We start from the raw sequence: 68,161 nt of genomic DNA on the forward strand, positions 1-68,161 counted from the left end.
TTATTGTAATAGTTTCGAACTCTTTCTCTTCTCTAATAATAATAATAAAATTTTAAAAAGAAAAAATGTGGTGTTTTATCATCATATATCAAGGTTTGTTGTAGTTCAAATCTTCTGTACCTAAACATTGGTACCAGAAAAATACCACCCCATGACATGTGGCTATTTTTTTTTCTTTGAACAAAACATGTGGCTATTATTAAATAGCTCCTTTAACACCAAAACTTAACAGATTTTGAGAGAGTTTCAGGGAATTTAAATCTACGGAATTTAAGAGAGTTTGAGAAGAAAAAAAATGAATTCCCAGAGATTTTGAGTGAATTAAATTATAACTTCCAGAGAATTCACATGAATTGTGAGAGAATTTTTTATATGGGGTTAGAGAATTTCAGAGAATTTGATCAACAATTTCCTTCCCTTTAGAAGCCAAAATCAGTTTCATCCTACTAATACAAATCACAATACCAAGTTCACATGCAATGTTAAGTAGCTATCAAAGTGAAATTAAACATTGGCATCCAAAATCTTGAAAGTTAAAGGCTTACAAAATAAACTAGCTATCAAAGTTTTTCAAACACAAATTGCATACTCCAATCCATAAAAACAATTAATTCTATTTCTCATCTTTGATTGCTATCACTTACAACATCTATCCACATATTTGTAGCTATGTCAGCTCTCCATGCATTAGCAATCTGTCGTTGTAGCTCTTGAGTTTGATTACCTAGTTCATCATCATTTTTTTCATCTTCAGATTTATCTTCTAGTTCAATTGGAAATTCATCAAAACGGCATTCCCTACGAAGAACTCCCTATAAGATAATAAAAGATTAATTAGTCATATAAGTGAGCAAGAAACATTTTAAAAGACTAGAGAAAGCAGAAACTCAACAACTTTTGGAGTGACAAATTATTTGTATAAACAATGTTTTCAGAGGTGAGGGACCCAAATTCCATCTTCGTATTCAAGTTCCGCACCCATTTTGGAGGGGGAAGTCCATTGGTTTCGATTTGATTTATGATCAAGGTATAAAATATCGATGATATCGGAAATATCGGTAGTCCAAAAACACGGAAATTTCGATGGAAATATCGGGATATTATCGATATCGATAAAAAATGAATAAAAACCACGGAAATTGTAAGAAAAACTTGGAAATTTTTATTGAAACTTTGCATGATATTTATTTAGTCAATTATCTATTAGTTTATCACAAAAAAATGGAAGGAAATGCATTGCATGATGGATTTAACTAATTTAAGTTGATTATATAGCGAGCTGGCAAACATTGTGAGTGTAAAATATATGTAGTAATTAATGAAAGAAGTTTAAACACATCATAATCATTTATATATAATGAATTAGTACAATATTTTACACTTTATACATTGCATGGTAAGATACATGAGTGACTTAGTACCACATAGAGTTCCTATGAGGTTCAAAAATTTCACTATCTTCATCATCTCTATGTGTAGATTTGTTTCTTGCAAAAAGAATTCAAAACAAAACCATATATATAAATATTTTAGCATATTTTCACAAAAACATAAGTGATATGGTGGTCAAGGTGTTGAAGGAGTAAAATGGGAGGGGTTCAAATCCCTTGGTGTTTTTTTAAATATAGAAATTTATCCTAGATAATAAATATTAGGGTAAATTACACAAAACTACCTCAACTATTAGGGTTTTATTTATTTGTTTATTTATTTTTTTCTAGGTTGCAGGTAGTGGGTGCGGCGTGTAACACCCCAACCCCCAATTATATGTATAATTTCGTAAGTCCCATAAAGTTTTATTGAGATTTCATTTCCCCCCCCCCCCCAATTTTGATTAAATCTGGACCCTTTATCTAGATTCCTAAACATTCCCAAACTACCACGTGGTAGCACCATATCACTCCTCACTCTTCTCTCTTTCCGTCCCCTACCCCGTGACCCTCTTTCCTTTCTCTTTCTTCTTCTTCTTTCTCTGCACTCTATCTCTCTCTCTCGAAACCCTCTATCTCTTCCCTCTCTGTCGCCGAGACACACACACGGCAGCACCATCGTGCAAACATCATTACCATCATCATCATCGTCATCAAACCTCGTCTTTCTCCCTCTCCTTCTCGTCTCTGCAACTCGGCTAACACAGGAACTCTCCGGCAAGCTTCTTAATCTTCTCCGGTTAGGTAAGCTTCGGGTTTACCTCTTTCTGTTCTAGATTGAAGCTTAGATGTGAATTTTTAAGTTCTATCTCGTGTTTTTCCAAGGTTTTTGGGACGAAATCGGCTTGGGATTCGGCACACCTATCTCCGGCGAGGCGTGGGTGTCTAGAGGTGTTCCGACCACCACAGGTCGTTTCACGGCAAACAAAAATGGTTCGAGTAGGTCCCGCCGTCGAATGAATGGGATCTGATGACTACCACATCGTCGGGAGTCGTTCACCGCCACAGAGAACGACGCAGCGACGGCTGAGGGTCTTCAAGTCACCGATCTTGTTGAAGACGAGGAGGATGAGGGAGTCCAGGAGGCGATCGAAGAGGTCGTCGTTAATGGGGGAGTAAGGTTCCAGACGACAACGACAAATTCCTCCGATAATATCGCGATATTATCGATATTATTGATAATATCGCGATCTATTGACGATAATTAAGTGGATACTCGCGAAAATATCACCCTCTCACAAAAACAATATTATCGGCGAAATATCGCCGATAATATCGATATTTTGGTCCATGTTTATGATACCGTAAAGAATGCCAAGAAGAACAAGCCCAAGTACAAGCTGATCAGGAATGGACTAGATACAAAGGTTGAAAAATCAAGGAAACAACTTCACCCTACCATGTTTCGGCTAAAAAAAATAAATACTTTGAGGCATGAAATAATTTTTTATTATTTAATATAAAAAGAAAAAAAATGAGGTTGCAAAAGTGTTGCACTTGAAAAGAAAAAGATTAGTGATTGCAAGACCCTTCTAGTAAATCAAGATTCTGACTGCAAAAAGTATGCTGCACAAGTAGAAAATTGTTTTGGCATGGGATGCAGAAGGGAGACAACCTATACAAACTTGAATTCCAAACAATAAAATCAAACCCCTAACCCAAAAGTAACGTCTATACTTGTATTCCAAAGTAATCAAACCAGAAACTCAATTACTTTTCGATCAAAACAGTAAAATCAATACTTGTATCTTCACAAAATACATGAATTTCAAAAAGTTTGATGGTCAGAAAAACCCTAACCCTAACAAGAAAAACCTTAACTCCAAAGTAACCAAAAAAACCCTAACCCTAGAACAACACTATCAAAACAAGAAAAATCATGAAGCTTGAAGGAGAGAAAAAAAGATAACATGTACAAGGTGAGAAATTTTTTACCTTGGAGCCCAATGTTTCTGGAGAGGAGAAGACGGTCTCTGGAGGAAAGAGCAACACGCTCAAAATCTCTCAAAGTTTCTAGGGTTGAGGGGAGATTTGCCAAGCTCTTTGGTATTTATACATATCACCTTGAAATCCTCCAAAATCCACCAAATCACAAATCCGTTCAAATCCACTTTCTTTTTCAATACACCTAAACTTTTAGAGACTTTCTAAAAGTTATGATTGAATACGCCTAAATTTATAGGGAATTGTAAGAAGTCTTTAAGAATCTCAATTGAATACACTGAGACTTTTATAAAGTCTTTTAAATTCTCAATTGAATACTTCTGGAATTATTAATTCCCTGAAACTCTCTCAAAATCCCTCTCAAAATCCTAATTGAATACACCCCTTAGTAAAATAAAATAAAATAATAACTAATAATTAATGAAAAACACAAAATCTTAGCCGCCACCAAAGCTTTCCCCTCTGGACATTCCCTTCCCAGTCCTCCTCGCCGACGGCTTCTTCCTCAGCCACTCGACTCCGTCGCCGGCTACAGTGTATCCTCTCTCTCTCTCTCTCTCTCTCTCTCTCTCTCTCTCTCTCTCTCTCCCGCACCAGTTCGCTTGGTACGTTCCGTGTGCTCGATTTGCTTGGAGCAGTTTGAGATACACGGCGTGGCGGAGGAGAAGAAGGTGGACGGGGAATCTTACATCCAAAAAACAAAGAAAGAAACGAGGAAACAGAAGCAGAAAAAGGTTTCCCGTGGCGGAGCCGAGTGGTTGACGGGGGTCAGGGTGGGTCGCGCTCCGGTGAGGCTGGGCTTCATGTTTTAAATCTTAGTTTTTTTTTTTTTTTTTTTTTTGGTAAAACTTAACACTGTTAGGTTAGGGTTTTAAGTATCTGGACACGTGTCGAATTATAAGGGGCTTTCTTTTTTGGCACCATCTTTAACCCGTATATCAAAGGAGAAAAGGAATAAATTGCTTATATACTTGTTTATATTAATCCAACGTGCAAGCAACAAAATGTTATGTTCTAGTTTTTGTTGAGATTAAGTGTCTAAACTGATGATCTAGTTTGCTGAGGTGTCAATCGTTTGTTATTGATCAATGGTTGAGATTAGTTGAATAGTTATTAGGGTCTGAGCAAATGGCATTGTCTTATAGAAAATTGCGTTGATGGCTGAGATGAGCTCATAGGCTCTCTCTTGTAAAACCCTAACGTCTATTTTTGTACAGTTGTGAGATGAATGTACAAGCAACAAGTGCATGACTTGTGCTCTGGGATTTGCAGATCCAATTTCATCATCCTCTTGATTTTTTCCTTCAGTATAAATCTTACAAATACAATCAAAGTTTTTATAGAATCTAACAGTTTTCATCTCTATCTGCAATTTTTCTTTAATAGTTCAGATTACTCAATAACACGGATAATGAACGGTTAAGACTGAATTGAATTTTTGCTTATTTCTAACTAAATAGATATAAAGCCTTAATTAACATGCACACTAATGCTATATTGAGTAATTTGCTAGTTTTTTGTTCTTAATTTTTTATGGATGACACTGTTTTTTTATAAACCAAGGAAATACAGTAACAAAGCCAATGAATTAAGCTGAAAGTTGTAGAGCAGAAAGTTAAAAAAAATAATTCAGGTTAACATGTGGTTATAATTGTATACAATATTCTTGACCAAAAAAAAAAAACAGCTTGTATACAATATATGGACATTTATTTGCAAATTATTTCATAATGCAGCTATAATTCTGCTAATTAAGGTCTATGTAGCTGAGGCTGGAGCTGGAGGAGAATAAAATATTCCTGTAATTTCAAATTTAGAGGAAATAAAGTCAAAGATTAGGATTTCGGTTAAAGACTGAATTACGCTAATTGAAGAGCTTAATCATGGGATTAATGGAATGCACTAACCACATCGAAGCAGGTTTTGGGGTGGTGGGAGCTCCTTAGCTGGGTTAGGGGGTCAGCATCATAAACTCTCACATAGAGTTCTTGCCCTAAGTACCAGTGCTTCAACGGTCGTGACCGCAAGTTCCACATCCCAGGGTTGTCAAGGAATGCATAAACTGCAGTCCATCGTCCGGGGTACACTTGAACTGTTGATCTCACATCAGGATCGTAGAGGTTGTATGTGTTGCGTGAATCCGTTGACCAATCTCCGTTCCCAAACCTGTAGAACATTACAATATACATAATGTTGTCAGACTATTAATGCGGTGAATATCTTAATGTTCTAAAAACAAAATTAACCTGTCACATGTATAGGTTGATGCTCACCCAACGACGTAAAATCCAAAACCATCTAAATTCCAAGAATCAATGGCATCCAGATTGTTCATGAACACAATTTCTATCCACCCTTTGTGGATTCCGGTCACGACGGACACTCCGTATGCCGCATCGTCATTGAGATAATGAACCCGAAAAGCATCAAGTTGGTACACACCGGTGCCATTGACATAGTAATCAGCGAGTTTCAACGGGGTTTCCGGAGTTCTATATGACACATTGTTGACAACATAACGCGGTTCACCATTAATGTTAGCTACGGAACCTTGGAGGATCAACGTTTGGGATAGGGTCACATTTGACACATTGAAGGTTCCTTGTGGATTAGGCCTAGCAGCTCCTGCAGTCAAGTTCCACCTGATCATGGTGAAAGAACAAATTAAATGGAGACATTAGAATGTGTATGATGAGAATTATTCCAAGCTGATTATATAGCATATATAAGTAATTAATTTTCCACTGAAATCGTAAAGTGCAATATTATCGCATAATGTTACCAATCGATAGTATATTAAAATGGTAGTGCTATTTATACACTCATTTTTACTTCTCACACACCTCTCTCAATTTTTGATCGTCGGATCGAATGAATTTGAAAAGATGAATGACCAAAAATAAAAAAAGGTATGTGGAAGGTAAAAATAAGCGTGCGAATAGCACTTTCTTATTATATGTATGCTGATAAACATAATATCCTAAAATATAAATCCCTCATCCACCTCCGCAATAACGCTTAGTAGGTAACATTGTACAGTTTGTACGAAGATGTTTCAGTACTACACAATAAATGTTTATGAAGCTGGTTTCTTACCTAATAGACTTCGCTTGATCGACTGAGAAATCAAGATCAAAAGGATCAGGGCCTTCAGGCAGGGGACCACTAACTTGTGAGACTGAATTGGAGTAGTGCAAGACCCCATTGCCCACAAGGTTAGTAAATTCAGAGGTGTTGACCAACTTAGATGCCACCATGTAATAATCAGCTGCATTTTGGTTAGCTGTGACGAGAACCAAGCATGATTGGCCGACATGCACATCCAGAGAATCCAAAGCGAACTGATCAGTGCAAGATCCTTCTGTTTCAACCAACACCATTTGATGGTTTCGAATCCTGAAATTGAAACTCATAGCATTCCCCACATTTGATATTCTCAACCTGTAAGTCATCCCTGCGTAACAAATATGCCATCATGAAATATTGGTCACGCTATCGTAAATTAAATAGCAGAAACAATTGTTGTTTGTGAGGTTTGAATTCAGTAATTGAAATCCGACTTAAAGTACCTTGCCTGACATTGAATGATTCATAGGATTTTGACATGGGGTTACCAATAGGGCCTTTTCCATTCATCAAAAATATATCTGGGATTGTGTGGTAAGCCACTAGAGGAATGCCCATCAGTGCCCTAGTACTCTATTCGAATTCCATGCCCCAAAAAAAAGTGTCAGCTAAAAACAAATGAAGCAAATAGATGTTGTTCATGAATAAAATGTCAAGTGAAAGACCTGGTAACTGTCATAAAACCAATCGCCAATAAGGAGATCAAATGCGGCTTCTGGTCTAGGGAAGGGGATGGCAATGACATTGCGGTTGATGACATGAATAGGTCCAAATCCTCCAGCAGCCTTGTGAAAGTTGATGGAAGGGAAGTAGAAGAAACTGCCTATCTGATCCTTGGTCTGGAACACACATGTCCAGTTTGTACCGGGTTGAATTGGGCAGTTTGTTCCGGAAACTCCATCTTGCCATGAGTTTAACCTTTGTTGTATGCCATTCCTGCACCAGCTAGACCATTTCCTCAAATTCTTATACCAACATTTGGTCTATGAAAAATTAATTATTTGTTACATATATACCATGTAAAGAGTAGAGGTTCATCCATGTCATTAAAGATGTTCACGTGAACAAAATCATTCGTTGTGGCGTTGATAAGTGGCCCCGGGAACAATCCATTAATCGCGACAACCTGCTCAAAACCACAAAAATAAAGACGAAGCATTATTAACAAATAGAAAATCTGCCAAGGACTAAGTTCTAAATACTAAACTAATAGGTTTTTTTTTTCTTTTTATCACAGGTTGATCCTGGGTCACAGGCTTGAGTGTGGTATCAAGTGTAACATGCCATTCGAGAAAAATGTCAATGCCGTTGGCTCTAGCAACAAGAACTACTACTATCAGCATTGCCCAGGCAAGCCAACGGCAGTTAAAGCCGGTAGAGGCCAAGTTGGAAGGCCCAAAACTGCAATGCAGGTTCTGATTTTTTCTGGTTTTCTTGTGCATACAATGTAGCTTATATACGTAAATAACAAAGGGAGGGAATAAACAAGCAGCGAATTAGGAAACGGCCGGGAATTTGCATCAATCGGTGATATAAAGTACTATAGTAATAGGAATAGTAGCACCCCATGCAGTTTTATTTATTTATTTTTGTCAAAAGCATAACAAACATTAGTGACCAAGATAAAGCAAGCCGGCTGGTTAGACGAGTTAGTCGTGGCCTAGTTTTGATCAACTCTTAGCTAATCTTCATTTCGAAGACCTATTAGTATTGGAGGACTTTGTATTTTGCTTTGTAATTAGAGAGGACTTTGATTTTGCTTTGTAATTAGGGATTTGATACTCAAAACTAGTAGTATTAGAGGCACCACTTTTTTAAGAAAAGAGACCGTTTGTTTAGTCAATCACTAATCACTATAGTATATGAATCTTCTATCTATTTGATATAATTATTGACTAACACTATGTTTGGATGAGGGAAATAAACTTGCAATTTTGATAAAAGTCAGAATTTATAAATTAACATGCACCAATTTCCTTGTTTGGATTCATAAACTTAGAAATTTAGAATTTCCGCATGAAAAAAAACCTTAGAATTTGGGATCTCCAATTCCCAAGTTCAAATTCCATGTAAATAGGTGTCATTTCCCAATTTCTATGATTGAGAATTTAAAAATAACAAATTCCGTATTCAATGTCATTGTTCTTTTAGGTTAACCAAACAAGAAAATTTACAAATTCTAGAAAATAAAATCTCGTCATTTCAATTTCCGCCATTTTTAAATTCCTTAGTAATCTTAAATTTCTTTATCCAAACATAGTGTAAACCACTTTAGTTTTAATTGACTTTTTGCATATATGATCTTTACAGAGTGATTTATAAGGACAAATTCCTATGAATCATCTATTAAAAGTTTTGAGTATAAATTCTTATTCATCCTTAAATAGCCAAATATTATTTTTTTATGACTTTTTAGTCCAAATAATAATTGAGATTAGTATAACTTCTCACTTTGGTGGTCCCTAAGTTTGTCACTATAAATCATTTTGGTCATTTTATTTCTGCGTCAATACTTAATTAAGCTTGTAGCAACAAATATAGCTAAAAAGCCATAAAATAGAGCTTAATTGAGTGCTGACGCATAAACAAATATAGCTAACCCTTGGGTTTTAGCATATATATATAAATTTCTCTGATACTAACAAAATTTCGTATCTCATATTAACAATGAATGAAAACATAAGTGAAGAGAAATTCTAAAAAACTCCATAGTCCTACTTTTCGTTTGTACATCGAAGCCATTTTCTGTACTGTTCAGTTTCTGTGCATCTCATGTAATTTACAGATAGTTATCGATACAGAGGGATTTATTGTATTATTTTTCCAACCACTACTCTGTAATCTGTATTCTCTGAAATGCCCTAAGAAAATTGACTAACACTCAAGCCAAACTCCTACCACCTTCGTGTAATACTAAGTTCGACGTCCAAGCAAATATAGGTAAACCAGAACCTTTACTATACCCATTGTTCCCAAATTGTAATGGGACTGATGGCAATGGCTTTGAAGAGCACCCAGCCGCCAGTTGACATTACACCGATTCTTGTACCAACATTTTCTAGCGTTGTCATTGTGAGCAGCAATCGCCACTGCAAGGAAATCGATCTTCTTGTTTCTGCTTCAAAATGTGTCTCTTCACTTCTACAGATCCACTTTCTAGTAAACTTGGCACCTCCAGCATCTGTCAAAATATTAGGATTGTAACGAAGTTAAATGAAAGCCTTGAAGCATGCCGTGGGAGTATGGAAATTATTGCTGCAAACTCGACAGAAAATCAATTGGCTCGTTTGTCTTTAGTCAAAAAAGTGCAAGCCTTTCCGAATGTACATTACCTTCATTGTGAGATCTTTAAAGCATTGCTGAACATTTTCTCTAGTTTTCGCACTGCATTCAAGAAACAGACATTTATGTTCCTGTGCAAGAGCCAAGCCCTCTTCTCGAGTTACAGCCCTCTCATTTTCCTGGAAAGCGGTTTAACAATATAGGGATCAGATATCTCCGCAGCTTCAAAAAGCATGGAAACTCATAGCCTACCCTAAAAGAAAGAGGAAGTATGGAATCCATACTTAAGAAACCACAGCACACACTTACCCTGTCAACTTTATTCCCTACTAGAATTTTGATACATTCGGGATTAGTGGAGTATGTCTCTACTTCCTTCGCCCAGATATTCGATAAGTTTGTAAAGGTTTCTCGCCGTGTCACATCATACACTAAGATTGAAATCAAATGGAAAATTAATCAGTAAGATTTTGATGCGTTATAAACTTCCAAGTCGCCTCTATTGTGTGAAAAAAATTATATCAAAGTGCAACAAATTGTTTGTTTCCAATGGCCATACACTTTTTTTTACCCTTTGATAATTGAAAATCACTAAAAAAATGCACAATGCAATGTTCCCATAAACGCAATGACATACACGTACCAAGAATGATACCATGTGCACCTCTGTAATATGAGCTTATTACTGTTCCAAACCTCTCCTGTCCAGCTGCGAAACCGAAAGAAAAACATTGACGATTAAACAAGGAGAATATTGTTTTCGATCCTGGAAGTCGAGTATCAACTCAACATTTTGCTTAAAAGCCAAGTAAAATCAACGTTTTAGTATTCAAAGAAAACTAAAGAGGAGAATCTATTCCCCTCTTGAAGTCACAAGAAAGTTGACAGAAAATAGTTAGGTCCATTGAATACCTGTATCCCAGATTGTAAGCTTCAATCTCTTTCCACCAACTAAAATCTGTTTGATCTTAAAATCCACACCTTCAAATGGTTGGTTAAGCACATCAGCACCAAATACAACGACAATCAGAAAATTAACAATCAAATAAAAATTTCATAGTTCGCCTCAGAAATTCCACACGAGTTTATAGCGCAAACTTGTTTCCTATGCCTAATTTAGTCACAAATTAGTCTGCCTACAACCCATATATGATCGATTTCATTACCAATACGACGACGAAGAGCAAGGCATATTCCGGAAACCTAACAATTGTATAGAAATCACAATTCTGCTCCACTTAGGAAAGTGAGTAATTAAATTGAAATCGGTATTCAGTAGATGCAAACAAGATAAAATTCATAAATGTCCCGAACTGCAATTGCATGATAACTGTTTCGAGGAAACGCAAATCTAGGCAGATGTACATGCAAACTATATTTTTAACCCTACATACAGAATAAATCTTGTGCAAACCTTTGCTTAATTGAATTTCCCATGAAGTAACAAATCAACACCCCAATTCAATTTTTTTTTTTTTTTGGTAACCTCCACCCACCCCTCAGAACAAAGAAATAGAAGAAAAGTAGACAAATTAAACTTCATATACTAAAATTGTTTCAAAAAAATGCATGTCACCATTATACTTCATAAAAAAATTCAACATGTAATTTGCAACATTTTGAAAAAAATAATCTACACTAAACTCGTCAAACCGCGGGAAGGGGGAATATGAACTTAGATGCAAAAGGGGGCATGCTACTCTAGCCAACTAGGCAAAGCTCAAACCGTGATGTTATTTACAACATAAAGAAACAAAACTTGGTGTTTAAGAAGAGTTAAATAGAACCAAATCAAGCACTTGAACATGTCACTGACTCATGAATTTCAAAAAGAACATGCAAGAATTAACCAACATCAAAAGAAATTCTTGGGAGAGAAATTTAAAATAAAATTACCAATGGTGGGAGGCAAGTCCTGAACAAAATTGGAGATGAAGCTGAGAAGAAGGCTGCTCTTTCCAACACCAGAATCACCAGTCAGCAGAATCTTGAATGAATAATCATTATTGTTGTTCCCTCCTACTGGTGAAGAACCCTTCATTACTATTTCTCAACTTTTTTCTTGCTAAGCTATGTGAAGGTGGTTCTGTTTTTCATAAACACAAGAACTATAGAGAGAGAGAGAGAGAGATGGAAAACTAAATGGGAAACTTCCTGAGGTAGGAGGAGACAGGTGGAGTTGGCGGGTAGCAGCGTATAGCATACGTGTACACTGTATATAAAGAGACATATACTTCTGCTTATGTTGAACATATAGCTGAATCCTATATAAAGTATGTAATAATGTATTAATCATTAGAGACTTTAGATCCGATTTCTAGACATTAATATTTATTAACAAAATCTTTAATAATTTCAAATTTTTTATCTAACTTTGTACACCTCATCATATTACTATTAATATGTATTTCATGCGTTTGACATTACGTGCTTGACAATAAAGTCTACATTACGCCATATAAATTAGAAATGGCTAGCCAAATAAAATAAAAAATTCAATTTTTTTGGGATATTGAATAAATAGATAAGAAGCATTGTAAGAATATAAGTTTGTAACTATAATGTCAAATGAATATACGTTGAAAACAATTGTAAGCTACGGACATAGTAATGTACTCAAAAATACATATAGATAAATTCCATGAGAAAAAAAAACTATTATAAATCATCTTTAACATATAATGTGAGAAAATTAAAACATTACGACACAGTAGTTTAAGAATCACATCAAACCAAAAAGGTGCAAACCTACTTTAAGAATCACACCAAACCCGATATGACGTAAGAGAGCCGCGATGAATATGCCATGAATATGAGAAACTTTTTGTTGTGATGGGAAAACCGATGATGTATCATGTGTTTTTATGCAAGTGGTAGAAAATTTTAATTTTTAAGTTATTAACTTTTTAACACACATAACCTATCATTTCTATAAAGACACGTGATGTACCACCTCATGTGACGGTTACATTGAAAAATCTCTCAATGAATACAATACAATTCATTTTCCTCTAGAAAAAATAATACAAAAATTGGCAGGGATTATGCCATTGCTGGACACGTGTTGAGCATGCAACCAGCACGCAATCACACGTAGCCTGCGTAGCTACGTACCCACACCATCGCTCTGCGTTTATCTTCTTGTCAAATTTCACCTCAACGACCACCCCAATTGTTTTTCAACTTATCAATCGGGCTTATTAAATTTATAAATTTTGTTTTGGTGTTTCTTATCAGTATCTTTCACGGTTAGATTATTAGTCGAATATTCAATGATTAGATTTACAACTAAACTTCACTGTATAAAATACACTAAAATAATATAGTAACTAAAATTTTCAAATCAAACGTGTCGCAAAGAAATAAATACTTCAAACTTTTTCATTTCTTTGATTTGATATATAGTGTATTTATTCATAATTTCTATGTTCTTGTCACAGTTGGCAATTAATTTTGAGAGTACGTAAGATGAGGAAATGTTTAAGAAAAAACGTAAGTTTAGAGTAACATCTTATAAGCACTATAAAAATAAGTAATTAACATCATGTACGCAATAATCTATTAATCAATGATTCAATGCACAAGTAAGCATTATAAACTTTCAACCAAAACCAACACTAACCAATGGTCAAAGAATAATAAATTGTTAAAAGAGGTCAATTTCTATTAATTGTTTAGAAAAATATAACTTGCACGAAATACAACAAGAAGCGCCCATGGCCTAATGGATAAGGCGTCTGACTTCTAATCAGGCGATTGTGGGTTCGAGTCCCACTGGGCGTGCAATTCCCAATCCTCCCTCTTTTTTTTTTCTAATTTTCTTTTTTATTTCTATTTTTTTTTTAATTCTACAAAAATAGTTACCACTTTTGGTTTGCTTTGAGGGAACACGAGAGAGGAGAGGACATCATCAGCATCATACAAGATTATTTCCAAATCATAAAATCATTCCATTCATCAACTTAACCTCGTTTACAAAATCTACCACTTAGGCCTACGAGATTCCACACGAAAAGAAAAGAAAAAAATGATCCAAACAGGACACACTACTCTTACTGCTACAATGTGTTTACGCCAATACCATGGGTTCCTCTATGTTAATAATCAGTCCTTCCATGCACATTCGTCTTGCATCCATCAACCACCGGGTCAAAGTGCCTCCGAAAAACGCAACTCAGCAGGGCCAGGACCCAAAATCCCTTTCTGTTCACTAATCTTGCCCAGGCCAGGAGGCGGCTCTACAGGCACGCTCTTTTCATCATCTCTCCAGATGGTTGTCACTGGCACTTGCCACTCTCTCTGCATAATCAAAAGGCTTCCATTATAACTATCCACCTTATATCTTAAACAAATTTGGTCGTTATGACTAAAAAAGTTTACGAGTATTCAGTGATTAGTGGATTAGTCATGATTCGTATGCCCAATTTCTACGTAATCTTAGCAAACTTTTAAAGTACTTGCCTCCTCATCTTGAATGTAAGTTACATCGTGCAGCACTGGTGTCATGAGCGGTGGAGTAATATCAGGGTCTGGCTTTTGGAATATAAATGTGGTATACAAACCTGAAAAGAAAAATATCAACCAAATGAGAAACTACAAATAAAGAGAAACTAAGCAAGTTGCAATAGACGACAACGTAGAAAGAAAAGCATCACCTAATACATCATATGATCGAGGAAGAAGTCTTCCTCTAGGATCCACAAGGTTCGAACACGAATTCATTATCATGCCTGCAAATTGTGCTCTTACAGCAAAAATTATATAGGAAAAAGAAAAATTCAGCCATGATAAGTTAAAAGCAAAAGTTACGTGAAACGATTAGAAGTAATAAATATGGTCTGATGGTTCTATTCGCAGGTTTCGTTAGAAACTACACTGGAATGCTTGTGATAAATTTAAGAAGAGAACAAGAATTCGAACCTGTTGTCATCGTAAAATTCAGTTAAGTTTTGAATCTCCACATACTCGAGACCAGCTTCTCTGGCTAACCTAATAACATACAATATAAGTCAATAATCAAGATCAATTGAAAATCAACATCTACGGCATTAAACTAGTAAAAGACAACCAATAAAAGAGAGTACTTGAATCTGTATGCCAAAGAGGTATCCGCTAGAAAACCATCTTAAAAAAAAGTTCCTCGATATATGCAAGTATTAAGCAAGAGGAACGTTGGTAACTGCGAGAAAGTAATATGTATGCCACACAAGAAATACAACAGCCCGCATTCTTATCAAACTTTGAAGCAGCAATGAACCTGATGAAGCTTGGGAAATGAACCAAGACATGATTTTCGGGAGAGAAATCATTGGCAAATTTCAATTGGTATTTCTTTCCAAATATAGGAAACCTGAAAGTGGAAGTACATTCACTCAGGAAAAAAGGGTTGAACACTAATTACCAAAATCATCCACGAAAACAAAATCTCCGAGTGACATGCTTAAAATCTCAAGCTTATACGTACTTCTCTTCCTCAACTTCAAAGGTGATCATGTAGTTCTCTGATCTAATGCAATTGGGGACAATGTTTGGTTTCATGCCACCACTTCTATTGTGATATGCTTCAACATTCTTCTGGTACTTTGCCCTGTATGACCATAATGTCAAATTAGCAACAACTATTTCCCTGCCCCAAGGCAAAGATGTACCATGTAAAAAAAGATCAATACATGTACCAATTTAATCCAATTCAATGCTTCAAATAGAAAAAAATAATAATAAGCAATTAACCAACAGATCTTTGCCAAGCATCTTCCATACCATATTGTAGATGAGTCAGGAGTAATACCAAAAAAATATCCCCTCGGTTTCAATAAGGATGACACATTAAGCAAAAGTTTCCTTGCTTTCTCCTCGGTTTGGAAACACAGCTGCAAGTGAAATGCTTTTAAGAAGGAACAAGCAATTCTTAAAATAATGGAATAAAAAGGAAAAAAACATAACCGCTAAAATGGAAAGAAAATACCAATCTTTGGAAAATATATTAGAAACCTGCAAATTCTGCAAGCAGCAAACTAAATCAGCTGTGTTTGCCTTATCTTTCAGATGCATCTCCACATCTTCCTGTCACAACAATCCAATGTCAAAGAATGCAGGATTGAGGAAACCAAAAGTTATCCAAAGAAATTACAAGCACCTAAAAGTTTCAACCCACACATAAATTGCTGATCTAGATAGTTCATATTAGATGAATCCTGGATAAATGTCAATCAGCAACCATTATTTGATACAGCTGAAGCCTGAAACTTATGCCCAAATTTTATACTAACAACTAAGACAAAATTCCAATTGTTAGTTTATTGAGAAACAGTCCACCTCCGAAATCAAAAGTAAAGAAGCAGAGGAGAGAAATCTATATTTTCGATCAGCACACTTAATATACATGGCTAGTGATAATTTGGGTTCCAAACGACGAAAAAATCTGCACATTCACATTTCATAGAAAACTCTTTTAGACACTGCTGAAAAGTTCATGGAGTTGAATTTATTTAATTTGCTGCTAAAGCGAGTTATAAGATGCATGAGTTGCTCAACCATATGGCTTATGAGATCAATTCCTTTCAAACTATAGATTTGGTACTTCATGTGACCAGTTCCGAAAATCGTTATCCTTTCATTCAAACCCCACTCCTCTTACAACATACATGTCATTTCTAGAGATACACATATTTCTTCAAAGTCTTAAAAATGGCAGACAGCAAAACTGAGAACCAATCATCTACAACGCAAGAATTATAAAAAGGAAGAACACCCAATTCACCCTAAAACAAACCCAAAAGAACCCTGGTTCGAAATTTTCGAGTCGACAAAGCGAAACCAACAAAGAGAAAGACCAAATCATGAACAAAGAAGGAGAGGCTAGGCAGCCTTACCATGCAAGGGTCAAGCTCAAAGAAATCAGCAGTGTAAGCCTTCCTCTGGCTCTCCCACGCTTCTCTTCTCTGGCTTATTCCCGAAGAAGAAACATCTACCAATTCCAACAGCAAGCTCCGCCATTGTTAACTCTCACAAACATACACAGAAACAAAACAAACTTGCAAGAAACCAGAAATTGAACGGTACCGATCCCAATGTAATGGCCGATTTGAGCATCGTCCCATTTCTCGGCGTCGACTCCTCCGCCGCAGTACAATTCGCACACCTTCAAAAATCACCATGAAAAGTCACAGAATTACATATAGACACGAATATCTGCGAATTTGTGTGCGGAGACATTGAGATTTCTGGAGCGGAGACGAACCGTGGCGTAAGGGTGGACGAAGATTCTGGTAAGTGCTGATTTTGCGAACTCGTAGAGCCGTTGGTGAGTCGACTCGGCCTTCGTGCCCCCGTGCAGACTCGTCATCCCTGCGAACTGCGAAGCTCGAGTCGCCGAAGCAGCAGGCGCACGCGGACGATTGTGCAAAAAATGAAATTACCTCCAAGCTCAGGTCCTAATTGGCAAATTACTTGGTTCAGAGTTTTTTTCCTTTTTTTTTTAACAAATGATATTATTTAAAGAAAACTAATGAAAAGTGCTTGAAAATTTTGAGTTTTAATGATAAGGACAAAATAAAGGGTAAAGTGAATAGTACCAGGATTGACTTTTTAGTGTAAAAATGTGGTTTTTCGTTAAAGTGAACAGTACCGGGTGCTTTTCGTTAAAATTCCCTATTATTTACCCATAGATGTAGAGTGGGCAAGTTTCACAATGGATTAACCATAATAATATAGGACAACTTCGTCTTCAGTGGGAATTAAATTTAAGATCTTTCACTACATTTGAAGATGAATACTATTAGATCGTAATACTAAACACTAGTTTGTGATGTGGAAAAATACGTTGCTTTTAGAAGTAGGGGTAGAGCTGTTTTTACTTTCTACTGTTTTAGACCCATGATTTTGACAAAATACACTTCATTTTTATTTACCAAACACAATTTTAACCCTAACTTTTTCAAAAAGCTGCTTTTGATTTCAATAATACCAAACCAACTCAAAGTAGCTAGTTTGGAGTTTGTTTAAATTCAAAAAATTTGTTTTACGCTTAGGCCCTCTTCGACAAAAAAAAAACGTGTTGTCATTCACATACTTATTTTTACTTCTTAATATCCGTCTCAATTTTCAATCATCAAATAATGATCAAGTTTGGACCGTCAATCATTTCTATTTTTTATCGTCAGATGTTATAAATTGAAAAATATAAGTAGATAAACGTTCCAAATTATGCAAAAAGTAAAAAAAATGTGTGAAGAGCGCTGCATACAAAAAAATATGAGCGGAACCGAGTGCTTAGTGGAAGCGGCGACAAGGGTATTGAACACGGCGGACCCATTCGAGAAGGCCCGAGTCGGTGACTCGGTGGCGGCTCAGTGGCTCGGAGGGACCATCACTCGTGCGTACGATTCGTCCCTGGACCTCTCCGTGCCTGATCGCCCCTCCAGGCTCAGCAATGTGCGTAGGCTTTTTATGATTACAATGTCGAATTATCTGTTTTTAATTATTTGCGGCGCCAAGTGTTTGATGAAATTGCGGTGTGTGTTTTGTGGGTGTGCAGGTTAAGTTGGTGGCGCCGAGTTCGATGCCGAAGATTGGGAAAGGCGGGAGCTTAAGGAGTAGGCAGGCCATAGTTCATAGCCTCACGCACACTGAGAGTTGGGCTATTGACTTGTCTTGGGTACTCACTCAGTACTACTATAGTTAAATGCAATTTAGTATTGTAGGAATCAATAGAAAATGATGGGTTTGTGATACCGTGTCAGTGACATCCCTAGGGGTAGGAAGTGATTCTCCTCTAATGCGGGATGAATGCGGTAAACAATTGGGTGAACAATCTCGCATCCTTCATCCCGCATTGGAGAACAAATGCTGCAAATCAGGCTTCTCTCTCACTTTTTTTGTTTGTTTGGTGTTTCAGTTTTGTTAGAATAACAACAATAACAAAGTCTTATCTCATAAAATAGGGTCGGCTGTATGAGTTATACGACATCACTGCCCTTGGTTTTGTGCCTAAGTCTTTTGTTAGCTTCAATTACTTCATATCTCATTTGGACCCCCATTTCCAATGAACTTGCACTCCATATACTTTGTCTTTGACCTACTTAGGCGAAGACTATTAGATTCCAACATTTCCACCAAAAGTTAAGCTTCACATTTACTCTCACTTGCATTTCATCTACACCAAGGGATATCATCTTGAATATATCCCATTAACTCATCTATTAATACAAAAAGGTAAGGACTTAAAGCTGAGTCTTGGTGTACTTCTTTCTTCTCTAGATCATTGAAAGAATATCTCTTGGGGCCTATTATACGTTTTTTCCAAATCTATAAAGATCACGTGCAAATCCTTTTGCATATCTCTACATTCATTACATCGATTTCTGTAACAAATAGATTACCTCCGAAGTCGAGCATGCAGGCATGAAGTCAAATTGATTGTATGAGATTCATGTCTCGTCTCAGTCTATCTCAATTACTCTCTCCCAAAGCTTCATTTTATAACTCATTAACTTAATATTCATTCAATTTTGTATTTCACCCTTCTTCTTGTAGAGAGGTACCAAAGTGTTTTTTCGCCCTTCATTTGGCATCTTTTTCGCTTTCAAAATCTTATTGAAAAATTTGTAAGCCAGCCATACCCGTCTATCCCAAGATCTTCCACACTTGGATAGTCTTACTGTCAGGACCCATTGCTTTTCTATGCTTCATTTTTTGCAAAGCTACAACCACTTCTCTTTTTCTTATTCGATAGTAGAAAGAGTCATTTCTCCATTTTTCCAAGTTACTCAACTCATCTTTGGTGCACCTTACTTGTTTCAGTTACGTTAGTTATACTATAATTCTAATAGCCTGTTTGTGTTAAATATTGAATTTGCAGGACATAATTGCTAGGTTCGGGAAGCAAGAGGCAATGCCGAGAGAGTTCTTCACGGATTTCGTGAAGGTGGCGCGGGACGAAGGTCGTCACTTCACTCTGCTGGCATCTCGCCTGGAGGAGATGGGTTCCTTTTATGGAGCTTTTCCTGCCCATGACGGCCTCTGGGACTCGGCAACTGCCACTTCCAAAGACCTAATGGCGCGCCTTGCAATCGAGCATTGCGTCCACGAGGCAAGAGGACTCGACGTGCTCCCAACAACCATCTCTCGATTCCGCAGCGGAGGGGATGACAAAACGGCTGAGTTGCTGGAGAGCGTGGTGTACCCGGAAGAAATAACTCATTGTGCTGCTGGAGTTAAGTGGTTTAAGTATCTCTGCTTGAGGCCGGGGGACAGCGGTTTGGATCAACGGAGCTTGACGAACTTGGAGGCTGATGAAGAAGCTGAAGTGATTAAAAAGTTTCATGGAATTGTGAGAAGGTATTTTAGGGGGGTTTTGAAGCCTCCTTTCAATGAAAAGGCGAGGGAAATTGCTGGGTTTGGGTCTCAGTGGTACGAGCCTCTTACTGTCAAAGAGCAGGATACGCAGCATGCATGAGACCATTGTTCGTTTTCTTGTCGATCAAGAAATGAGCTGATTTTTTAAGCAGTAATTGATGTTCTTTAATATCTTTAAATTAATGAGATTTAGCAGCGTATTTAGCTTGAGGGACGCTAATAGAATACAAAAAAGGATCATTGATACGAAGAATTACAATTTTAAATAGAAAAACTCTAAATATAAAAGAAAAATAAGATAAAATTATAAAACCAGTTTGAAGAGTTAAGGATGGGTTTGTGTTGGAAGCACTCACGACACCATCTTCGCTTGCCATTATTACATCGCAACATACAAGTCACTTTTTATTCAAGATGACTCGAGTATATCATACAATACAACGCTCAAGTCACTATTTGTTCAAGATGAGTCTAGTATATTATTAAATCTCATACCCCTTTTTTTATCACTTGAATTGGTGGAAGTATTGGTCTTCTTATTGGGACTCATGCCTTGGGCTTCTAGTTCCAATTTCCTTCTATTTTTCATGTTCTATATTCCATTGAAGTGTTTGATCATGTTTGTTTGTTCTAGTCCTAACAACCACCACCACCATCATCAACGCCCAAAGTTTAGGATTCAATGAAAATGGCTAGTTACTTGACCCTTAGTTTTTTCTCCTACACTGTCTTCTCTCTCCCCTAACACGTGCCCTTCGGGTTTGGGGAGAAAAAATGTTTGTCATAAGTTTAGCCTTGGTCTACGATCATATGGTCTTCGACCATGGGTTTAACCTTCGATTCCGAATACACAATTTTCGTTCATGAGTACGATTTTCGGTCATGAGTTAATTTGGCCATTGGCCATTATTGTGGTCCTCGACCCTGAGTTCGTCTAAAACAAGCATGCCCCCACCCCAAAAAATTAGTGATACGAGTTTTATGCAAAGATTCATTACATTCTTATATGCAAGATCTAACTGGTAATATTTTACACTACTTGACGATACGTATCGTAGAAGAGAAGTTTATGTTCGAACAATTAAGCAAATACTCAAATTTTGACCAATTAAATAGTAAACACAACGGACAGTTAATTAAACAATAATGTACATTTGGGGTATAGCTGAATGGCAGTGCCACAGAAAAAAGGACAAAATTCTGCACATTAAGAAGGGAAATTTATTGTTGAAATATCGTCATATTTTCTCTGGCGATGTTTGCACATTATTCCCTCGTACTCGAGGGATGGTAACATTCGGAATTAGATGGGAAGTTATGCAAAAATTTTGCAACTACTCGTACCTCTGATGATTTTTCTGTGACGATGGAAGAAGGAAGTTGAAATTCTAGAAACCAAGATGGCACAACAAATGCGAACGCACAAGCAAATCATGGGAAAAAAAATATTGTGATTCTCTAGAACGATTTGAAAGAAACCTGCTACGGGGTCGTTCGGGCAAATCTCCTAGCTTAGGATGAGGCCGAGGCTTCTTTCCTGTCATTACAAAAGAAGCCTTCGGATATCACTGAAGTTTGAACGTAAAGCTGAGAGGAACGAACCTGCAGGATAGATTGGATAGTCTCATAAGCAAATGTGAAGAAATCAAATGCCTCAACACAAACTACATAACATTTCATATCTATTTTTGTTTTTGATGTTTCAGTTTGGAAGAAGATTGTAGCATTACATACCTCCAACTTTGCCATCAAAAACTCGATGATCAGCCGATAATGTCAAGTTCATTTTGGTGACAACTGCAGGCCTCTCAATTCCTATGGTGGGGGGAAGAAAAATTCACTTCGTTATCCCTTTCCATAATGCATCAAATTTAGACTGCTAAATATCTTACCATCGCTTTCTTTTTTTTTTTTTTTCTTCTTAAAATACAAATATCTTACCGTCGCTTCCTATTACTGGTTCAACGACTTTGTTGCCTCTGCCAACAGCAAGGATACTGGCCTGAGGTGGGTTTATAATTGCACAGAAAGTATCCACTGGAAACATCCCCAAGTTTGAAATGCTGCAGAACGAATGAGATGTATTCCATAACTACTGTATTTGACAAAAGAACTATGGTGAAAAGCAACTAAGAATGCGACAAATTTCACCTGAAAGTTCCTCCTTGGAATTCATTTGGCTTAAGCTTTCCCGCTCGTGCCTTTTCAGCTAGTTCCTTAACCTGACATGAAAATATCAACAAAAGTGAAATTTGAAGACATGTTAATATGATTATGACATCACTTCCAAAGGTAAAGATTCTAAACAAACAACATAAAAAGTATCATAGACAAGGTTAGATTTTCAACTCAATATTCTACATAGGGATGAATATCATTAGACTTCACTGCAAATTTCTCAATACTCCAATTTTCCATAAGCATATAGAAAGCCAGAGGGGATCACATAAAGTAATGTGTTTCTTAAGTGCTAGCATATCCTCGGAAACATAAAAGGAAACGGAACTGACCGAATCAAGAATGGAAAAATGAACAAAAAACTGCTTCAATTACTATAAGTACCTCTGCAGAGATTGCTGATACTGATTTCTGATCTGCATTCTTCACAATTGGAGTCATCAGGCCCTGCAACAATACCCAATCATATGAATGGACACTGCACAATACTTTTTTTTGTTCGTATAAGCCTATAAGGTGCTGTATAATAGTTTAAACACTAAAAATCAGTAAATTACCTTCTCAGTGGCCACAGCAATTGATATATCAATGGAATCACAAAGAAAGACTTCTCCTTTTTCAGCATCCCAGTAAGCTGTTGGTATTAAAATAACAAATGTGTTATGAACCTCTACGATTGCTTTTCACAACAAAAAAACGTCTAAAGCTTACAAATCAGTTCCAGAATATGAAATAAAAATGAAAAACAAATTCATTTAATTTAACAAATTCCAATAACCAAACTATATAAGTAGAACAACAAATGAAAATTTACTTTAAAAAACTTCGACTGTTAATGGAGGAATTCTCTAAAAGAAATATACTCAATAGAAGTGAAAGTGTCTGGCACCCAGTACCCAGAAAACATGTGATGACAGCTCCCCTCAATTAATTTCCCATAGAAAATTCTTTTAAAAATATGATTTTTAGGATGACTGTTTTATAAAAAAGAACACGTGCCCACCCCGACTCACCCCACAAACTGTATGCCTAGTAAGTTGTTTGCAGCAGAATATATGTTCATGTGCCATTACCATTTGCTTCAGGTACATTTCTCAATGCAACAGCTACAGCTTTGATGACAATGTCATTAACTGAAACTTTAACATTATGCTGTTCTGCAATTAAGGGAACACATAAAAAGAAATGATTTGCTAGATTCAAGAAATCTAAAGGTCAAGAATAAAAACAATTTGAAGTTCATAATCCATACCTATAAGATCCTTTCTAAGAGAAAGAAGAGGGTCCAGAAGAACATCTGAATGGAATAAATCAACAAATTTTAGGGAAAAAAAAAAGAATGGTTAAGAAATTTGAATTAACAAAAGGCTTCAAATAGTTACATGACCTGATGATAAATATAAGTGCGGTATGTTTTGTTTTGATTCTTGCAATCTAGTAGCTATCACCTGCAAACCAAAACAGATATATTCAACTACAACTTGAACAAAGCAGACACATAACAAATAATATTTGAGACCAGGCTTATAGCACAAAACCATCAATGCCAGCAAGGTGTAATCCAAATTGAGATTTCCATTTGACATGTTAAGTCAACGAAACCTACCTTGCGGATTTGACTATTGGGAAAATCTTCAAAAGAATCTGTCTGTTTTGAAGGCTTTGAGTCTGCTGATATTGGAGCATGAGTACTTGACGCCTTTAACAACGATGGAGTTGTCTTTTCTTTAGATGAAACTTTTGAAGATCCTATTCCTGACTTGATTGCAGCTAAAACATCCCCTTTCAGCAATGTACCATGAGCACCTGATGCCTGCAGCGATGATGTATCCAATCCATGTTCTGTGACAAGCAACTTTGCTGCTGGACTGATCCTTAAAATACTGGTTTTTTCTGATCTAGTCACATCTCTAGTATCCTGACGGACTGGTTTTTCTTCTTTAACAGCTGAACCACTGCCAACAGCATTCTTTACAGTTTCCAGATCAGCTGCATCCTCAACCTTGACAGACAGACAGACAGAATCAGCATTCTCATATGTCTTAAGACGCTAGGATAATTGGAAGTTAAGAAATTGGGAAAGCTTTTCATAAATTAACCATCTGACAGACAGAAATAATAGCCATATTACAATGGCATTAGATGTAAATTATCCTCAAGGGCGAATGAGAGACGGGTCAGAGCCTACAAGTATCTTTGTACTTACTGTTACTGCAATTGGTTGGCCAACAGCTATGTCCTTTGTACCTTCTGGTGCTAGTATCTTAGCCAAGTATCTACAACATATTTCATTAATAAGAAATTTTCAAGACCACCCACAAAAAGAGCTGCTTCATAAACAATAATACATTCATTTTTCTAAAGAGATTCACCAATGCAGAAGCAGAATGATCAGGAGATAATGTTTTAAAACGTAATGTAAAAATGAAAATCCCCATTCCTCATGTTTCCTCCATCAGTTACTAGTTGGACATTTTAATACTAGTTATCAAAAGAGATGGTTCCTAATCCTATTTAAAATATTGAACACATATGGGCTATGTGAATAAGACACTTCATCCAAATAGCAGCTATAAGGCATTTCAGCTGATAAAGCATGCCTTTACGATTTTTGTTCAATTGAAATGTAGATTACAACCAAACAAATAATACAGTTGAGACCAAGTGACAATTAGCATAAGTGAAACTTCATGTGTTCTAAAAGGGAAACTCCGTATGTGAGGAAAAAAAATAAAAAATTACCCCTCTTCAAGAAATTCATATTCAATGGTTGCTTTGTCTGTCTCTATCTCACATATTATATCACCCACTTCTATCTGTTAGACATGTGATCAAGAAAACAATTTATGTTGATACCGTCAAAGTTGTTAATGAATTCAGATAAAAAGTATTCCAAAGAAAATTCAAAACCTTACATCAAATATAACTAACCTTATCTCCTTCTTTCTTTCTCCACTTAAAAATGTTTCCCTGGCTCTGAACAGACACACAGGAATAGCAGTATTAAGCTCCTCTGGGAGGAAATTCATCTATAATCAGAGCAGAAAAACTGATTGAAACTTCCTTACCATTGTCGGTGATAAAGCTGGCATTTCAACGACAATGTGAGGAGGAAGTTCTGATGTGCTTGTGCCCATGGAACTTGTATCTTGTACCCCCTCTTCATTCTTGACATTCTGAGGTGCTGGTATATCCTCTTTGACCTCAGAGCCACTGACCACATTAGCAGGGAGGTTTTGGATATCATCTGCATCCTCAACCTTGAAAATGCACAAAATGTCTCGACAACTAAGTGCTTGAGTTGTAATCAAAGTAAATGATTAACATTAAACCACCACTTAAAGTGTGAAAGATATAGGTTAGTAATTTGAATAAAAAGATGTGAGAAACCATGACGGAATAACAATTCTTAAGCAAAAAGCGTATGTGTTGCCAAAGTTTCAGATAGCGGAGCAAGTCAACTTAGCATTAGATTGGCTCTTACATTGTCCTGTGGAATGTGATTATGGGCTTTAAAATTTTTCACTTTACGGGATTAGTTGGATAATGCTTGGCTCTCATTCCAATTTGCTCAGAAGGAAATATGGATACACAACCCATAGTGTGTTATGGACCTCGTGGCTTGAAAGGAATGAATTTTCGGATTAGGAATCTCAAAAATGGACTTAAGGGATCCTTTAGCCTGATAACTCTTTGAACGGCCACATAGGAAACCTGCACATTTATTGTATTCTTTATTTGAGTTTTTTTTTTTTCATTTGTAGAACTATGTATACATCTTGTATAATTGGGTAGCGTCCTGTTTGACGCTTTTCATTAAATACTTAAAAATAAAAATAAATAAAAAACCTTATTACTAGATTAACTTGGGTGACTGTAATTTTTCACAAGTGAATTAAATTCCATCTCATAGGTGTGGGTGTGTGTAACTGGGCATGGGTCTCCACAAAAAAACAAAAATTCAGGGATCAAGGTTATAGAATAATGCACACTACCGTTATTGCAATAGGCTGTCCCACTGGCACATCTTTTGAACCTTCAGGTACCAGTATCTTGGCTAGAAACCTTCCAAACAGAAGAACAGAATAAAGAAAGGTACTACCATACTAGTTCAGAACAAAATGCACCAGAGTTGCACGACTCGAAGTTATACAAAAGAACATTATAAAACATAACTACGGACTGAAAAAAAAATGCTAACAGAACACTTTGCAAAGTTTAACATCAAAGATGGAAAATAATGACAAAAATAAAAAAACACAGAAAAAATATTCTAGTAATATAATAATTTCAGTGTCTATGCCAAAACATTGGGAGTGAACATTGGAACTATCTAATGTATTACACCAAAGCTAAATTAGATCATGCATCATTTACTCCACAATTTAAAGAGATTACAATATAAAATAAGAATTACCCTTCTTCAAGACTTTCAAATTCAACGGTAGCTTTGTCAGTTTCAATTTCACATAGTATGTCGCCCGGTTCAATCTGTTAGATTAAACAGAACTCAGGAACAGAATTACAGCGGCCAACATATTGTTAACTGCTCTGCCCTAAGAAAGTATATGTCCTTCTGTGCTTACTAAACCGATCACATGAAACATGACCTAGAACCCTCATTTTATAAACTTTTTGGTAGAACTTACCTTGTCTCCTTCTTTCTTAAACCACTTTGCAATGTTACCTTGAGCCTACAAGTGAAAATGGTAAGTTAGTAATAGTTATACGAGAGACAGGTAACCTACCACTGCTAATAAAATTACAAGGGGAATTTGGCACATGCTTGAGTGAATACAGTTCCCACAACATTACCATTGTAGGAGACAAAGCCGGCATCCCAATAACAGTATGCAAAGGATCTGTGATATCAATCAACTTAGTGTTAAAAGAAAGTCATTCATAGATTTAAATAAACATCATCCGCATGATAAGATTTGGAAAGTCCTCTCGGTCGATAATAAAAGGAAGAATGGCAAATAGGTTGCTAACCTCAGTTTTTTAATTTTAACTACCGACATCTTTTCAGTTTGGACTGAACTGGTAAATTTAGTCAGTCTAAGTGGAAACTTCGTACCTTGAGTTGAATAACATTTGACACATGTCCAAGGCTGAAAATGATAAAAGTGTCCATAAATACTTTACCAAAGGGAAGCTGTGTGCTTAAATATACATTTCAGGCACTAACCTTCAGCTTTGATGGTATATCATGAACTCCAGTGAGCATGGACAAAGATGCTGGCCTGATCAATTTAATTCTCAGTGAAAGCCAGCACAGAGAGAAGATGAAAATAACTAGGGAAGCAAGGTATAGACTGAACCGACAAGACCTTGCTTGAATAAGCATGTACATGTACACTGTACTTGATAGTAGGCAAGAATACTTAGAAACAAATATACATGTTTAGACGCAAATCTAAACCAGGGTTTATAGTTTCAACTGTAGATCCTAACATGTTAAATGCAAACCAAATTCCCCTCTTTTGGTAATGAAAACAAGTGGTTATCTAAACGAGCCTCATGTCATTGAAAAATGGCAGGCCACCAGTCCTCAATTTAAACATCTACAACTTAATGCAGTATAAATTGCCGTCCTCCCATGCTGGTGGAATAAGGGTGACGGAAGTATCCATCCATAGCTCAACTTTGCCAAGTGATGTAAAAAGTCAAAGACTACAGACCTTAACAGCGTATTATCACCAAGCGCAGTAGAATTTTGCAAACTGAAAGTTCTGCACCATCAAAAGAGAAGAGAGATTATAGAGCTTGGACATGCAATTTGTACAAAAGGTACTATATTAACCATGCCTCATAAGCTATAACAGAATCCAGTGCCCAAAAGAGCAGAGGAATCAGCATCCAAACTTAGGTTAAAATCAAAGGCCAAAAATACGCTAGCACCATCTACTAGTCAAGAAAATAAAATGCTAAGATGATGCTTTAAACTATTTTCTACATGTTTCATATGTTTACGGCATCATGAGCATCTCAATTATACATATTCTGCGCACGTGTAATAGTAGTGGTGAAAATGTTTATTTCTAGTGTATTTGGTTGGTTCATCTTTCCGAAAGTCACAACGCTTAGGTATTGAAGCTAAAGAGCATGAGTGACCAGTTCAGGTAAGAATGCTGAAGTTCAGGACCAATATTCTATATCACATTCAATCGGCAACTTCGTCAAACAGTCGGATTCAACAATTAACACTCTCCAATTATCAAAATCACAAAAACCCAATACCATTTCATAAACCAAGATAACACAAAATCATCAATCAGTTAAAAACAAATGACGTTTTTCAAACACAATAGGTGTTCCTCTAGCTCAAAATGATAACTATGTCAGTATTGAAGCCACCCCAACACTTGCCCACCGATCCCAGCACCCCAAATCTAAAAATTCTCATAATTCCACTCCCAGTTCAATCAGATAACAAATCTTTCAACAATTTCCCACCAACCCAATTCACAAAAATCAATACTTTACCTCAAAAGCCATTCCATATAATTCAGAGACGAACAAATGTATCGTAAGTGATTGAAAAGAGAGAGAGAGGGGTACCGAGTGAGTGATCTGGTGGACGAGGAGAGAAGGCGAGCTCTCAGGAGAGATGGCGCGCGGGAGATCACTGGGTGTCGAAGCCGCGAGAGCGCCATTTTTGTTTTCGTGTTACAGAGAGGCCTTTGTTCTACCTTTTTCCTTTAAATTTTGCTCAAAGCATATGTTAATTAGTGAAAGATATTTATACATGTAATCAAAGTAAATTATCTAATTAAAAAAAATAACTCACGTAATTACATATCTAATTTACTCTCATCTTCTTCTATTTTTTATTTTTTTTTAGTACATTTTTATATTAAGGGAGGAAAGTTTAGCTAATCCACACCATGAATAGTTTAATTTGATATCAAATTCATTATTTACGAGATTCAAATTTAAAACCTCTCACTTGTAAGTGAAACATAATACCATCAAACTATAAAAAAATTAAAAAAAATTAAAAAAACTTAAAAATGAATTGTAGGTAAGCAGGCTGGTGTGCTCCCTCCCTCTTTTAACAACTGTTGCAAACCCACCTAACCTCCCTAACACACACTCTACACATTTGTTTTTTCTGGTCAAATATAAACTTTTTTTTTGTTTGTTAATTTATAGGATTTCCCCACCTCAGTTATAAATTTTAATTCAAGGTGTTCAGTTCAGGGGGTAAGGTTTTCATCGAAGGGGCTAAATATAGTCTCATTCAATTATAGGTTGTACGGTCATGCAAGAAATTATTTTTAAATGAACATTGTCAAACCATATTCATATACTATCTCTAACTAAAGCGACTAAACATCAGTAAGATAGTATTTAAGGTGAAGAGGATGTGAGAATAATACAGAAATGGGATAGGAATTTATAGGGAAAAAATAGATTTTTTTTTTAAATTCTACCTTAAAAATATCTAACTACTAAGTTACTAAGGTTAGCTAGCATTTGCCCTTCCCAGTCGTTGGATTTGAATGTGCATATGTAGCTCTGCTGTTGGGCCCAAAAAAATGGGTTGGGAGGAGGGCCAAGCTTGGCCAACTCAATGTCCTGTGGGCCGAATTTGGTAGACTCCATTAATCCATGAAAATAGTTGTTCATTCATCCATGAAGGAAAGAAGATCACATTGAAGCCTCTTCAACCGAAGCCTATAGCTTGTTTCAAAATCTAGTAGAGGAGGTCAGCTTAAGGCAAATAAGTTAAAAGCTCTACACATCATTAAACCAAGCATATTCATGAAGAAGGCAGAAGATATTCTATGTGTTTGCGCACTAATTCTGACATTTTTTTAGCAATGCAACAGTCTTAAACACATTGGAGTCGAGTTCTTCTCAGCCGGAGAGAATTGATGAGGACATCAACGTCAATCGTTTAGGGTTTACTGATGAAAAGGATGAGAAAGGAAAGAAAATAATGCAGCCACTGGATTAAGGCTTTAGAGCTGATCTTCCTCAACTTTCATTAGCTTTATTGACATATTACCTTCATTAGCCAATTCTTGTAACCATGTTGAGAGGCCCACTACACCATCTTCGGTCACCATCAATAAAAGAGGGAGGGAAGTACCTGCAAAAAACTCCAACAATCAAGTTCATAAGTGCTTGATATGATTGCAACAGAATTTTAGAACAACTTCACACCTTTTTTCTACATCAATGCTGGTGGGAGTATTGGCCTTTTAGAGGCATTGAAGCCTTGGGTTCCAAGTACCACATTCCCTAACTTTCTCCCATGTTTTATTGCAGTGGGTGTTGCTTGCTTGATTGTAGCTCCACCTCCCCATATTTGGTGTGCTCGTGGCTTGTTTAGTGGACAGGGCTACAAGTTCTTTGGTGATGTATGGACACGTTTTATTTGTTTTACATCACATTACAATAAAATTATGACTTTATGGAATACCAAATGTAATTTCTTGCATTTTAGTTAAACAAATGTCACGTACATTGTCTACTCTTTTCATCCTTCCTCGACATTTTAGTTTAAATTCTTGTTTACTTGCATTGTGACTTCACCCTTTTTTATGTGAATGGAAATCCTATTACTCATTTTCAATAGGGAGGCTAGTTGATAATTTCTGACTTCACACCTTCCAACTTTGACCTAAGTGAAACATAATAGAAGCACAAAAGTTCAAATTTAAGAAAAGAAATCAAGGGAAAAACTTGCAACAAATTTAAGAAAAGCGAACAAATGGGAAAAGCTTCCACTCTTAATAAAAACACGAAGATTTCTTGGTCACCAGGTAATCAAGAAATGTGTGGTTACTGGGCACCCACCTTAGATTGAATATCAAAAATGGAAAAGAAACGGATGTGCTTTTAGTGTTTTAATGTCGATCTTGATACTAAATTTAAAGGTGAGTGATCATGAATCAACAACTACTAACCAAGAAATCCTGACTCCCAATAAAATTTGATTAATTTGAAGTTGAAGAAAAAGAACGGAATAGAAGCATTTGTGCGCATGATTTCTTGGCTTTTTGAAGTGGAAAGATTATAAACCAACGAGGAAATAAATATAGGTTTGTAACTATATATATCATGCATACGACCCACAAGAATCAAAATTACGCAACTAAATATTCATGCAAGTTGACCACAAACACTACTCTCCTAGCAAAGCAGGTCTGGAGAGTGTTGGAAAAACCTAATGATTTTCGGGTTGGTATTCTAAAAGCTCGCTATTTTCCCAGGGTGATCTTCTCACTGCCATTCGTGGATCCTGTCCCACGTGGGCTTGGTCCAACTTACTGGAAGGTATGAATATCATTCGGGAGGGCTGTAAATGGCAGGTTGGTGATGGTTCTCGGATTCGTATATGGAGTGATAATTGGCTTCCTCCTATCCGCTCCTCTCGCTTAACTCCTACAAGGATTGAACCTGGACCAATTCCAACAATGGTCTCCTCCTTAATTGACACGGAATTTTATGTCTTGGATACTTGATACCATATCACATCATTTCTAATCAGAGAAGTCATTTCCTCTATTCCTCTTCACCTTATTGAGAATGAAGACCGGCTCATTTGGCCTTGGATTAGAAATGGGGATTACTAAGTTAAGAGTGGATATCGGTGGGCCATTGAGAAATCTTCGCATGGTTTATCTGCTCCTCCCCACTCTTCCCACCAGATTGAGACAAGAGTATGAAATTTGAATAGAAGCTTAAAATGATTCCCAAGATCAACAAATTTCTATAGAGAACCATGTCTAATTGTGTTCCTATAAAGTCGAATTTGTTCAAACGCCATATAAATCCTAATCCTTCATGTCCTTTTTGCATGGAGCTTGAAGAATCCATTGAACATATCTTATTGTTATGCCCGGAGCAGGTATCGGCTATCGCCCTAATGTACCAGCTGTCACTTCCTTTGACAGGTGGTTTTCAGCTGTGAAGCCTATTGATTCTACTCAAATCTCTCAGAATCACAAGGTGCTTGCTTATGTTGGGAGATATGGAAAGAAAGCTCATACTTCAACTGAGGGATCTCTTTCTTCTCCCATATGGACTGCCCTACTCCCCCTTTTTTCAAGATTAATGTGAATGGCGCATGGATGACTCCTTTTCAGGCCAAGGTGGCTATTGTCTTTCGAGACTCTCAAGGTTTGCTGATTAGTGAGGATGCAAAATATCTAGTTCGGGCTTCTTCTGAAGAAAGAAACCGAGGCTGAAGCTATATTGGCAGGGATTGAGTTGGCTCGCGAACACCACATGGAGCATGCCATTATCGAGAGTGATCCTAAAGCTGTTTTTGAGATTCTTTCTAAGCGCACGCGCAAGGGTTCTTGGCGCATCTGCCCTATCGTTGATGTAAAGTTGGCCAACTCGAGGGTGAGCTCCTAAAGTTGGCCACCTTTGGTGATGGTTTTATCTCATGACGATTTACCATGCCCTCCCGTAAATGAGGTTTGAGGTTGGTGGCTTTGTCCCTCCATCCTCCTCGTTCGGTCGCCTTTTTGCCTTTTGGGTGGTATTTCCTTGTTTGGCTGAGAATCTTGCATTTCCTGTATATTTAGTTTGTATGGCATTTCTTCCATGCTGGGATTAGGTTGGCCTCTAGTGCCTCCTACAATGTGTTGGAATATTCATGTGGAAATTGCAGTGATATGCGTGGCTTTTCTATATTTTTGTTGTGTTATTATCACTTACATTAATAAGAAAAAAGGGGAGGGCCAGGGCTGGCTTTCTTGTAAAGGAAACAATGAAACTTACAGCATCATGACTTTTTATGGTTGTATGGTAATAACAAATTTAAGTGAAGACGCAACAACACAATAATCTAATTAAACAAGAGACGACAAGTGACTTATAACTCGGTTAACAATTTTCATATTTGTACTCGAAGTCACAAAGTTCGATTGAATTTTGAAAAGCTAAGGCCAAAAAAAACAAAAAAAAAAGTTGCTCATGATCATGCACTTTTCAATCAAGAAACACAAATTTAACATTTTCTTTAACAAAATAATTAGATCAAAGTCCATATATTTCCATAACATTGGTCAAGATGAATCGAAAGAATCAAAAGAATAGTGTTTCAATTTTGAATGGCGGAATAACAGAAAAGTTAAAAATAAATAAATAAATAAAGAGTTGGTAATTCACATCAAGTTGACCATTGATCATATCAACTGTGGAGTGAAGAAATCACTTAAAAAAAATCTTAATTATTTGTTTTTAGTAATGACAATCCACCAAAATTTGTGTTCTTAACCTTTCTTGCTGCTGCTGTTCTTGTTGCTGCTGCTTTGAAGCAAACACAAACTTGGTTTCTCTGTGGTGATCATCTTCTGAAGGTGCTGGAAGGTTGAGATCCAAATCCAAATTCAACATGCTTTTCTGCTTCTTCATGGGCAGCTGTGGTTGCTGCTGTTGTTGCTGTTGATGAGATTCAAAGGCCGCTGAGACTGGCGGAGGCGTCAACGACAAGGTTGTGTTGGTGGCTCCAGTCGGCCCCCTGTGGCGCCTCATGTGGCCGCCCAAGGCCTGTCCGGACGTGAATTCCGCGCTGCAAATTGAGCACTCGTGGATTTTAGAAGAGGACTTGTTGGAGCTCAAAACCAAACCCCTGTTGCTCAAATGGAGAGAAAGTGGAGATGAAGATGTCTTGATGTTGTTGTTGTGGAAAATGTTGTTCTTAAACAATTGCGTGTCTTGATCTTCATCCGACGGGGGCAATAGCCCAATTCCAACGTGTTTGTTTTTGTGATCGTCTCCTATATTCGCCTTCGGCTTCTTGTGACTCGCCCTGTGACCCCCTAATGCTTGGAAAGAAGGGAACGTTCTGTTACAAGTCTTGCATTCATACACATAATACCCAGCCGCCCCCGCCACCTTGCCCGCCGGGGCAGTTGTTGCTTCCAAGAATCTTCGACTACTTGTAGTAATATGATCGTGGTGGGGTTGGTGGTGGTGATCGGGGGAGGAAGAAGCCGCCCGGGATTGGCCTTGCGCCAAAAGAATTAGACAGTTTGCCATGTCCTCCTCTTCTGATGTGGTGCTGTCTTGGAATAATTCAGCTGATGTGGTGGGGGACAAGTTGGTACTATTGATGCAATCGTTGTTATTTTCGCCGCCATCACCACCTCCACGGCCGCCAACGCCACCCTCGGGGGAAGATGAGTTTCTTGGGATGGCAAAAGGGATTGGGGATTGGGGCCTCAGGCGTTTTGTGCGCTTACCCTTCATAATATTAATATTGTTGTTATGTTGTTCCTTGCACCCCAAAATCATGGCTTCCTCTTGATGATGATGATCACCACCTGCTGCTTCCATGGCTGGTTCCTCCTCGTCTACCTTCAAGAGACTTGGGAATTAGTGCTGAGAGAGAGAGAGAGAGAGAGAGAGAGAGAGAGAGAGAAGAGAGAGAAAAAAGAGAGATTTAATTGGTAGGGGAGGAAGGAAGAAGAGAAGACTGTTATTACATTATATATATATATAGTGAATATTGACATGTTGGAGGAAGTCACAATTACAAGGCCATACCCCAACACAACAGTAACTGTGAATTTAGTCTCTCCAATCTTTTGTTGAGCTTCCAAGGTATTTATAAAGGGAAACGATTTATACAAACTTCTTTTCTTCTTGTACGTTCCCGTTTTGTTTTGTTTTTTAATTCCTTATTGATTTAATCAATCTCATGGTCAGGAAAAAGAAACAGGGATGTGCATAAGGAGAAAGCGGGTATACAGAAGTCATTTTCGTTTATAAAATTGAAATTGTTTTTAGAAATTGAAAAACCAACAAATAATTTTAGTGAGTGAGGTTTTAGTAAATGTGTGTGGGATAGATAGAGATTTAAGGCAGGGAAAGCCAAAAACAAAAACCAGATGTAACGGAAAAGAGTTGCAAATTTAGAGAAGTGAGGTTGTTAAACGCAAAGTCCGTTTCATGCTCTCTTTCTCACACTTTGCCAACCACGCATTACTTCTTCACCAATTGCAAATTTGCAAACACAAAAACAAACAAACCAAAGCTAATGAGGTTCCACCATATACATTACCATGCACCTTCATAATCTAACCTACTCTCACCTCCAAAGCGCGTGTTCTTCATCTTCCAATTTCCCAACACACACTACGAAGTAATTGCCACCTAGGTAATTAAGCTCTTCACTCAAACAATCAACTTGTACTAGTCCCACAAATTAGGTGCAAAGTCTAAGATTGTATTAAACTACTAATTAATAAGTGTCCTCAACTTGTTGATTGAGATTTAAGGAAGTATGACTTTTTAAATCACTTACCAACTATACCAAATGTATGTTTTTGGCATTTCCTTTCAGTTAGATGTTAATATTAAACTAATTAATTAATTATTGTTATGTAATCCTAATTTGAAATAAAGACAGTTAATCCTTGATTCCTAAAAATTAACCAAGTTAGGTTAGGTAGTCAAGACTTGTGTTATATTTTTTTTTTACTCAATAAAAATAATTTAAAGAGAAAATAAACTTAACGATATGGTATCTCACTGAGTATTTATTTTTCTTTTTTCCTTTTTTTTTTATGTAGAGGAACCATATCACCTATATGTAGCATATCATAGCATTTATTCAACAAGTTAAGAAGATCAATACCTGAAAATGAAGGAGAACGAGAGTTAATTATATTGTCTCCTTTAATAAAGTAAGAATAAGTATTCTATTAATGAAACTTGCATCTGTATTGTAATATTTAATGACAAATAACGCATGCAAGTAAAATTTAAGCGATTTGTCCAAATATGTGTAAGCACACTACAAGTCTAAAACGCTTGAAAATGGAATTTCACATAACATAGTACTATCTTCTTTGTGTTTTATTTATTGATCAAAGTTGAAAAGGAGTGGTGTTTGAGCCTAGAGCTTTGTTAGGCGCGTGTGAGTTTACACTCCCACACTTGCTACTAACACGTCTTGTTGAATATACAGCAAAATACAGGCTGCAGTTCCACATGTACATGTGTACATGTTATTTTAGTATTGAGAGAGAGAGAGAGAGAGAGAGAGAGAGAGAGAGAGAGAGAGAGAGAGAGAGAGAGAGAGAGAGAGAGAGAGAGGGAAAGGGAGAGGGAGAGGATTGGAATTTACAAAGTGTGTTGAAGGGAAGCAAGCAAAGCAAAGGCAAAGGCTGAAAGGCAAAGCCTCATTACTTTGCCTCAACGATTTGTGTAGAGACGATGATTGGAGTGCAAGCCTGGAACCACGGAATCTGCGGTGCTCCCCTCACTCCCACTCCTCTCAACATTTTACCTTTTATATATATATATTCTTGTATTTTAATCTATAATTTCTATTATCTATTCTATGTATGACAGTTTATGTTGTCAAGTGTTGTCATGCTTGCACGACCACACATTACATGCAATTTTTGAGTGTCTTCTTAATTTATTTTTGTTGGTTGTGAAAACAAAAACTTGGTTACACCAGTTTTATACACTGATTTATCGTCACGTAATGTGAGAGAAAGACACAACCGATGTATGAAACGAGAATATGAGAGTTTTTCTAGCATTTTGGGACTAAATTTAGCGACTTGTAATTTAACTCTCCTATATTTAAGGATTTTCTTTTCCTTTTTTTAAGAGAAATTACATCCAACTAAATTTGGATTCCTCTAAATTCATGCTTCATGATGATCAAGATCTATGGGACAATTAGATGACAACAGAGATATATGGTACATCATTTTTGTCATACTTACAACTCAACCACTAAATATGTACTGTATTAGTGATCAATCAAGAATGGAAATTTCTCAATCACCATTCAAGATAAATATGCACATTTTACCTTAAATGCCAATGAATCTCTTGATTTTCTGTGCCATGTAATAGTTTAATATCACCCCTAGCTTGAGAAATTTTCAATGCCCGGAATAAGGGGTGATACGCCATACGTTATTATACAAGTGGAAAATTTTTATTCAAGTGTCCCTCCACTTGTATAATAATGTATAGCGTGTGTGTCTGTACTCCGAGCACACTAAAAAAAAAAACTCTCCCAACTTTTAGGCAACATCGTCACCCATCTTCTTTGGTTCAATTGTTTTGGTTAAGTTTTGAGCATTGTTTGACTCTTCTATGTGATAGGGTTCATAAATTGAAAATTAGTCTACCAATATGTGAAACTAATTGTTCAAATTATATGGGACGAATTTCGTACACACATTTTAAAGAGTAATGTTAGAAATATCATATATTTATATCACATTTGTGTATTATCTGATGTGGCAAGTAATGCATATAACTAATAATATCTAACGATATCAAGTCATTAATTGATGTGTCATGCATACATCACTTGACACATTAAATAATACGTGATACAAAAATGCGTACTCCCTAATAGCTCATTAGAGTCATTATACAAGTAGTCATGCATGTATGTTCCATCTGTTTTTAGTTGAAATTTGAAATACTTTAGATTGCCTTAAATATCAGTTTTCTTTTTTGGGAAAAGCCTTAAATATCAGTTTTCAAGTCATTAAAAATATATATATAAATCCAACAAATAAAAATGTCACTAAAATAAAGGAGGAAAATTAATAAAACAAGATGCCTTTTTATTTTCCTCGTTTTCCCTTTCTTTCGATTTCATGGGTTTTGACTTATACAATTCATGCCACCATGTGCGAGGCAGTGAGTGTGATGTCTCGTAGCCTAAATCCTCGTTATATATACCAAGCCAAAGATTAAAGAAAATGATTTATATGTCTTTGGTTGAATAATAAATTATTTTCCAAAGAAAAAAAAATTAATATGTATTTTGTTTAAAATAGAGTAACTTTGCTCTTAAATACAAGTAGCACGAAATATAAATATTTTTGGAGTTAAGGGTAAGCTGGTTTGTTTCTCAAACTGCACTTCATGATAAAATTAATTAATGGAAACTAAACAATGCTGCTAAATTTTAAATTTTCTTTTATCCAACAAAATATGAATTTTAAAACGTAGTAATTTGGATAAGTATCTTTGTGAGTATTATTAGGAACACTATTTGTTTGTAATCAATCAGTTCTTGTGTGCTGTTGACCCTGCAGCAGCCAGTCATATTCCCCAAGTACTAAGCCCGTTTCTATGATTATCAACTAATTAATCCTGTTCTGCATATATTCTATGTATAAGCTGATCATCATTGAGGTTCACTTAAAAATATTGAAATGGATGGAAATAATTATTAACAAACCTTATTTTAAATGGTTACTAATAAGAAAAGAAAAATTAAACAGAAGTTATATGTTAAAGTGCTGAAGTCATTGAAATTGTGCACCAGAATTATGATACAGCTTATCTTTGGGATGAACATCTCTTCTTAGTGGCGAACTATTACTTGAAGTTGTTCAAGTTATAAATATAGCGTATGCACTTTTATTAGTACGTATTCGAGTACCCTTATTTTTTAGGGAACTTTAACGAAAAGCTCCCGGTACTGTTCACTTTAACGAAAAACCATATTTTTACACTAAAAAGTCAATTCTGGTACTATTCACTTTACCCTTTATTTTGTCCTTATCATTAAAACTCAAAATTTTCAAGCCCTTTTCATTAGTTTTCCTTATTTTTTAATACCAGATATATGAGGGAAAGACAATTGAACTTGGGATTGGTGTATGCTCGGGTGAATGCTCTTAATCATCTAAGCCATTATTCAGTTAAAAAGCATTGTTTGATTGAATGAATTAGGTTTAAGAATGTATATGTTTTTTATTGCATAACGTTTAAGAATGTATATATTTTTTAAGGTAATAAGTATTTCATTAATTAAATAAACCGAATTCCATCATAGTTCTTTGTCAGGCGAACAAACAAACAACGAAACCACAACTAAAACAAAGAAAAAAAAAACATCACAACACAAAATAAACTCTTCAGAGGTACGATTCCTCAATTATGGGAGACTTGCCCTTAACCAACCAGAAAGATAAGCTTAGAAGGCCTTAGCCCTACAAGCTGAACCAAACACCGTCAAGACACACAAGGTAAATATTATACCCTCACCTGAAGACTTTGCGACAAGAAAGCGTGATTGTGGATCCCTGAAAGCACTAAGGAAAGACGGGACCAACTTTGGTGATCTTGCAATCGTCGACAAAACCCTGTTATGAGTCAACTCCAACAAAAGTTGAGCTTCCTCCACATAATCCTTGCCAAGCATGCAAACCACAAAAATCACCACCTCAAATTTGGCTCGCTTTAAGATTAGGGGTAGAGCAATAAGTCACAACCGTTACAAAACTCTCCTCCTCAAAAAGAGAGAATGACCACAACCACGATCACAAAAGCCCTCCTTGACAAAGCTAGATAGCGACCACTACCAAAAACAAAAACATAAAAAAAGAGAAGGAAGGAATCAAGAAGGATTGTTACCGACCCCAAAACCAAAGACTGGAGTCGACATTAGTAGGTTTTTCTTTGGTCTTTTTTTCTCCTATGGCGGCTAGGGTTTGTCTCAGCCGCCTACCCCCGAACATTTTACCGTTTAAGAACGTATAATAACTAATGTATTTGTTGGGGGATACTTCAAATTAAGGAGCGTAAGAGTTAGAGAAATGAAGAAGGTGAAAGTTCAACTTTTAACTTTGAATTGCATTTTATTATCAACGTGTACACAAAATCAATAGAACTTTTGACCCTTCCATTTGTAGATACATGCACAAACGTCTTCCCTTGATTTCACTTTGGCAATTGGATTGGCCAAGCCAAGTTATGCATATGCTCAAAACTACCAATACATTAATTGAAATTTCAAAAAATGGAAAATATTGTTGTATTAATACGACTACTTTCCTTAAGTATTAGTTTAGAAACTAATATGACAATTATGTATTCATGCAATGAGTACAATAGTACTTCTCCCCCATACATACACATACATACATACATACATATATATATATATATGCATGTATATATGTACAATATCCACAAAATCTACTTTATTAATAGATAATTAATTAATGAAAGTAATATTATTACCGTATATGTCAAGATGCAAAGCATCAAGGTAGGTTTGTTAAGTTATAATTTATTAATTAATGCTTGGCTTGAAGAGTTATCTGGGTGTTGTAACATCCCACATTGCCGAGAGGAGTGGCATCATGTAAGCCTTATATGTATATTCTCATCTCTACCTAGCACGAGACCTTTTGAGAACTCACTGGCTTCAGGTTCCATCTTAACTCCGAAGTTAAACAAGTTTGCGCGAGAGCAATCCCATGATGGGTGACCCACTGGGAAGTTCTCGTGTGAGTTCCCAGAAACAAAACCGTGAAGGCATGGTCAGGGCCCAAAACGGACAATATCGTGCTACGGTGGAGTCAAGCCCGGGATGTGGAAACAAAACCGTGAAGGCATGGTCAGGGCCCAAAACAGACAATATCGTGCTACGGTGGAGTCGAGCCCGGGATGTGGTGGGGGCCTGTGACAATTTGGTATTGGAGCCAATCCCTGGCCGGAAATGTGCCGACAAGGACGTTGGGCCCCTAAGAGGGGTGGATTGTAACATCTCACATCACCCAGGGGAGTGGATATTCTCATCTCTACCTAGCACGAGGCATTTTAGGAGCTCACTGGCTTCGGGTTCCATTGGAACTCTGAAGTTAAGCGAGTTCGCGCGAGAGCAATCCCATGTTTTGAGGGCGTAGTCGGGGCCCAAAGCAAACAACACCGTAATCGAGTCGGAGATGTGGTGGGAGCCCGGACCAGGATGTGACAGGTGTGGTGTGGATAATATACGTTGTGTCCGGCACGTAAGATTCCAAAAACCAGCCTAAGACGAAATTTAAATGTAAAGATGAGAGTAGGGTTTGGTCCTTGGAGAAGCAAGGGATCACTTTATTCTGCTGATCATGGGTTCCTCTCTCCTGTAAGGTTCCTCTCATGACTTCATTTTTACGTACTACTACAAGACAAGATAACCATACATATAATAATATCAAATTCAAACCATATATTAAACATACATATGGTTCATATAATAATATTACACTATAGCTAGCTTGGACTAAGAAATTGCTTGCTAAGCAGGGAAATATTAAGCAACTACGCCAGTTAATAACCGAGTTTTCCATTTTTTTTATGCTAATATTGTATATGCATACTATCTGTCTGTACTACTTCACAAGTCACCCATGAGAGAGAGAGAGAGAGAGAGAGAGAGAGAGAGAGATTTTGTAACTTGTGAGCCACTCAATGGAACATGTTTGTTGCAACTAAGCAACCCAAAACACCAAAGTAGTTGAATAGGGTTTCAGTGTGTAACAGAATGAATGAGATTGTATATCTATCTAGATATAAACTATTCAGAACACAAGTCGCAAGGTTTTTTTTTTAATTTTTTTTTTCAAAAAATGGATCAGTTGGTGACTTCTCCACCACAGTCCATTCTTTCAGAAGCCCATAAGACTCATGGAGGCATTTCAACCTCATTCTGGCCACCATCGTACTATTCACCAGTGCTAGGAATCGAATATAGAATGTGCCGTATGTAATATGAGCCTGGAATTCGTCCCCAACTATTGGACCAACCCTGGTGGTTTAGTCACAAGGTTTATTTGCACAAGTCAACTTAGGCAACAGAAAAACATAAGATTAAGGCTTAGCCTTGGTTTGGTACTGAGGTGCTTCTGAAAAAAGTGGGTATAAAAAAAAGATGTGAGCTTTTTTATGTTTGGTAAACATTCAACTTCAGTTTTTTTTTTTCTCACAATTTTGGGATGAAAAAAAGCCAAAAACACAAAGCTGCAAAACCCAGCTTTGAAAAACCGGATTTTTTTGCTTGCCTAGCTTTTGCTCAAACTGATTTCGCAAGAGGCATTGAGGCCTTTAATGAAATTTTCCAATACCCAAAATGGTCTTTAGCAATTAAATAAATTATACAGTATACCCGTCGACTTCGACGCCGACCCCACCATGTCTCTCTTCCGTCATCTCTGACTCTGAGCTTCTTTTGATTTCTGGGACAGGAGCGGCGGAAGGCTCGTCGGATTTCTGGGTTTTGTCAAAATTCGGGGCCTCTTCGTTAGATTTCTGGGCTTTGTCAAAATCTGGGTTGCACAAAGAATGCTAGATTTGCACCCTTCTGCTTGACACCCAAAATCGCAATGGGAAAGCGTCGACGCCTTCGCCGCTAACACCGATGGTAAGTCCTGAAATTGGAGTTCATCCATCTTCCGCGAGTCGGTTGATGCGACCCAGCCTTCCTTTCCCCATGACCTAGCCTTCCTTAGGATCAGGCAGAGAGAGACAGAGAGAGAGACGAGGGAGAGAGGGAGTGAGCGGCGGAGGATAGAATACACAAAGGTTCTGCAAAAATAAAATAGGGAAAAAGTAAAGAAGAAATGACTCTTAGAGAAAAGAATAGAATAAAAAAATTATAAATATCTTAATAAAAAAAGGTAAAAGTGCATTCTTCAAAGCTCACAACTGTTTATAAATAGTTTATATAAATCTTATAAATGTCATAATAAAAGAAAAGATAAAAAAATTTATTATATAATATTCAACATCATATATTTTTTAGTCATTTTACACAGTTGCAGTAGTTTTACATAAAAATTTATCAAACACTTTAACACTGTTTTTTTTTTGTTGCTAAAAGCACTTTTACAAAAAAGTTTACCAAACACTCTATTGCTTTATTTCACAGCTGTTTATTCTCGCAGTACAGCAGAAGTAGTTTTTTTTAAAGCACAACAATATCAAACCAGCCCTAAACAATATTGGGATCCACCAATTTAATTATCTATTTCAATTATCTATATATAGAGATTACAGACACATGTAGTGATCGTATATGCGCTAGAGACCACTTCTCTCTCAGAGATATGAGTCTCATGCATAATGTGCCATGCTTAATGCCACACTAATTACTTATTACAGAGAAAGCCATCCTTATTTCCCTCTCCCTCTCATGACAGATACTACAACAACCAGCCCAACCCCCCTAATGTGTTTTTGCTGAGCTTGTGGATGTGACTGATGAAACTAATTAATTAATATCTTTATTAAGAGATGTGTTCCAATATTCCAAATTTTGATACTATAATTAAGGGAAATTCTAAGATCAGTCGCATTGGCACTCGTGGGGTGATCTACTGATCCTATCACTCCACCATGAATGATGAGTAATAATAAGGTCTTTTTTTCGTTTTTGTTTCGTTTAGTGTTTAATTAAGATTGAATTAGAATGATAACTCATAAATTAACTACATTTGGAATTGTTTATTACTCCTAACATAAATTAACTACATTTGTCACGGTCATCAATTACATTTGGAATTGATTATTAATTATTACTCCTAAGTTCCCAACATAAATTAACTTCATCTTCCGTAGATCTGAATCTGAGTAAGAATATGACATCATAATCTTTCAGAACCATATTTTGCAGTTGGCACTTCTCTTATACATATTTCGTGATTCATGCCTCCACAGTGTACTGACTTAACCCAACTGTTTTTTTGACCTTTTTTTATTTAAATACACGTGCGCGTGCACATATATATATATATATATTTTTTTTTAACAAACGATATTATCTATCCTAAAAAGGGAGGGAGTATGTTTACTCTCATAAGGGCTAGCACTAATGTGGTTTAAATTCGTCTTTGGCGAGAATCGAATCTAAGACCTCTTACTTACAAGTGAAGAAAAATATCACTAGACCGTAGTATTAAGTGACTTTTGCATGTATAATTAGCGATGCTCACTTGCGAGAGAAATTATTTATAAAAAAGAGTTAAGTGCGAATAATTTAGAAGTATGATAAAAATTCATGAGGAGCCAAGATGGTGTCACCAGCAGGAGACCAAATTTACAAGTTTTTAAATTTTTAAATTTTTAAATTTTTAATTTTTGAAAAAGGGGACACGCTGGAGGCTTGGCCACAGTAGTCCACCTTTTCGGGAGCCAAGAAGACTAACAGAGAACGGGGCGTGTGATTCACCAGAATCGAATACATAACTTGTTGTGTGGAATACGAGCCTAACATTTGTCCACAATAACTAGGCCACCCGGTGGTGGTTGACCAAGTTTACAAGTTGGTTATGTTAATTTGTGTATATTATACTATATGTATGATGTTTTCTTTTAAATTTTGCATTATATCAACCTGCATTCATCTATATATACACCAAAGTCATTGTCCAAATTAATTTGAGTGGTACAATATGAAATTAGTGTTCACTATTGATTTACAGTGGGAAAGTAACGCTCCTCCATTGTCATTCTCCAATTTCAGAATTAACCAAATATGAATTTAGTGTTTGAATATGATTTTCTTCTATTTATAATTGCACTCACTCTCTCTTTGCTAGCTAATAGCTATGGGTTACTAGTGCATGGGAGTGGTGGTGTGGTGGATGTGATTTGAATTAAATGGAAAGATTATGACTTAATTAATTGTGATCTTGAAGTGTATAACAAGGAAAAACTGGTAGAGGGCTGAAAACCAATGTGGTGCATGTTGATTGCTCAGAAAGGGCATGAGAATACTAACATAGAACACAGGTTCCAAATTGGTTCATCAGAATACGACACGAGCTTTATTAATCAGCACAAAACATGACCTTAATTAAGCTAAACTTGCTAATAAATCCAATCCAAAAATAATATTTTCATATTATTTTTTTGGAATGGTTATTGGCACTTCAAAAATTTCATTTTGTACTCCAAACTTTCCATAATTTGAAAGAAAAATATACTTGTAAGAAGTGTGATGAAATTTTTAGAGTATTAATAACAGTTTTCTATTTTTTCACTATTTTTTTATTTATTTCTGATTTTGGTGGCGAACCTTTTAAAAAAAAAAAAAAACTAATGAAAATGGCTTGAAAACTTTGAGTTTTAATGATAAGGACAAAATAAAGGGTAAAGTGAATAGTACTAGGATTGACTTTTTAGTGTAAAAATATGATTTTTCGTTAAAGTGAACAGTACCGAGTGCTTTTCGTTAAAGTTCCCTTTAAAAAAAGGCCATGAGCCATGAAACAGCCAAGAGACAGAGGAAGCCAAATGATTTTTTATCCATTAGATTGGCAAGTTGAAAAATAATATTTTCTTAATTCAAATCAACCATTTCCCATACTATTGAGTCGTCCGCATTATTTAAAAAAAAAACTGTTAATGTATCTTTTTTTTTCAACAGGATTCTCTTCGGGTCATTTTGGTAAGAATCTTAGGGATTCGTGAATTATGTCAATTCATCATATATCGTGAGGCCAATACTATTTTTTTTTAATTTTAAATAAAAATATTTAAAATAATTTATGAATTCACGATGTACGATGAACGGACATGATTCACAAATCCCTGAAATTCTTATGAAAAGAATTCGACAAGTATCCGGATTCCTTTGTTTTGGTACCATAACTGAATTTCCGTTAATTAGAAAACTGACCCAGCTGTCGTTACACTGCTTTGAAGCAGCAAACGAAGGTGCAGTTTGGGATTGAGATGATAAAAAAAAAAGCTGAGATAAAAAAAAACTGGTAAGGGTTTTGATGTTTGGTAAACATCTCAAAACAGCTTTATTTCAAAATTTCACATGAAAAAAAAGCCAAAAAGTGGAAGCTGGAATTCAAGAAGCCGCTTATTATCCAAAATAGGGAGCTACAGTACCAAGTTAATGAATTTTTTCAATTTGCAAAAGAGTAAACTGTCGATTTGCCCCCTGAACTATCACCCAACTTTCAATTTCCCCCCTGAACTTTTTAATTAGAAAATTAAGGACTTAAACTAATTTTTTTTGGCCAATTTCCCCCCTACAGTTAGTTTTTCATAGATTTCATCCAAATTAACGTTAACTCTTATCATGTGCAAACCACGTAACTCTCATTTGTGGACAAAAGTGTTAATTCACTAGACATTTAGATACAAAAGCTATAGAATCACACATATTTGCATATGTTTATATTTTAGAAATCTAAGGTTTTCAATTATTTTAAAGAATGAAGCGACCGAACTATCCACACATGTTGTGCATATGCTTCCATTTAACAAAAATTTGGATGGAATGAATGAAAATTTGACAGCAGGGGGCAAATCGGCCAAAAAAATTAGTTTAAGTCCTTAATTTTCTAATTAAAAAGTTCAGGGGGGAAATCGAAAGTTGAGTGATAGTTCAGGGGGCAAATCGGCAGTATACTCATTTGCAAAATACTGCCCCCTCCTTTCTCCTTCTCCTAATTCCTACACTCTGCACTCTCTCTTTTTCTCTCACAAAACACTCCGCACGCCCCTCTTCCTTCCTTCCTCCTGCCTCTGCACCTCTTCCTCCTCCTTCTTTTCCTCTCTCTTCGTCGATCTCAGAGCCACACCGTCGTTGCCTTCCAGGTACCAGGTACTAGATTTGCTTGAATATATTTGCTGTAATTAATTTAGTCGGATCAAATCGAAGAGTGGCACTACGACTCTACTGCTGCAACTGCGTCCGAGAAGACGACGACGACGGCGACGATGGAGAAGGGAAAGGGAGTGATGGGAGAAGGTCGGAGATGGGCCATTGACTTGACTGACAACTCAACTTCCCCTTCTTCTCGTGACTTCACCGACCCTCCTGGCTTCTCTCGCGCCTCCCTCGAACAGGTTTTTTTACCCCTTCTCTCTCTTGTTTCTTCGTTCGATTTGGATTAGGAATTTGGGGTTGGGTTTGTTCCCAATTAATTAGACTTGGGGTTTTTGTTTTTCTATAGGATGATTCGACTGTGAGTCGCCAGAAGAAGGTTGCTGAATCTACTTGGAAAGCTCAGGTACTGATTCCTCTCTCCCTAAATTTGAATTTATTTAAGCAATTGGATTTAGGGTTTTTCAGACTTAGGATTTCAGACATTTTAATTGATGAAAGATTGTACATTTGCCTCTTAACTCGATAATAATCACTTGATCGCAAATTGGGCATGATTTAAATTGCTGATGGATTACAATTTTAGATTTTTTTTCTGCTGAATTTTTTTATGGATTTCATGGTGTCTTTGTGTTTGAGCAGAAAGCATGGGAAGTTGCACAGGCCCCATTCAAGAATTTGATGATGATGGGTTTCATGATGTGGATGGCTGGGAGTACGGTGCATTTGTTTAGCATTGGAATCACCTTATCATCGTATGAATGGTTTTCTATTACCAGCAGTCATGGCATTTTGTAGTAGCCACCTTGTCATTGCGGAATAATTCTGGTTTAATGGGAGGGTTTTGATTCTTCATTACTGTTATTCTGCCTTTACATGCATATGTTTTGATGAAATAAAGGCTGATCAGGGCTTGCTGTCATAGCTCTCTCAATATGACAACAAGATTACTAATTATTCACCTGTGCAGAAAATGTGAGTGACATTACCTTCTCAAACATACATATGAGCACAAGATACTATGATCAATCCTGGTGGGGAAGAGCGGAGCCAATCTACGTGACCACATGTCCTCAACACTCAAAGTCAAAGGAGGGTTCAATCTCTAACCTACTCTTCGTTAATATCACCTCAACTTTCGAGAATGGAGTTTTCTTATCAGGTTCTAAAGGTGCGCTTCTCAGTGATTTACGATTCATTAACTTGGATCTGACTTACAGAAGATGGACCAACAATGCTGGTGGGTTGGTAGACTACAGACCGGGATGTCAGGGACTTGTTAAACACAGCACGGCCGGGATCATCATGGAACACATCAATGGCTTGGTGATTGACAATGTTAATATGAGATGGTCCGATGATCCGTTAAGGCAGTGGAATGATCCTTTGGATTTCAGGTCTGCTACTGTAAATAACATATCTCTGCTTAATTTCCACTCCAACTTGTACAAACAATGAAAGAGGTGGATAGAGAGAGAGAGATTAGGAAGAAGTATTGAATTTTGTTCAAAGTTTTTATTAGATTAAGGGCATGAAAGTTTGTTCAATTGGTCACCCACCAAGCAAAACCAATATCTAGAGTTGTTTTGTATGTTATGGTTTAAAAGTTTTTTAACCAGAATACACTACAAATTCCGCTCACTCGCACTCTGAGTTGTGAGAAATACAGAGGTATTTCAATTGAAGTAGTTTGTCATACTAATTAATATTTAAGATAAAGTTTATCAATATTTTTCTTTTAAAAATAATGTATATTTAGTAATTCACCTTTATTTGTTAAGAAAATTAAATTAATAGCACATATAGTATTATACCATTTTTGGTCATTTTACACAATCACAGCTGTTTTACATAAAAGTTTACCAAACACTATCATACTGCTTTTTTTTCCAAAAGCACTTTTACAAAAAAGTTTACCAAACACTCTACTACTTTATTTCACAGCCGCTTATTCTCATAGCACAACAGAAGCAGTTTTTTTTCAAAGCACAACAATACCAAACCAGCCGGAAGTTCTAGGAAACAGAAATCACTGTTTTTTTTTTGTCGGAAAAAAAAAAAGAAGAGGTAGGAAAATGTTACTTCACTCACAAAATAAAACTCTCTTTGAATCACTAATCACTCTAGAATAAAATTGGAAAATAAGTTTGATTGGGTTTTGCCTCTCTCCCTCCTCAACTGCAGGAAAAAACCATGCTTTGGTCGACCATGGCACTCAACTCTTATGACATCCTTGGAACAACATGTCAAACTCGCCGAGGTTCAACAAACACAGATGTAGTTCTTGGGGGCACAGTGAAGCATCCTGAGGAAGCATCATAGGTAGATCTCTTAACTATTTCATCCGTTGACGTTACCTGCAACAAGTTCATATTTAAACAACCAGTATAAAACAAATCAAGCAGGTTTATCTTTGAAGCAACTTCAAGTGATCTGAGCTCATCTGACATTCAGAATCTTTCTTCTAGGCTTGAGATGTTATGCAGAAAATCTCTGGCGCTCCTTTCGATTACGCCAAATTTGAGCAAAGAAACAACATGAAAAAACAGCGGTAATTGACGTCAATGGTTTACCTGCACAGGATGCAACTGAAGAGTCCTAGACTGAAGAGGGGGACTGGCAAATGACACCTCTGTTGGACACGCATTGATGATAACCACAATGTAAGAGAAACTGTGCAGCACAAAGGTTTACAAGTGAATTATTTTCCAATCGTTGGTATCATGGAAAAATTAAAGTTAGAGATATTTATACCGACATTGGATCGAGCTGAGATAACCCTGGCACGCCTTCATGACCATCTTCAATGCTCATTACTATGACTCCAGGGACTAATGAAGGGCCAGTATTATGGAAACGTACCCGTTCCTGAACATTGAATATTATGTATTAAAACTTGGGAGCAAATTTGGTTTATCTCTAAAATAAATGGTTCAGCTCATAGCGTTTGCCATACAAGAAGCCTATCACTTTTTCTTGGTAAAATCAATTCCAAGAAAAATCATTACTATTGTATTGGAACGTAAGTATAGATACGAGGCTTCTCACCTGAATAGCATTTGCCGTCCTCAAACGAAAAAGTGGTGAAGAGTACCTAATACGTAACAAATTAGAAAAGTTCTCCAAGGCAGCGAGGATGTGACTCTTCTGAGGCTTAAAGGATGGATCTGCTAATCTTGGTTTCATTCTGAAAAATGGAAACATAACCAAAAAAGTATCACTTGACATTTTATACCAGTCGTTATAAAGTTTCTGATGCCAGATACACCTTTCTACATGACATGTCAATGTCACTAAGAAATACGCAGGATCAAATGACTGGAAATACTCGAGTGCTTACAGCGGCCAGCTGTGTTCGTTCTTCTCTTTTGGAGGAAGGCCAACACCCCAATTGTTAGAGCTATAAGTGAAGTCCAGCCTGCAAATCATACCAACCAAACGTTAAGTTTGAGAAAGACAGACATGTTGCATCATGCATGGATTACTCAATTACAAAAGATGACATGGACTATTGGAGTGCGATTTATTCTTTGAACACATAAAGGATCCAACTTGTAACTCGAAACTCCAAAGTAGCATATAATGCAGAAGATCATATACTTATTCGAGCAGTTAGGTATAAGATCAGCTAAAATCTTGAAATCTTATGTAACAACTATAACTAAGACTGTAACTTGGGAATGAGATTAGCAATTGACCTATTGAACCAATCACCAGAATTGTATGAGTCACGATCAAGTGATTTTGACCGAAGCAGCTCATCGCCGGCGTGGAAAAATGGTATCCCCTAAAATTAGGAAATCATTTATAACTGATTGGTCATACAATATTCCAAAAAATGAACTATATAAAAATGAATTAATAAACATTATAAATAATCCTAGTAGCCTGCCATTTCATACATGAAATTTTCGTTAAATCAACATTAAATACGATTTAAAACCTGTCCGAGTGCTATTATACTTGTCGCCAAGTGATTTATCCTGCATCTCTCCTCTAAAGAAATTTCCATCGAAGTCTACAAGTAATGGATTGAGTTAGACAAAAAGTTACAAATCTGAAGTCAAATAAATACTGCAGAAGTACATGTACCTTCAGAGCCACGATGTCAAACAGAGTTTCGTTGTCATGAGCAGAAACATAATTGATCTGGAGAACAAACGTAGTTGTCAATTGTATGGTTTTTCTATGTTAATATTTGTCATTCTACCTTTAAAGCATCAATATGAAGTTATGAACAATGCATTAACATCCTGAGCAAAATGCATTAACCGAAGTTCATTAACCGCCAATATTCAGATTTGCTAAGCCCACTTTACAGCAGGTTCTCAACCTAGCATCTAAAATTATACAATAAATTACATCGGTTAAGGGTATAAAATATGGCTCAGAAAACATCAAGTACCTTCAAACAGGTGGTGATAGGCACAAAATCACAAGAACTAAAATTAGGAATCCTGATATAGATACTTACAGTTTCAGTAGGAGATAAAGTATATGCTACAGGTGTCCCGCCATAGGTCAATACTTCTGCTCCTTTTACCTGAATGAATCATTGGAAATGTCAAGGTAATGCATTTTCAGCTAAAACATCAACAGCGGATATTGATACTTATCCCTCTGGAAATTAATGTATACCTCTTTCCCTTCACAATCAGTTAGCACAAAATCCCTCAGGTTTGCAGCCATTCCAACCTGCATTGCTGTACTTCCATTAGATACGATCACAACAAAAAGACTAAAGGAATTATGGCTTATGAAGCCTTTTGCAATATCACCGAAGAAAGACAATAAGATTTGGATCCAAAGTCGGTTAAGTAGTATTATTTAAAAGAGGATGACAATCAAAACTTCAAATAGATGAGAAAATGATACGTAAAAGAAACTTCAAAGCGACAGAACTTTGTTTTTTATTGAAAATTCTTATCCCCTAGGTGAAGAAACCTATCAGTTTTAGTCTACCAATGCAGCTCACTCCGTCAACACAAGAACAATTTTCAGTTTAATTTCAGTTGGCATCCATAAATTTTCATGATTTCATTTGTTCATGGACTAAGGAGACAAAGGTGTCCAGCATCGGGCCAAAAACAAAATGCAAGATATACAAAAATGCATTAAAATGATAAACCTGAATGTGATCCTTTGATTCAGCAAGCATGTGTTTTGCAACACTTTCTGGATCATGATCGTGACCATTAGGCTACACAAGAAAGATAAATCCATTAACTATGATGAAAGCAATCATACAATATTCTACGTAAGAGATCACTTTCACCCCCTTAGCATGAGTCAAAACTGTAGTGATATACATATTACTCCTTCAGTGATGCAAAACAAGATATATGTGTATAGAGTGATGCTCTTTCTCCGTATAATCTAGCTCACAATGTTGATCATGCAAATTTCACTTCACCTTATTACGGTCTTAAGAGATTGCGGGACACATAACATGTCAAAATGTTTCAGTACGGAGCACCCACTATACTCATACAACACATATATAGTATATGCATGCAACTTATTAGCACACGAAATAAAATTTGTAGTAGTCTCGCTAAATAATCAACTAACATATAAAGAGCTCCTTTAAAAGTCATTATATACCTGCAAGAGCAGACCGGTCACAAATCCTTGCTGAAGAGGATGGCCAAATGGAGATCCACCAAGTATTGCATCCCGTATTCGATCATTAAAACTGATAGATAAATCAACACATAGCAATAGGCACTCACTAGGTAGTGAAGAAAGAAATGGAAGAAAGGAAAATCTAGTATATATAGTTCCCACTGAGTTCGCATTTGACTAGAACAAGACATTCCAGTACAAGGTTGAAGTTCAACCACCGTACATCTTTATTTGTGTCTCTTTTGAATCTCTGATAAGGAGAGAAAAACTAAATAAAAAGCAGGTGCCAATATCATCCTTTCAACTGTCAATAAGTGAAAGACTTTTTTTAATCAGACAGTCCTATATCTAATTCCTGCATGCAATCCTATTTCCTAGTTCCTCAATGTAACGAAAAGAAATGTTGGACCCCATTTAAAGGAAACGAAAAATAGTACCTCCCAATTCCAGTTCCATGAAGATTGGACTGTGACGCATTTATTCCACGTCCATTATTGGCAACTTCACCAAAATCCCATCCTTCACCATATCTTGATAAAAGTGATAAAACAAGAATACTGAGCCAAAATCATGCTAAAGATTCAAGAATTGTAAACAAAGCAACAGATCCATAGGGAAAATTCAAGCATCGATTTCCAAAGCTACAATAATAGTGTGTTAAATGAATATAGTGAGTAATTACATATAGATACTTGAGCCATCAACTCCATCCCTTTCCTTTGTTAGGCTGCAGAGTGCGTCTTTTGCTTTCACCTGTGCACGAATTAGTATCTTTTAGGCATTTGGCTATTGAACATCCTCTCAATGTACTATGCTAACTGGCTGAGAGTATTATACCATTGTTCTTCTCATTATATGACCCATAAGATCAAACCGGAACCCATCAACCTGCCAAAAGATTCATATGATTCCAGAAACCACCTTTAAGACTTACAAGTATACATGCGATGATGCATAAAACTCAAACCCTTTCAATCCAACGATAAATCAGTACACACTTTATAGATGAAACTACGTGAGGCTTCTTTGAGGTATTCAAGTACCATTTGATTAGTGAAATCTCACCTTGTAATCAACTGCCCAGTGCAATAGATCATCAACAATTAAACGCTCGACCATAAAATGCTCACTAGCAGTGTTGTTCACACATGTACTATTCTCGATAAAGCCATCTGTATTTCTTCTTAAGTAGTATCCTGGAACAATCTATAAGTAAACTTTAAATCAAAACAGAAGAATAGAATCATTCAGGAAGACTGTAAGGCAGGACAACAATCTATATATGGTGGGATCTTATGAATAATAACAAGTCATAACCTTATCAAGAACAGAATTCACACTAAATGGCCCACTTTCGGACAAATGATTGTAGACAGCATCCAAGACAACACGAAGGCCGTAACGGTTAAGCGCCTGCAAGCAATATAACCGTTTTCCCATTATTTTTCACCCAAGTAAACAGGAGGCATACGAGGGGACACTAAAAGCAGAAAACAGGAAAGTCTGAGGAGAAGAGTGTGGGTGGAAGGGATGAAGAGAGAAATCAAGTAAATAAATTACAAAACAAAAGGAAAGAGAATAAAGATCCAGTTAGGAAAATGGAAGAAAAACTTCAACCAACTGCAGATAAGATAACTTGTTAATCTAGTATTAGTATATCACAAGATGCATTAAACACAGAATTTGGAGAAGTGACAACCTAATATCCATACCTGGACCATCTTCCTGAACTCAATTGCACGGTATGTACCATTTGCATTACTTGCATAGCTTCCTTTAGGGACCCCCCAGAGAACAGGGTTGTACCTTCAAAAGACATAAAAGTAAAGATCAAGCCATCAAAAAGTACTTAAGCTAATAATGTAAAACAAACTGACAGAAGCATACCCCCAGTTATATCCATCATCATTTTGGATAGCTGTAATAAGAGCTTGTTGCTCATCCGAATCTGGAGCAAACTTTTCAAGTATCTTGAAATCTGGCCAATGTCATACAGAGGAATGGTGCAACCAAGCAAAAGTAAATTTAGCTTACATAAGACCACAACATTTTATTTCTGAAACATCAATGTATATACACATAACTCATACATCATATTCTGTTTTGCATCAACATCAATGGGAAAGGTTCCTTTATGTTTGAAGTTCAAATGGAAAGGACTGGTTGTTTTGCAATGCCTAAGCTCGTATATTCACTTACCTACATTCTTCCAGTTCTCCTTTTCATCATCAACCCCTGCAAATTGGAAGGCTGGCAGTAGATGGACATGAGTGATACCAGCATTTGATAATTTCTTCAAATGAAATGCACCCGCTGAATCCTTCGAGCAGTCAATTACGTATTTTTAATTAGTACACTCTTATAGAATTCCCCTTTCCTTTCATCCATCATGTAAGATCCACGTGGAACTGAATACTTATAGTTCTAAGTTAAATTAGTATGCTTCGGGCATACTTGGGTTACGCCTCTTAATAGAATAATAGAACTACCTGCAAAGTGAAGGCAAGATATCCACCACGAAATTCAGAATGCACAGTCTGGTCATTGGCACTGCAATGGCAGCTGAGTATATTAGGAGTGTAAAGCAATACCAAAACAATAACCATACTTGGAGAAACAGACACAGATTACTCGTCAAAAGTTAAACATAGCATACATCACTTGAGATCTCTTTTATAGATAATTGGCTGAAAGTGGCATTATTTGTTATTACCTGAAATCTCTGATGTGTAACTCATAAATACTTATGTCAGAGAAAGAAATTATATCAGGCTTCTCATAAGCCAATTTATCCCATCCTTCAGGTTTTATATCATCAGAATCAAGATTAACCAGCAATGTCCGCCTGCCATCTGATGAAAGCCTGCTCCAACAAAAATCAAAAGAAATTAAATCTGGGAAATGTCAATAAGCAGGCATATAAATCAATGTTCATGACTAAATACATACTAGTGGATAGCAGTGATGCATAACTTTAGAATATGGAAACACCTTAGCTATTTTCCGATAACTGTTGGCTAAATTAGACAACCGGCATACCCTCTAGCATATGGATCGTTTGCATAGCACTTTTCAATTTTCAAGGTGCTAGGATGATATACAGACACTTCATACACATAATAGCAGCCTTCCCAACTTTTTGGCCCTTTAGTACTCCAAACGCCATTAACCTCCTCAAGTTGCACAACTTCTTGGGGATTTCCCCCACCTAACGGTTCCTTATAGATGCAAACACATACTTCCTGTTTCGTAAAAAGAAAATGATTGCTTGCATAAGTAGAACTGAGAGGGCAACTCTAGTAAAGGTCGTACCCAGTGCACAAGGCTCCCGCTTTACGCAGGCTCTGGGAGAGGTGAATGTCGGCTAGCCTTACCCCCATTTTATGGAGAGGCTGCTCCCAAGTCTCGAACCCGAGACCTACCGCTCATGGGCGAAGGCACTTGCCATCGCACCAAGTGCGACCTCTAGAGGGCAACTCTAGTAATTAATAAAAAAACTTTTCACATATAAGTTATATACCAGAGCCGTAGGCGCCCAAAGGTACAGTGACACTGATTCTTCTGAATAAAGTGCACCAAGGGGACCATTATATGAGAACAATTCATCTAAAATACCAGGTAACTGCAGACCAGTGGCATCACTGCACCTTCCATTAGCTGTATAATATGAAAACAGATAAACCATATATTCACTGGCTGAAATTAAGAAACTGCAATCGATGATTTATGCAGATCTAGATTCACACAAAACACACTCACGGTAATGACTATGTTCCGTCATAAAAAAATTGTGTTTTCAAGATTACCAAGCTTACAAAGCAGTGATCCATCTGACTGAAACAAAGAAAGTTAAAATACTGATCCAAGATCAGAAAAAATTAAACGTAAATGAAGAGCTTCTATATTTTGCAATATAGCACCAAAAGTATTTAATGTTAAATTAAATGGTTTACCGGACGGACTGCTACAAAAAATTGTCAACCAATGAAACAATATATGATGTATGTCTAAAGGATTCGAAATAATTAGTCAGGATTCCGATGGAGGTGTTTCATTATATATTCAATCTGAAAGATAGTAGATAATACAATATATGATGTATGTTTAAAGGATTGGAAATAATTAGTCAGGATTTCGACGGAGGCGTTGCATTATATATTCAATCTGAAAGATAGTAGATAATAGTTCTATAAAAAAGCAATGCAAGAACGCTAAACACCTTAAATGGTCCGAGAATAACTTTTAGCACAAACGGGTGACTACTACAAAACATTAAATTACAAATAACTAAGAATATTCAAAACGTAATTCTTTAGAAATTGTGAGTTTTATCAACTTCAGCACTCTCAATCACATGCACACCCTCAACAAAAGGTAATTGATCAGAATTCGTTGTATTTCACCACTACTAGTCTAGGGAGACAAAACGGTTTATCTAACGGTGGGTTGAAAAAAACTGACTGGCAAAGAAAAAATGCAAAACATTCTTACCATCGAAAGTAGCAACTGCCAGTTGGCATTTGAGAAGAGGTTTGGCATCCAAATCAGGGGGCACATTAAAAGCTCTGTAATCTTTGATATGTGGAAATTTTTCTTTCACCTAACAGAAATCATTTTATACATGGGTCAGTTCGAAGCAGTTTCAAAACTTCTCCAGAAGTTACACTAAGAAAAAACAGCAACAAGAGGCTCCATGAAACAGCTTCTACAGATTACATAACATAGTACATTTTCCGGAAGCCCATGTTTATCTTCTTCAAGCTTTACTTTTATATCCTCACCTGCTAGCAAAGAAGTCTCATTACACTTAATTTAAAGATTTGAAATAACCACGAATTCCATTACTCAAACTCGAAGTATGAGTCAGGAAAGTCCTTACCTAGAATTCCATCACTCGAACAAGATAAAGCCGCGGTTTTACTAGCAAATAAGTAGCAGGAACCATTTCCAACATCGACATTCCAGGCAATAATTGATTCACTAACCCAGAACGCCCTCGAATACAAGAAGCCACTCTGCAGCTGTTCACCCCTCTACACACATACAAGGTCATAACTTAGCATCAACACAAAAAATTGTTTGAATCCCCCTCCCTCCCGTAGTTTAGATTAGATTAGAATATCGCTCGAATAAAAGAAAAAAAAATACAAGAGAATTGGATTCTATAAATTCATTCGTATCTACCAAAACAGTAACAAAGTTTAATCCTTTAATCAAAACCCACAACCAACTCGAACTTCTCCATCTTATTTTTACTCAAATTTATCATCTCGTTCCGAAATTCACGGAAACCCAATTTCGAAATTCCTAACAGGTTTTGGGAGCGAGAGAGAGCAGAAGAAACCTGCGAGGTCGAAGTGGGCTCCTCCTCGGCCGACATTGATACGGACGACGACGACGACGAGCACTGCAAATTGGGGTGTCTGAAAACCCCGGCGGAGCGGAGTGGGAGCGGCGGGAGAAGGGGTTTGCGCGCGGAGGCGAAACGGCGCCGTAGAGAGGATGAAGGACACGTGGCGGGGCGTTGAGGAGGGAAGTGGCGGTTGGTCGTTAGAGCCGTTGATGGTGGCCGGTAAAGAAGAAACGTAGACGAATATAATAAAGGCATCGAATTTTTAACCAAAAAATAATAATTCAGAGAAAGAGGGTGTGATTGTGAAGCTCTGAATTTTGCTGCTTTTCTTCAGATCTTTTCTGCCATTTCAGATTCTTACATTTTTTTGTTGTAAATACAAACCCAACAAAAATTCAAACCCTAAGTTATTAACAATATTTGGCAAAGATGTTTTCAAGTGCTTTCTTGAAAAGCACTTTTTTTTATGAAATTTCAACGCACTTATGACTGTTTTCAAAGAAGCATTTTCAATCAAGTACATGGTTTACCAACTATAAACCAACAAAAAATAAATAAAATCAGAGAAAGAGGGTGTGATTGTGAAGCTCTGAATTTTGCTTATTTTCAATTACCGTGTCATTTTTGCTCTGGTAGGATAATGAGAAAAAAATTTCAGTGCCCTTGAAACATGATCCAGGGCACTCAAGTGTTATAAAACAAGTTGTTGAATATTTTTTTCAAATATCACTTATATTATGACATTTAATATACCAATATGTGTTCTCAACGTGTTGAAAACTCTCTACAATTGTAGACTTTACGACTATCTAGCTGGTATAAAAATGAATTTCTTTTTTACTTTTAAGGAAGAAATTGTACTCTAAAAATAGTGTTTTGCACACCTCAATTGCACTTTACATGACAAACTAATAATTTTATTATGCCATTTTAGAATGCTAATAATGGTTTCCAAGTAATCATATTCGTTTTAGTTTCATTAGGGTTTGATGTAATTTTAGCTCGTAAAGCTACATGTCGGACAAATAAATAAGAATTTTGTACTTTGAAGAAAAATATTGCACCTTAAAAATAGTTTCTAATGCACCTCTATCTTGTCTCCATTTCGAACTATCGATATTATTATGTTATTTCTGGAGAGCTAACATTAGTTTTCTAGTTATTTCATATTGTTTTTGCTCTGTTCTGATTATGTACTATTTAACTCATGAATTTTAAGTACAACGTGCGTGCAAAGCATGTGATCAAATGCCAAATCACAATGACTATAGATTGAGGTGAAATATATACAAATAAAACTGGCTACTAATCTTTAATCAAAAGTGGAATTGGACGAACATATAACAAAATAGTACTAATTGGTGGTTTATATACAACTTACTCTCATTTTAGTGTTCTTATTTCTTATTTTGATTAAAATTAATATTTGCTATTAGTTTTATTTGTGCGTAATTTTTTAAGTTGATGGAAAAATGAATAAGAAATTTAACTTGAATTTTGAAGGGAAAATTTGATATGTTGTTCAATAGACCATTACCCCTTCAAAACGTGTGGGACCAACTATTGTTAAATTTCTCACTGAGCATGTGACTTCATGATGATCCTATGGCTCATGATCAATGGTTTCAAACTAAGAAAGCAACGTCCATAAACATTATATTATTTCTTCCTTCGATTTCATTGACTTGCTTCATTTGTCTAAACCAAACCCTCCAGTGGAGCAGTGAGCTTAGTTTCCTGCTAAACCTTTGCAGGCTATGAAGGTTTTCTTTATGAGAAAAGATCTCAAGTGTCAATATCATCATGATATGTTGCCAATATTGTTCCATTGTATCGATAGAAAATAATATTAATATAGGGTAAATAAGTATTAATATGCGATTTGCTACAACAACAGTGCGACTTGAGAACATTGCTATCGTAATACTGCTATTTGAGATCATTTCTCATTCTCTCTTTCTATTTTTGAAATGATCGGGGGCATTATGGCAGACACTCACAGTGAAGGTGAATGGTGGGCATGCATGCTTCAGAAAAAGAAAAATCTCTGGGAGATTTATGATTATTTGTCACAATTATTACGCTACTTTTATGTACCAAGAAAAAAAGCAAAAAAAGTGAGAAGAAAAGCACGAGTACTTTCAATCATCCCCAATATACCAAAGGGCACTCGCAACATGTGATTCTACATTAATTGGAGGCTATAGCTCCCACTAATTTTACATCGACTACAGAATTAGAGCAACTAAATTCAGAGAATAGAAGATTGAATCCCTCCGAGTTAAGGACTAAAAATGAAATAGTTATTAGACGGAACTAAGAAGCTATGAATTTTCATTTGTAAGACTGTTGTTTGAAAAATTCTAACTGATATGGATTGTAGCAATCCATTCCATGCTGCTGCCTTTGCATGTTTGACAGTATGAAAAGGATGTGCAGCCTTAGAAAATTATGTGACTAAAAAGCACAAAATGTTGGTCAATGGAGAACAGTCTTTTGGTGCTTGGTGTTGGGCGGAGAATCAGAACCAGAACCATCAGAGCTTACCAGACTTCTCTTGTTACTGAAACAACTAGCACTACTACTACTAATGCAGGAGTCTTGGTTTAGAAGTCGCCGTGGTGGAGGAGAAATGGCAACCGGTGGGATCTCAATGGACTTTAGTTGGGGAGGAGGGTGCTGCCACTGAGGCAACGGTCCAGCCAGGAGAAGGGTTTGAAGCAGAGGTCCGGCTTCAATCACTGCTTGAAGTAGCCTCCCTTTTTCCGGCAACGGCTTCTCAGCTCCCAATTTCAAAGCAGCCTGTGGCAGTGGCGGCGGTGATGACAATGGCGCCGGCGGCATCATAATAGGGTCTGCATTCGGAGATGGAACGATGATCTCGGAGTCAGAAGAGGCAAAATGTTTGTTTGATTCATTATCCTCATTTTGTTGCTGCTGCTTTTGTAGCTCTTGTTGGAGCTTGAGTTTGTCCAAAACTAGGGTTTGGCATTTTGCTTCTGCTTCATCTCTCTCTTGGAGGGCTTTGCTTAGGAGATCTTTGAGACGAGCAATTTCTTCTTCTCTTGTCGAAATCTTCTCTTTTGCTGATAAAATTGTCGTCTCAAGCTCCAAAGTTGTGCACGAAAGAGAATGCTTTAGCTCTTCTATCCCCTGCAAAAATAAGAACATTACTTAGCCATGCCTATAAGAAAATAGAATTTGAGAAATTGAAAGCTGAAATAGTTATCAGACGAGCTCGAACGAGATCCAGTACCTCTTCCTGATAGAAGAATTCCCAGCTAAGGGGGCTGCACTGAACCTCCATTACGGTTAGTGTCGGTTGCTTACAAGTACGTACTTTGGTTTCTAGTTCTTGTGATATATATGATGGACGTTGAACAAAACACACAAGGCCAAAAGCATTTATAGAAGGTGAATTGCGCTTCAAGTGCATTTTTTGTACCCTACACATGTACACAAGGACTCAACTTTTGTAGGAATGTGAACGTGAATTCTGCAGTTTGAGAGACCTTAAGTCTTCATCAGCGGCACTTTTTGCCCGTAACTGAGCCGCAGCATGTGCATGTGTGAGTAACGTTGGAATTACCATATTTGCTTATTACATTGTTGAACCTGCACTATATATTTATTGATTACATTACTAATCAAATCACTCGATATTCGATAAAATTAATTGATATTGATATGATATTTGGTAAAGAAGAAGAACTTCTGGAATTAAACAACAGACAAGTCATAAACCATTAACTTGTGTTGGAGAAATTTCGTAGTCAGACAATATAAGTAAAAGAAAAAAGTCATATTTGATGAATAATTAAAGCCAATTTATTTACAACACTTTTCTCCTTTACAGTCTAATCTCATGTGGTCTTTTTGACTCATACAAGGAGAATATTTTGTCTTTGTACGTATTTTATTTAGCCGCAACCCTTGCTCAAATTTAAATGTAATTTTATTTTTTAGTACATTGATATTTTTACAATAGGAGAAGTGAGAGTTCGGCTAAGCCATACAATGGGTAACCTAGTTTGGTATCGAATTCGTCATCCACGATATTTGAACCTAAGACCTCTCACTTCTAAGCAAATTAATTCCTCTTTCCATACAGCTTCGATATCACATGACGAGGCCGAAGCATATTTTTGGCTCATGCGTCAAAAGGTATGCTAAAGCAGAGTTGGTAACCACGAAGAATTCGTCTGTGGATTAAGTTGAGGATTTCCAAACCTCTGCTCATATATATCCCACTAGACAAAACGGGGAATTTGAGTATACTTATATTGGCAGCAGTGACCAGATTAAGAAATTCCGGCTATAAAAGTACAGAATCTTCATGGATTAGGATGTGTGATTTGCGGATAATTGCTTGGATTTGAAATTACTTAAAAAATTAAAATCTTGCAGATGATGAATGAAAAATTATTGTATAATATTGTGACGCCACAAATATTATATTTGAACAAAGGCATGCAGTGTTCAAGTACCATATAATAACTCGTAAGACTGTTATAAATAACGGAGGTAGATTGTCTGCCCTCCTGTTTGGGTGTCATTCTCATCCCTTCCTATTTTGTGCGGTCACGATTAAGCCACGTCAACATTTTATATTAATTTTTTATAGAGATAATAAAACAAAAAACAATAAAAATATAAAATGTTGACGTGCCTTAACCGTGACCGCACAAATAGGAGAGGATGAGAAGGGCATCCAAACAGGAGGGCAGACAATCTGCCTCCACAAATAACAACTCGATATTATTTATTAATGATTCATCACATGACTTGACTTAACCTCCAACATAATATCGTTGTATAAAAGAATTATTGACGAACTCAAAAGTGAAAACAACAATGTCATGTATGACATTATGGTGTGCCAAAATTAAAATGAAGTATTTTCTCCAACCACATGTGACAACGTCTGCATGAAAGATCTATGATACATATCTTGTTCATCTAGTTCAACTAAAAGATTCAAGGAGCTGAACCAAAAGTAGTCTAACAAATTAGAAAAAATTTTGAGAGTGCTCGAAACACGTCCCAATTCATCAACTCATCATAATACAAACAATTGGATTCTCCGGAAAATGGCAAGGGAGATAATGGTAGGGTTCTTGAAAAGATAAAATCCTCCTATTTGATCAATTGATTCAGATTTCGTGAGCTCGTCGTATTGGAAGAGTTTTCCAACACTGCCTTGCGCGTGGGTCCTCCTACATCTTACATTAGATGATGACTAAATCTACTCTAGACCTTAGTGTCCAAAGTTTAGGGATCAAAAAATCTGAATCACACAAATTGAATCTCACGGTTTCCATTAACTCATTTTGTTGGCTCGTCTTACACTAACCAACAATTTTTTTTTTTTCCACATAAATCAAAAGTTCAAATTTTTTTATTCCTAAATTTTGGATACTAAGATCCGGAGTGAATCTAATTCCATAATTGAGGAGTCCACATCTCCGATTCGTCATTTTTCATGGCTCACTTCTACCTTCACATGCACACACATGCAAAGTATATTTATTGTATGTTCCACCAAAAATAAAACTACGAGAAACGTGGGCTCTCATTTTTGGTGCAATAAGAATGTGGCACGCCATAAAAGATTTAAACATATGAATGCACGTCAGAGAAATATAAGACAATTATGAATCCTACTTTAGCAAAACAGAAAAATTGACACGACGGATACGAAGCGTGGCACGTGGAATATTTCAAATGTTGCGCTTTGAGGAAATATAAGACAATTATTAATTATTTTTAAATGAAATAGAAAAATCGACACAATTGACATGAATCATAGCATGTGAAATATCTCAAATGTTTCCTTATATACACCATATAAAATAACACAATCTAAGAATTTTGCATTTGAAAGATGAATTGAACTAAAGATTGCCGGTCGTGTTGATTGATCATGTAACTTTAATTGATATGTAGGAGCATTCGAGACATTTTCTGTGTAAACTTTGTTCTGATTGTGTCAATCCATTGATTTTTCTCTTTCAACGAATAGAGTTTGTAATTGTCCTATAACATACATATTCCCATAACTTTTTCTTAAATAATATGTTTCAACTAGTACAAAGTTGAGTATCTTTCACTTTCTAAGTTGAATTTGTTCGTAGAATTGTTAATGACATTTTAAAAATAATAGTTAGTTCTTCTCTTTTTATTTTATTTAAAATGCATAATTATTACTTTAGAGTAGTGTTAACATATACATTTACGCATATTCCTTATGAGGAGAGATCTCCATTTAAAAAAAGAAAAAAGAAAAAAAGATAAGGATTAGTTGTGGGGCCAACATCACATTGAACTTGCAAGTGACCCTAAACTACATTGGTGAAGATAGTGTTGCCTTTGCACCTTACACCACTGCGTAGATTCTCGTCGGTTCTCTAATCTAACAAATCTATCGTTGACAAAAAACAAATCACATTGAACTTCAACGATCCGAACTGTCTATTTTTCAAGTTGTACCTCATAAATTATCCTTTCAAAATATGAGTCAAATCAGAAATATTTGAGACATCTAATTAATTCAAAGAAATTAGTGAGCATTATGTTCTAAGAAACATTGAAATTTTATCGTAACAATTAAATGAGCAAATAATTTCAGATTGAATTGAACTTTTGAATAGATGATTTATGAATTGAGATTTACAAAATAGACAGTTCTAGTCGTGGAAGTTAGATGTGGAACGAGTCTCACAACTAATTCTCTTTTTTTTCAAAAAATAAGAATCCCCTTCTTTAAAGGTCCTGTACATTTACATATCGAGAAAAACTACAATAACATGTGAAAACTAGCTAAGGTCCAATTAAAATATGCATATTTGTTTAGCTTTTTCTCAACTTGGACTCACAATTCCAACTTTGAAGCATATTCTTTTGTTGTCTAAGACAAAAGACAAGCTTTTTCCTCAACTTGGTTTATTTACCTAGGCTTTCTTCTTTCCCTATTTCGTTCGTGCAAGAACGCGGATTGGATTTGTAAAGGATGATTTGATCATGATGTAAGAAAGAAAGAAAGGAAGAAAGAATCGACCTCTTTTGTCACTTGCTTCTCCTCTTTTGCATGTGAATTCGTGATACACTCGTATACTCATCGGTGCTATGAGCCTTATCAATGGCGACTTTGTGGGAAGCTAAAGTCTGGTTTGGTATTGTTATGCTTTGAAAAAAAAGCTGTTTTTGCTGTGCTATGAGAATAAGCGGCTGTGAAATAAATCTGTAGAGTGTTTGGTAAACTTTTTTGTAAAAATGCTTTTGAAAAAAAAAAAGCAGTATTATAGTGTTTGGTAAACTTTTATGTAAAACAGATGTGAAAAAAAAGCTGGTTTTTCAAAGCTGGGTTTTGTAGCTTATTGTTTTTGGCTTTTTTTCACCCAAAACTATGAAAAAAAAGCTGAAGCTGAATGTTTACCAAACACAAAAAAGCTCCCAGCTTTTTTTTATAACAGCTTTTTTCAGAATCACCTCAGTACCAAACTAAGCCTAAGTGTTCGGCCGCATAGGCTTTCAAAACATAAGGGGCCTCCTAATTTTTTTTATCTAATATATAAAAGAGCATTACAAAAAATTAGCTGGACCTACAATTACCTCTTTTTCAACTTTTCCATTTTTTCGGAAAAAAAAAACAAAAAACAAAAAAACATCCCACTTTTCTGTTTTTTTTTAATTTTTTTTCTTGCACTTTAATAATACTCTAGTGGCCCTTAATTTAATTAATGATTTTGTAGCAAAGAATGCATGAAGAATCATCTTTAAGTGAAACTTCAATGTTGTACTTTTTAAAGTTTAGTTCATTCGATTTCGTAAAATTGAACTGATTATTGATTATTTAGTAATGCTTATTTTTGTAGCTTTATCTGCTTATTATGTAATGATATTTGAAAACTGATAATTAGAGTGATCTTTAAAGTTTGTTTCAGTTTTAGTTATTGCTTCTAGCATCAATATATTGTAAAAAAATTTGGAAGACTATCCTAAAAATACACTCTTTATAAATTTCCCACAGGATTCCAAAATTTCAAAGACAATCCTGGGCCCTATCCTCACATTATCATAACTTCATCACATTAATTTATTCAGGATTAGTCAGATAAGAGTATCTGAACATGTACAAACAAAAGAGAAGGGGAAAAAAAAAATCATAAAATCGCTATGATTAATTGAACGATTGGTAGGAAAAAATCGACAAAAATCGTACTTTCAATGATCATAATACCTTTATAGAGAGAGAGAGAGAGAGAGTTTTTGATACAATAGTAGGTAAAGAGGAATCGAACCTAGAACCTCAAATGCAACGGTAATACTCTTTAACTGCTTGAGCTATAAGCGGCTTTGTGTATTTCAGGTTGAGTTTGTGAAATTTAGCCCTTCATCTGCTGATGCTATTAACGGAAACTAGATTAGCATTAAACTTTACAAAGTTAAAAGCTATTTCCTGAACCGAGAGTAATTTTACAAAACAACTACTTAATACCGAAAGGCACAACAATGTAGTTATTCTTCTGAGCATCAACTGACTCATTCTCTGCGCATCTTCACATTAACTGGAATTTCCTTGTATGACTGAATCTTCTGCGTTGCTCGGCGCAGTGGCCTGGCAGATGATTTTCGACATTCCTGGCCTTCAGATCTCGGGTCAATGTATCCGCCATCGTCCTTTTTCACTGAAGAACAAGTCAAACCACTTTCATGAACCACTTCGTCACTTGGAGAAGAGGCATGGACTGTGTCATCGTTGATCTCAAACGATGCTTCAGTTGCTCCCTGTTCTTCAGTTTTAAACTTTGTGGTCTGCCTTGTCAAGCGTCTATTAGGAAACGATAAATCATTTGTAAATATAGTGAAAATCTACAGAAACATGTACCTGCTTAAGGAAATCAAAGTTCAAACAGAGACAAACCTTTTGTTGTCCGCCTTCTCTTTATCATGGACTGCTTCAGTAATAGGATCCTCTTTTTCCGCCATTGAGCATGTCGGAGCACTTTCATGAGCAACATTTTGACATAGAGGAGGGACGGGAAACTCTTCGCCATTGGTCTCAAACAACACTTCAGGCGCCTGTTCTTCAGTTTTTAACCTTGCAGATTGCCTCGTAAAACGCCTATTAAGTAACCGTAATGCAGCTGTAAGTAATGTGAAAAAACTACTGAAAACACGTACTTTCCCAAAGCAATCAAACAGTGCACAAACAAACCTTTTGTTCTCGGCCTTCCCTTTAGGTTGGAGTTCTTCAATCGTAGGATCCTCTTTTTCCCCCAGTGAACATGTAGTCTCACTTTCATGAACTACATTGTCACATAGAGGAGAGACGGGAATTTTGTAACCATTGGTCTCAAAAAAAAATTCATTTGCTTCCTGTTCTTCAGTTTTTAACCTTGCAGACTGCCTTGTAAAACGTCTATAAAAAAATCATAAAGCAACTGTAAGTAATATGATAACCTACTGAAAACATGTACTTGCACAAAGCAAACATACATGAACAAACCTTTTGTTGTTAGCCTTCTCGTTAGCTTGGACTGCTTCAATTGTAGGAGCCTCTTTGTCCGCTAATGAAAATGCCGTCTCACTTTCATGAACCACATTATCGCATATAGGAGAGACAGGAATTTTTCCAACATTGGTCGCAAGCATTTCTTCAGTTGCTTCATGTTCTTCAGTTTTAAACCTTGCAGACTGCCTTCTCAAACGCCTACGAAGAAACCAAGAAGCACAAATAAATAAAGTAAAAATCCACTGGAAACATGTATTGCATATAGCAATCAAACATACACAAACAAACCTTTTGTTGTCAGCCTTCACTTTAACTTCGACCGCTTCAACAGTATGAGAAGCCACGGCTGCATGCAAATTATATCTCAAGAAATAGCACAGAAACAATAGACCAGAAAAACAATGAGATGTCAATTTAGTATTTACGTGGGTTTTTTGGATGTCGTTCCCTTTTGGTATTACAAGGCCCATCCTCATTGTCTGCTTGCAAGGACTCCCCTGCTTCAACACACTTAGTTGAACCTTCTACCTATGGGTAGTGAAAAGAAACATGTAAAGAATACAAGAGTTCAACAAAACAGATCACTCCTTCAAAATTTAATTAAGAAACCAGAAAGGAATGCGCTAACTACCTGATTTTCTGTACTTTGGCACGTTACTCTTTTCGCTCTCCCCTACGAGCACCCGGTTTACAGTTCAACAACTAAGTCTATAACCTTACAAAGCAGATTAAAGTCTTAAGTAGTTATACTCACCTCAGCCTCCAGTTTTCTCACATTCAGCAAACCATTTTTGCATCCAATTTCATGCTGAAGTGCTTTTAGCTAAAAGTAAAAGCAGAATGCTGTTAGTTCATACTTGTACACTTGAATATAAAATAGAAAGTGAAAGCATGCACTATTCTGACTTCACCAGTCGAAACTTAACTTACCCTATCTTTACCTGAATTGAGTTCCTGTAAGATTGGAGTAGAAAGTCGATTTTATATTGGTTGATGAAATT

The 68,161-nt window shown here is 36.4% G+C and overlaps 9 protein-coding genes, 1 non-coding gene and 1 pseudogene across 17 annotated transcripts in view; 3 read left to right on the forward strand and 8 right to left on the reverse strand.

Moving 5' to 3' along the window:
• Positions 1 to 5,132: 5,132 nt before the first annotated feature.
• LOC126614276 (monocopper oxidase-like protein SKU5) lies at positions 5,133 to 7,843 on the reverse strand (annotated as a pseudogene).
• Positions 7,844 to 9,139: 1,296 nt separating this feature from the next.
• Positions 9,140 to 11,923, reverse strand: LOC126619251 (ras-related protein RABC2a-like). Its single transcript, XM_050287565.1, has 6 exons — positions 11,679 to 11,923; positions 10,695 to 10,763; positions 10,426 to 10,491; positions 10,092 to 10,213; positions 9,833 to 9,961; positions 9,140 to 9,681 (listed from the first exon to the last, which is right to left on the reverse strand). The coding sequence occupies exons 1-6, from the start codon at positions 11,821 to 11,823 to the stop codon at positions 9,568 to 9,570; spliced, it is 645 nt and encodes a 214-aa protein (XP_050143522.1). The 5' UTR covers positions 11,824 to 11,923; the 3' UTR covers positions 9,140 to 9,567.
• A 1,569-nt stretch (positions 11,924 to 13,492) lies between these two features.
• On the forward strand, positions 13,493 to 13,565 carry TRNAR-UCU (transfer RNA arginine (anticodon UCU)). The gene has a single exon. It is a non-coding gene; the product is annotated as a tRNA-Arg (tRNA).
• A 143-nt stretch (positions 13,566 to 13,708) lies between these two features.
• Positions 13,709 to 17,207, reverse strand: LOC126619229 (mRNA cap guanine-N7 methyltransferase 2-like). 3 transcript variants are annotated; one of them, XM_050287537.1, is made up of 11 exons: positions 17,023 to 17,206; positions 16,845 to 16,923; positions 16,655 to 16,749; positions 15,774 to 15,845; positions 15,543 to 15,652; positions 15,247 to 15,369; positions 15,040 to 15,132; positions 14,703 to 14,771; positions 14,438 to 14,526; positions 14,240 to 14,344; positions 13,709 to 14,077 (listed from the first exon to the last, which is right to left on the reverse strand). In XM_050287537.1, the coding sequence occupies exons 1-11, from the start codon at positions 17,125 to 17,127 to the stop codon at positions 13,932 to 13,934; spliced, it is 1,086 nt and encodes a 361-aa protein (XP_050143494.1). In that variant the 5' UTR covers positions 17,128 to 17,206; the 3' UTR covers positions 13,709 to 13,931. The 3 variants fall into 3 exon arrangements, 2 of the variants coding, with proteins under 2 accessions (XP_050143494.1, XP_050143487.1); XM_050287530.1 differs by having other exon boundaries at positions 13,709 to 14,081; positions 14,244 to 14,344; positions 17,023 to 17,205; XR_007621998.1 differs by having other exon boundaries at positions 14,034 to 14,081; positions 14,244 to 14,344; positions 14,438 to 14,512; positions 17,023 to 17,207.
• A 774-nt stretch (positions 17,208 to 17,981) lies between these two features.
• Positions 17,982 to 20,342, forward strand: LOC126619245 (uncharacterized). The gene is made up of 3 exons (XM_050287553.1): positions 17,982 to 18,215; positions 18,319 to 18,438; positions 19,642 to 20,342. The coding sequence occupies exons 1-3, from the start codon at positions 17,988 to 17,990 to the stop codon at positions 20,236 to 20,238; spliced, it is 945 nt and encodes a 314-aa protein (XP_050143510.1). The 5' UTR covers positions 17,982 to 17,987; the 3' UTR covers positions 20,239 to 20,342.
• Positions 20,343 to 21,345: 1,003 nt separating this feature from the next.
• LOC126619212 (dihydrolipoyllysine-residue acetyltransferase component 1 of pyruvate dehydrogenase complex, mitochondrial-like) lies at positions 21,346 to 29,046 on the reverse strand. 2 transcript variants are annotated; one of them, XM_050287514.1, is made up of 22 exons: positions 28,878 to 29,046; positions 27,998 to 28,048; positions 27,505 to 27,559; positions 27,394 to 27,427; positions 27,132 to 27,178; positions 26,966 to 27,010; positions 26,734 to 26,807; positions 26,312 to 26,381; positions 25,385 to 25,576; positions 25,248 to 25,292; positions 25,059 to 25,132; positions 24,523 to 24,592; positions 23,923 to 24,318; positions 23,704 to 23,764; positions 23,569 to 23,613; positions 23,390 to 23,473; positions 22,874 to 22,950; positions 22,701 to 22,763; positions 22,290 to 22,360; positions 22,080 to 22,201; positions 21,873 to 21,953; positions 21,346 to 21,740 (listed from the first exon to the last, which is right to left on the reverse strand). In XM_050287514.1, exons 1-22 carry the CDS (start codon positions 28,970 to 28,972, stop codon positions 21,682 to 21,684), a joined length of 1,911 nt encoding a protein of 636 aa, XP_050143471.1. In that variant the 5' UTR covers positions 28,973 to 29,046; the 3' UTR covers positions 21,346 to 21,681. The 2 variants fall into 2 exon arrangements, with proteins under 2 accessions (XP_050143471.1, XP_050143479.1); XM_050287522.1 differs by lacking the exons at positions 27,505 to 27,559; positions 27,998 to 28,048; positions 28,878 to 29,046 and having other exon boundaries at positions 27,309 to 27,399.
• A 4,248-nt stretch (positions 29,047 to 33,294) lies between these two features.
• Positions 33,295 to 35,003, reverse strand: LOC126594280 (zinc finger protein ZAT5). Its single transcript, XM_050260554.1, has one exon. It carries the CDS (start codon positions 34,617 to 34,619, stop codon positions 33,522 to 33,524), a length of 1,098 nt encoding a protein of 365 aa, XP_050116511.1. The 5' UTR covers positions 34,620 to 35,003; the 3' UTR covers positions 33,295 to 33,521.
• An 11,513-nt stretch (positions 35,004 to 46,516) lies between these two features.
• Positions 46,517 to 48,353, forward strand: LOC126621004 (uncharacterized). Of its 2 annotated transcripts, XM_050289367.1 has the most exons (4): positions 46,517 to 46,910; positions 47,018 to 47,074; positions 47,311 to 47,423; positions 47,639 to 48,353. In XM_050289367.1, exons 1-4 carry the CDS (start codon positions 46,782 to 46,784, stop codon positions 47,649 to 47,651), a joined length of 312 nt encoding a protein of 103 aa, XP_050145324.1. In that variant the 5' UTR covers positions 46,517 to 46,781; the 3' UTR covers positions 47,652 to 48,353. The 2 variants fall into 2 exon arrangements, with proteins under 2 accessions (XP_050145324.1, XP_050145315.1); XM_050289358.1 differs by having other exon boundaries at positions 46,518 to 46,910; positions 47,311 to 48,353.
• A 100-nt stretch (positions 48,354 to 48,453) lies between these two features.
• LOC126620986 (pullulanase 1, chloroplastic) lies at positions 48,454 to 58,153 on the reverse strand. Of its 3 annotated transcripts, none has more exons than XM_050289338.1 (28): positions 57,638 to 58,149; positions 57,173 to 57,326; positions 57,022 to 57,077; positions 56,785 to 56,893; positions 55,814 to 55,950; positions 55,333 to 55,535; positions 55,007 to 55,156; positions 54,783 to 54,843; positions 54,493 to 54,613; positions 54,181 to 54,271; positions 54,006 to 54,099; positions 53,611 to 53,706; positions 53,359 to 53,499; positions 53,131 to 53,181; positions 52,976 to 53,046; positions 52,731 to 52,823; positions 52,273 to 52,363; positions 51,797 to 51,868; positions 51,307 to 51,363; positions 51,143 to 51,211; positions 50,761 to 50,817; positions 50,612 to 50,686; positions 50,367 to 50,455; positions 50,009 to 50,086; positions 49,717 to 49,855; positions 49,427 to 49,536; positions 49,242 to 49,341; positions 48,454 to 49,025 (listed from the first exon to the last, which is right to left on the reverse strand). In XM_050289338.1, exons 1-28 carry the CDS (start codon positions 57,899 to 57,901, stop codon positions 48,915 to 48,917), a joined length of 2,940 nt encoding a protein of 979 aa, XP_050145295.1. In that variant the 5' UTR covers positions 57,902 to 58,149; the 3' UTR covers positions 48,454 to 48,914. The 3 variants fall into 3 exon arrangements, 2 of the variants coding, with proteins under 2 accessions (XP_050145295.1, XP_050145303.1); XM_050289346.1 differs by having other exon boundaries at positions 57,022 to 57,074; positions 57,638 to 58,148; XR_007622758.1 differs by lacking the exons at positions 48,454 to 49,025; positions 49,242 to 49,341; positions 49,427 to 49,536 and having other exon boundaries at positions 49,937 to 50,086; positions 57,638 to 58,153.
• Positions 58,154 to 59,764: 1,611 nt separating this feature from the next.
• On the reverse strand, positions 59,765 to 61,261 carry LOC126626918 (uncharacterized). The gene is made up of 2 exons (XM_050296353.1): positions 60,903 to 61,261; positions 59,765 to 60,799 (listed from the first exon to the last, which is right to left on the reverse strand). The coding sequence occupies exons 1-2, from the start codon at positions 61,098 to 61,100 to the stop codon at positions 60,125 to 60,127; spliced, it is 873 nt and encodes a 290-aa protein (XP_050152310.1). The 5' UTR covers positions 61,101 to 61,261; the 3' UTR covers positions 59,765 to 60,124.
• Positions 61,262 to 65,864: 4,603 nt separating this feature from the next.
• Positions 65,865 to 68,161, reverse strand: part of LOC126588210 (SHUGOSHIN 2-like) — a 3,810-nt gene continuing 1,513 nt past the window's right edge. Inside the window, exons 5-13 of one of the 2 annotated variants that reach the window (XM_050253372.1) lie at positions 68,091 to 68,114; positions 67,915 to 67,983; positions 67,792 to 67,833; positions 67,586 to 67,688; positions 67,449 to 67,506; positions 67,155 to 67,346; positions 66,864 to 67,067; positions 66,570 to 66,770; positions 65,865 to 66,476 (exon numbers count right to left, since the gene is read on the reverse strand). In XM_050253372.1, coding sequence (XP_050109329.1) covers positions 66,188 to 66,476; positions 66,570 to 66,770; positions 66,864 to 67,067; positions 67,155 to 67,346; positions 67,449 to 67,506; positions 67,586 to 67,688; positions 67,792 to 67,833; positions 67,915 to 67,983; positions 68,091 to 68,114 — 1,182 coding nt within the window. In that variant the 3' untranslated portion in view covers positions 65,865 to 66,187. Of the gene's footprint in view, positions 66,477 to 66,569; positions 66,771 to 66,863; positions 67,068 to 67,154; positions 67,359 to 67,448; positions 67,507 to 67,585; positions 67,689 to 67,791; positions 67,834 to 67,914; positions 67,984 to 68,090; positions 68,115 to 68,161 lie in introns of both variants that reach the window. The other variant, XM_050253317.1, reaches the window with a different exon arrangement.

This window comes from Malus sylvestris, chromosome 1 (genome assembly GCF_916048215.2).
Source record: "Malus sylvestris chromosome 1, drMalSylv7.2, whole genome shotgun sequence".
NCBI classification, from domain to species: domain Eukaryota; kingdom Viridiplantae; phylum Streptophyta; class Magnoliopsida; order Rosales; family Rosaceae; genus Malus; species Malus sylvestris.

Coding starts and splice junctions, on each gene's coding strand:
- LOC126621004 (XM_050289358.1), top strand. CDS start 46,782: ATGGAGAAGGGAAAGGGAGTGATGGGAGAAGGTCGGAGATGGGCCATT. Junction 46,911..47,017: donor CTCGCGCCTCCCTCGAACAG/GTTTTTTTACCC, acceptor GTTTTTCTATAG/GATGATTCGACTGTGAGTCG. Junction 47,075..47,310: donor AATCTACTTGGAAAGCTCAG/GTACTGATTCCT, acceptor GTGTTTGAGCAG/AAAGCATGGGAAGTTGCACA.
- LOC126619229 (XM_050287537.1), bottom strand. CDS start 17,127: ATGACGAGTCTGCACGGGGGCACGAAGGCCGAGTCGACTCACCAACGG. Junction 15,370..15,542: donor CCTGACTCATCTACAATATG/GTATGGAAGATG, acceptor ATGGTCATACAG/GGCAAAGTACCAGAAGAATG. Junction 15,133..15,246: donor TTTGAAGTTGAGGAAGAGAA/GTACGTATAAGC, acceptor TTCCACTTTCAG/GTTTCCTATATTTGGAAAGA.
- LOC126626918 (XM_050296353.1), bottom strand. CDS start 61,100: ATGTGTAGGGTACAAAAAATGCACTTGAAGCGCAATTCACCTTCTATA. Junction 60,800..60,902: donor AATTCTTCTATCAGGAAGAG/GTACTGGATCTC, acceptor TTATTTTTGCAG/GGGATAGAAGAGCTAAAGCA.
- LOC126619251 (XM_050287565.1), bottom strand. CDS start 11,823: ATGAAGGGTTCTTCACCAGTAGGAGGGAACAACAATAATGATTATTCA. Junction 10,492..10,694: donor GCTTACAATCTGGGATACAG/GTATTCAATGGA, acceptor TCGGTTTCGCAG/CTGGACAGGAGAGGTTTGGA. Junction 10,214..10,425: donor TGCACATGGTATCATTCTTG/GTACGTGTATGT, acceptor TTTCAATCTTAG/TGTATGATGTGACACGGCGA.
- LOC126619245 (XM_050287553.1), top strand. CDS start 17,988: ATGCAAAAAGTAAAAAAAATGTGTGAAGAGCGCTGCATACAAAAAAAT. Junction 18,216..18,318: donor GCCCCTCCAGGCTCAGCAAT/GTGCGTAGGCTT, acceptor GTGGGTGTGCAG/GTTAAGTTGGTGGCGCCGAG. Junction 18,439..19,641: donor GGGCTATTGACTTGTCTTGG/GTACTCACTCAG, acceptor TTGAATTTGCAG/GACATAATTGCTAGGTTCGG.
- LOC126594280 (XM_050260554.1), bottom strand. CDS start 34,619: ATGGAAGCAGCAGGTGGTGATCATCATCATCAAGAGGAAGCCATGATT.
- LOC126619212 (XM_050287514.1), bottom strand. CDS start 28,972: ATGGCGCTCTCGCGGCTTCGACACCCAGTGATCTCCCGCGCGCCATCT. Junction 28,049..28,877: donor TCCACCAGATCACTCACTCG/GTACCCCTCTCT, acceptor TTGATGGTGCAG/AACTTTCAGTTTGCAAAATT. Junction 23,765..23,922: donor CCAATAGTCAAATCCGCAAG/GTAGGTTTCGTT, acceptor TTTGGTTTGCAG/GTGATAGCTACTAGATTGCA.
- LOC126620986 (XM_050289338.1), bottom strand. CDS start 57,901: ATGCCTTTATTATATTCGTCTACGTTTCTTCTTTACCGGCCACCATCA. Junction 54,272..54,492: donor GGAGAACTGGAAGAATGTAG/GTAAGTGAATAT, acceptor GACATTGGCCAG/ATTTCAAGATACTTGAAAAG. Junction 51,212..51,306: donor CTGATTGTGAAGGGAAAGAG/GTATACATTAAT, acceptor TGATTCATTCAG/GTAAAAGGAGCAGAAGTATT.